The sequence below is a fragment of the Malus sylvestris genome, chromosome 3 (genome assembly GCF_916048215.2).
Source record: "Malus sylvestris chromosome 3, drMalSylv7.2, whole genome shotgun sequence".
In the NCBI taxonomy this organism is placed as follows: Eukaryota; Viridiplantae; Streptophyta; class Magnoliopsida; order Rosales; family Rosaceae; genus Malus; species Malus sylvestris.
Window position 1 is genome coordinate 20857028 of NC_062262.1, and position 72089 is coordinate 20929116.

The 72089-nt window shown below is 37.2% G+C and overlaps 1 protein-coding gene and 1 pseudogene across 2 annotated transcripts; both read left to right on the top strand.

The window, feature by feature from the left end:
- Positions 1-6799: 6799 nt before the first annotated feature.
- On the top strand, positions 6800-15733 carry LOC126617052 (uncharacterized; annotated as a pseudogene).
- Positions 15734-24697: 8964 nt separating this feature from the next.
- LOC126614769 (uncharacterized) lies at positions 24698-58157 on the top strand. 2 transcript variants are annotated; one of them, XM_050282427.1, is made up of 35 exons: positions 24698-25015; positions 25237-25404; positions 25501-25590; positions 25779-25915; positions 25995-26082; positions 26757-26839; positions 26942-27048; positions 28573-28725; positions 29222-29286; positions 38382-38469; positions 38584-38662; positions 38841-38949; positions 40461-40520; positions 40681-40799; positions 42236-42617; positions 42706-42890; positions 43020-43092; positions 45270-45420; positions 45509-45678; positions 46549-46896; positions 47667-47834; positions 47943-48236; positions 48497-48673; positions 49451-49714; positions 51499-51597; positions 51683-51867; positions 52799-53134; positions 53672-53825; positions 53935-54045; positions 54132-54299; positions 55023-55149; positions 56387-56542; positions 56629-56741; positions 56918-56977; positions 57749-58157. In XM_050282427.1, the coding sequence occupies exons 1-35, from the start codon at positions 24836-24838 to the stop codon at positions 57965-57967; spliced, it is 5466 nt and encodes a 1821-aa protein (XP_050138384.1). In that variant the 5' UTR covers positions 24698-24835; the 3' UTR covers positions 57968-58157. The 2 variants fall into 2 exon arrangements, with proteins under 2 accessions (XP_050138384.1, XP_050138383.1); XM_050282426.1 differs by having other exon boundaries at positions 24699-25015; positions 56384-56542.
- Positions 58158-72089: the final 13932 nt, after the last annotated feature.

Consider the following 72089-nt stretch of genomic DNA (forward strand, 5'->3'; position numbering starts at 1 on the left):
AAACAAACCTCTCCTTGGTCCGTGCATGCCTAGAGAGTTCAAATCTCGAGTAAGGGAGAGAGTGAGGGAACAACATAGACATGGCAATCAGCGATGGTTCACGTGAAGTTCACCGGAAGAAAGTGGTAAGTGGTGTGCACCTTGGGTGGCTTCTCTGCACTTGCAGAGAAAGAAAAAGACGAGAGGGAGCTAAGAGATGAGAGATAGTGAAATAAGGGAATAAGGGATGAGATGACAACAAATGAGTTGAGAGATTTGAAAAAAAATGAGACTTCTGGGGGATTGGGAGACACGGGAGAAAGGGAAAGAGTGGGATATGGACCCCACGTGGCTCACAAAATAGCCACAAAAGATCTCCCAACATAAAATTACCAAATCGCCCTTCACATTCGTAAGCTCGTAAAATATTCGTCGTAACTCCGAATTCGATTTTGCTTGCGCCTACGCGTCCATACCATCGAGTACTTTTAGAATACGGTAAAATAGTGGCTTGTTCATGTCACGAATTGACGGTCAACGAAAGTCAACAATCTCCCCTCAAGGGGCATTTTCGTCCATTCACTCCTTTAAAATAAATAAAATCGTAAAATTAGGGACGTGTTGTTACACCACAAGTATGTATATAACAAGCAATGCTCTTAGTGCGTATGCAAGTCTATTGACATATGTACTGAAGGAAATTTTTTGATACACTAAGTTTTTTGTGCAACATATTACGTGCATTTAACTATTAAATGGCGGAAGTATGTTGGTATACACTCTAAAACAAAACTTTAATCATCAAATTCAAAGCCTATCATATTAGTGAACCAAGATTCAACTCAAAACAACAAAGGGAGTTGAAATTTCATTATACCTTTGAAGCTCCTTTTTGCTTAGCAAAGGATAATCACCAATGAGAAGGCCTTCATTCCTTTACCTCTTGCTCCTTGGATCCATGGATATATATGGAGGAACTTTGCTTCTTAGCTCCTTGTCTTCTTGGATTTGGATAGAGGAATGAGTTCTCCAAAAGTCACCAATGGAGGAGGCCTCTAAGTTTCGACATGAATGAAGGAATGAGGAAGAAGATGAGTGTTGTAGGAAGAGGAAAATGCTAGTATCCCTTCCTACATGGCCGGCCTCCTAGAGAGAAGAGAGAGCTTTATGTTTTCTCTCTTTAACTCTTTGAAAACCCTAATGAGGTTAAGCCTATAACTTCACTTTTATATTGTTAGAAATTTTGAGTAGAAATTTCATTGTCCTACATTGGTCACTACTAAAAGGTTCCCTCACTTTATAAGGCTGTGTCCCTTATAGAAAGTGATTGAAGTGATGGACCATGAAGAATAAAATTAGGCTCAACCTTGGGGTTAGGCTTTGGGATGTACCAATTAATTGATAATTAATATATAATTAATTATCAAAAGATGGGCCTTGGGGCTCGGGCTCTAATGATTAAATTCTTCAATTAATTACTTTTAATTAATTAATTATTTTTTATACCTGATGCGAAATAGATAAGCACACAAATTAAACCCTCTTTTGTCAAATTGTAGTAGAGATGTAAGTAGGGATCGTTCTAGACCGGGGATTAGGAGGGATTGCTAAACACTTGGAAACTGACTTAAAAACTCTAAAACAAGGTTTAAAACACTAAACTAGACTCAAAGAATGCAAAACTAAACTTTAAGACACTTAAACAAACCTAAAACTCAAAACAGCAACCTAATGACTCAAAACTGCCTAAAAACCACTTTCTGGGCAGTTTTGAGAACCTAACAAGAACTTGGACGAATTTGAGTGAAAACTTGAATCAAAACACTTAGAAACACAAATCAAAACACTTTCTAACTAATCTAAGACTTCAAAATAAATGGGGATTTGTTTTGGACGAAAATTGAAAACAAAACAGAAACTTTAAACTAAACAGATTGTAGAACGTTTTTGGATAAAAAGGATGGATAAAAGGCTAGTTAGGAGGTTCTTCTCCACACATGTCACACTTGCAAACAAAACGATTTTCAGTTGTTCTTCCAACAAATTATAAATACTCAACGCCCCAAATTAACCGTGAATTGCACTAATTAACCCTCAGTTTTTCCACAAGTTATTAAGTTGGATGATTGCATGCGACAACCCGAAACATTCCCTACAAGTTCCCTACATGAATTGCATAATAGAGATACAAGCAAGAATCATTAATTTCTATGAAAAACATAAGCATTGACGAAGCATTCGCTACTATGAATTGCATGAAACTTATGCTAAGAATTCATTCAACGCGATCGTTTTCAAGCGACCTTCACTACTTGTGATTATAAGATTGTAACTATTAGGTGAAACTCCCTCATAATCTAGCATCATATTCATGCATGAAAACTAAGCGTGCACTCTCAATCAACATACACAAATAAGTTATCAATCAAATAGATGAACGAATTGAATCCACAACTTATGAAATAACAACTGAATGTAATCAAATCATATTGCAAGCATGTACATGGTTTCGAATTACCCCCCCCCCAACTAAGGGGGTTTAGTTCCTCATACTCACAACACAAAGTTTATTGAATTGAAACATTGAAAACATAAGAAAGATTACACCTAAAAGTTCCAGCAATCTGCAATAGACTAGCAAGCACATTCAAAAGCACTTCTTCTTCCTTCTTGCTGCGGCACAAGGTATGGAGATGGTTTGGATGGGTTTTGGATGATGGAGAATGATGGGAAGGTGTCTAGGATGGGTGTATGGCACGGCTAGGAAGGTTTGGGTTCAGAAAATATGGATTTGGGTGAAGGATGGGCACGGCAAAAGGTGAGAGATGAAATCTGGCGTGAATGGAGTTGTATGGATGTGTGTGGAATGTTTTGTGGGTGCAACAAGGATGTTTATTTAAAGGGATTAGGAAATTAAAAACCCTAGGCTAATTAGGTAATCAGGAATTAAGTTTAAAGCTTCTAGAATTAAGGAAACAAATCAGAAAATTAAAGGAAAGGGCAAGGGAAATTCGACTAGGGTTTAAAACACAAAAGGAAGGTGTTTTAAAGCATAAAAACACAAAATAGGGAAGAGGAAATGCAAAGGGGGGTGCGGCAAGGGTTCAAAAGGGTTCTAGGCGTTTGTTTTGTGTCCTAGAATGGTTAGAAAGTCTTCATAATTGCTGAAACTTTTAGGGACAATTAGGAAAAATCAAACCAAAGTAGGAAACCTTGGCTTAACTTTCCTACTTCAAGTAGGAATCCTTGTTGGAGTAGGAATCCTTGTTCTTCTAAGAATCCTCATGTGATTAGGAATCCATCTTCAATTAGGAATCCTTCGTTGATTAGGAATCCTTCGTCGATTAGGAATCCTTCGTCGATTAGGAATCCTCCTTCATGTAAGCACTTTCCTACTTCAACTAGGAAACCTTGTTCAAGTAGGAATCATCATCTTCAAGTCTTCAAATTCGTCCAAACCTTGGCTCCAATTATGTGATAATCATTCCAAGCCCAATTTTGCTCCAAAAAGCTCCAAAATGCATCTTCTTGCATCCTTTGGCCTTAAAACCTGAAAACACATAAAACTAGCTTAAAAGACTACTTTAACTAAGAAAACACCATGGAAATGCATAAGAACTAGCTAACTAAGGCGCATAAATATGCTCCTATCAATATCAACAGACTCATCTTTTCAGATGAAGTCTGAAGTGATGAAGGAACACCAGAGAGCAAAACACCATTCTAAGAAGATGTCTCCCAATAAATGCATCTCATTTTCATACCTGTTGCGAAGAGGTATAAACGTATTATATATACATCCATCTGTATGACATTTAGAGCACAGAAAAATAAAAATCTTCTTTTACAATCCTAAACATTCTTTGTCACAGCCCGTCCTGAAATATTCAGTTTCGACGGTGTGAAATGACTATTTTGCCCTCAGACGTTTTGTGTGATTGTGTGATTGTGTGATTTAAGTTTGGAAGTGAACTAATACCTTATGTCCCTGATATTTGGAACCAATTAGGACTTAAAGTTGTTGTGGTTGTTTGGAAGTCAAACAATTTTGGACCACACACACACTCCAACTCCATCTCTCTCTCATTCCTGTGCACTCTCTCTCTCTCCTTCCTCTCGATTTTCTTCTGTTTCCGTCAACTTTGTACAGACAAACTCTAAGCCTTCCATTTTAGGCACAGATCGAGGTTTTAAAGGTAACATTCAAACTCTTTGCATGCCTAGGAGTTGAGTTGTACCTTTATTTGGACTTAAAACCTTTGAAAACCCTAGTTCTCACGAACTCTGAGTTAGGTACTGCTCATGCACTAATTATTGTGAGGTTTTTAGGAGTTTTTAAGGGCATAGGAAGCTTTAGATTGTCTTCACAAAGCTCGGAGAAGAAAAATGAAGTGATTTGGACGTCGGAAAGTTGAGTTGCAGTTTTAGCCGGATTATCGAGGGATTTTCCGACGAGTTTCATGGGTTTTAGGGCTTCTAAAAGGTATGGTTGTGTTCTATTCATATTAAGCTTTAAATTGGTTTAAGTTTCATGCAAATTGGTTGAGAAATGAACAAGAAATGAAGGTTTTAAAGTTTTCTAGTTTCCGGCGACGGCGATGGTCGTCGGAGTTCGAATGTAAGGGATGACAGAATATTCCTAACGGCGTTGGTTAGTTTTAACGGTTTCCGTTACTTTTAATGGAATATTCCTAATGGGTTAGGGGATTCCGTTAGGGTCCTTGAGCGTGGCCGCGTGTAGGGCCGTGCCCTTGCCGGCGCATGACGGCGCGTGAAGGCTTCAAAAATTATTTTTAAAATATGAGGATGTTCGTGGAGTTGTGTAGGTCACGATGGTATATTTATATACCTCATTTGAGCAGTGTATGAGAAGTTATTAGCTAGTATTGATTATGTGCTTTAAATTAACGTTTTTATAGTTGTTTCGCATATAGGGGAGACTTATCCCGAGGATGAGCGCAGTCAAGGGCAACTCAGGGGCTACGACCCTTCGACATACCAGTGAGTGGGCATTTGGTTTTAAGTATATACGTATATGCTTGATATTTTCCCAGAAAATGCATTTAAATGAGTTATGCTTTGAAAATGCCATGCCTATTGATTTATGCTTAAACCATGAGTTAGAATTGTATGCATAAATGTGATTTGGTGTTATGGACGCTCAGGTAAGTTCCAGGTGAGTTTATGAATTGTGAATGTGTATTGAATAGTTGTGATTAATTGAGAAACATTGAGCTCATAAACCTGCACCTTGGTGTTAGTGATTAGACAGAGATATGGCACATACCTGTATATAATGTCACCTCCCGCACCATATGCTCACATTGGATCCAATTTAGGTGCACAGTCTTGTCGTATAAACCACTATAGGTGGTTCCGACTCGTAGGTGACTAGCGATTTATCGCATAGCTATCATGAATGCATAGCATTGAGCATAACTATATTACACCCAGTATAGGTCATTTGTAATGATTCCGGCTAGATTGACTACTGAGCTATGAATTCAATCGTACAGACTTCTGCAGGGGTTTCGACTAATATGTTATTTTCCATGAATCTATTTTTACCTGAGTTACTTATTCTATTTTATGTTTTGGCATGGTATACTTATGAATATGGTTATGTGAAGCATGAATTGTAAAATATATATATGTATATATTTATATTCTATTTATGGGAAAATTATACAAGTTTTACGGTGAGGGGTTAGAGCATTTTGATGATGAAATGGTTTTGAAAAGATTTGTTTTTGCCCACTCACATTTTCTGTTTTGCGCCCCTCCAGATTTTAGGTAGACTTAGTGTTGGTGGCATTGAGGATCTCGGCGGTTCTGACAGAATAAAAATTCGTAGGATATATTCTGGTTCTGTATAACTAGTACTTGTCCTACTGGACTGCACCTAGACTTTCTATGCTCTAATTAGGAGTATTTACTCTTGTATCTCACTCCTAGCACTTTCAGCTTATTAGTACACATTAGTAGCTTTAGGTTTTTATTTATTCGTATATTTCATATCTTTATCGCTTCCGCACTGTGTACATGGCTACGTTACCCTCACGTGATGGCTAACACTGATTTTAGGTCGGGGTGTGTTAGTTTGGTATCAGAGCCTAGGTTTAGCAGTCCTGTATATCTTGTGAATGATCTAATCATTGTGATGTCTTCTGTCAGAACTATGCCGCCTCGTAGAGAGCCACGTCACTCAACTAAGCCTAGTTTCCCTGATATTGCTTAGTTAAGGGAAGCTATAGCTAATGCCATTCAGTCTTAGCTCCGTCCTCCTCAAATGACACCTCTTGAGACTGTGTATAATCTGAAGCTGAATCATTTGATGAGAAATGAAGGACATGAGGGAGCGGAGAAGTGGCTTAATCATGTCGAAAAGATTTTCCTTGTGATGCAGAGTCAGGGGAATCTTCCTTCTGACAGGTGGGTTGAGACGACTACCTAGTTTTTGGGTCCGGAGCCTGCATCATGATGGAGACAGGAGTCATATCTGATGCCACCAGAGGTTGTAGCCGATTGGGAAGTGTTTAAACTGTTGTTTCGGAAAAGGTTTATTCCCTCTGAGTACATTGATCGTAAGAAATAAAAGTTTACTCATATAAAACAACGAAAAATGTCAGCAAATGAGTATTACAGGATGTTCACTGATTTGTCTCGAGATGATCCGGAGGTTGCTGCTAATCTGGTCGAGATGCTCCGTCGTTTCAGGTTGGGTACTAAGAAGAAATGGCATTCTATAGCGACATCGACTCCCTATGCCACTTACCAGGAGTTTTATGAGGTTTTACTACGGATTGAGGACTTAGAGAACATGCCCAGTGAAAGTGAAGATGAAGAAGAAAAGAACAGGAACCAGAGGCAAAATGATAAAGGTAAAGGTCAATCATCTCATGGACCTCATAAGACCCAGAGTTTTAAGAGAAGTGGTGTCAGTTCCAACTCTTCTAGTGGAAGTTTGAGCTCTAATGTGCAGAAGAGAAGTGGTAGATTTTGTGGAGGCCCAAGATTTCAGAGGCAAAAGGACTTTGGTGGTTCAGGTGGTTCAAGTGCTCCTTTATGCCTCAGGTGTAATAATAGGCATTTTGGGAAGTGTAGGAGAGGCAGCAGTGCATGCTTTACTTATAGACAGATGGGGCATAGGGCTGCTCATTGCCCTCATAATCAGCAGAGGCCCCAACAGCCTTCCTTACCATCACCTGTGACGACCCAGCAAGCTTCAGGACCGAGTGGTTATGCTCAAACTAATTGTGGATGTGCTTATCATTATCAGGGCAATGCCGTTCCTTATGCTACAAGGCAATATTAGTACTCATAGGATCCTCATTATCAGGGTGGTTACCCTTAGTATAAGAGATGTTCTATGCCATATCAGCCATATTCAACAGGTGGATCCTAGTGGTACTAGAGGGGACAACCCCAACAGGTAGAGATTGTTGCTAGCAGTGCAGGAGGTAGTTGGGTCAACCAAGATAAGGACGAGGTATTCATGCTTGCAGAGGTCGTGGTGAACGATAGTAGAATCAGGGATGTATCCATAACATGACTCTGCAAGATGCTCAGAACAATCCTGATTTAATCATGGGTACGTTAAATATTCTTGGTCATTTTGCTAAAGTATTGATTGATTATGGTGCTACGCATTTTGTTGTTTCTCATACATTTGCTCAAGTGACGCAACCTCATCCTACGTAAGTAAATTCTGGTTATAGATTTTGTGAGTGATTAAGAAATTTAAATAAAGAATTGTGATTAACGGTAGTTAATCAAACAAGAGTTTAATTTTGGCCTATCATCGAAATTAGTTTCCGAAATAAAATTTTTGGGTCGGGGCGTTACAGTGTTTAAAAGACAAATTAACACTCCCTGATCGCGATGTTCGAAGGACACCAAGATGGCCATGTGTTGGCCGATATCTAAAGGTGGCGCAAGCCATCCTATCATTTCAGTATGCTGTCGATGAGGTATATTCCCACCACAGCTGTTCATAATTTTGATAAAAGACAAAACAAGATTCCGAGAGACAAGATTGCATAATTATGCTTGATAGGAGCATATTTATGCGGCTTTGTTATCTTATTTCTTTGCATTTACTTAGTTAATTTCCCTTTATTGTAGTAATTTAAGCTATTTTCGTATTATTGAAGGTCCAGTTGGTAAGGATGATAATAAATGGCAAAATGGAGCAGTTTGGAGCAATTTTGGACTTGGATTGGATAGCATGCGTGGATAGCATATAGGCTGGACGTTTTTGGTGTTTAAATGGTGTTAGGCATGTGCTAAAATTTGGAGAAATTAAAGTTGATGCTTGGAAGGCGAGGAATTACACAAGAAAGAGGAATGCTAGTTGGAGAGGAACATTATCTTATTCGATCCTATATTATCTTATCTTATCTTATCTTATCCTGCATTACCTTATCTTATCTCCAGCTTCAAAGAGGAATCCTAATCACATTCAAACACTTTCTACCAGATTCTTAGAGTCCTAAAATAACTCAAAACACATAATCCCTTTTCTCCTTGGATTCAACCGTTCTCCCCCTATAAATATGAAATTCATGCAGCGATTTAGGGTGTGCCACACCTACCATTCATCCATTGAAGTTGTTGGAGTTTTCAGAGTTCTTTCTCTTTGTTTTAAGTTTCAATGTTTAGTTTAGATTGTTTTTCAGTTATGATGAACATGTGTAGCTAAGTTTCTTTTTAGCTAGAGGTGAATTCAAAGTCATGATCATATGTTTTATATAAATTGATTACATCCAGTTATTGTTTCATAAAACATGAATGTGATTTACTTATCTGCTTTATAGAAAACTTATTCTTGTATGTTTATTAAGGGTGCACACTTAGTTTGCATGCAGGGATTTGATGCTAGAAGATAAGAGAATTTCACCTAATCGTTATGAACCTATATTTGCAAGTAGTAAAAGTCACTAGTCATGATTGAGTTAATGATCTTTGAGATGTATTTCTATCATGCTTTTCATAGTTAGGGAACTTGAGAAGAATAATTTGGTTGCGTCGTTGAGTCCAATTCAATGAACTTAGGAAAATCTGAGAGTTAATTAGTGATGTTCACAATTACTTTGGGGCATTGTCATTCGTGGTTTATAGAAAGAATATCTGGAAATTGATTTGTATGCATATGATTCATGTGTGGAGAAGAATCCTTTAGCTATCATTACATTCATATTATTCACAACTTAATTTACTTGCTGCCATTTACTTTTGTTTTAGTTAAATTCGTCCAAAATCCCTCAGTCATTGTTTTGATGTTAGTTCAACTTAGTTTTCAGTTTTATAAGTTTAGTTTGTGTTGATTAGCATCCCTTCTAATCCCGGGAATAGAACGATCCCTACTTACTCGTACTATGATTGCATAATTTATAGGGTTTAATTGGTGCGTTAGTTTCTACCACATCAGTGCTGACGGACATGTCTACTTGAAAGCCCAGACATCCTAATGGTATTACAATTGGCACACTAATAGAGTAGAAGAAAATCCCAAGTATGCACAGATACCAATCTGACAAAAATAGTTCGAAGGGAGGCAAGTTGTCCATTGAATTTCCAACTAAAAGTATCAACCACAACATTTGCCTAACCAGGTTGAATCATTAAAGCCTTCAAACTCACTGCCATCATCAGGAAGAGAAAGGACGAGTGCATTTGTATTTCGATGTTCCAACTCCTTAAAACTTTGTTCATAATCTTCATCCCACATAAAATTCACTCATTTTCAGGTCAACTTTGTGAAAGGTAAGGCAATATCTAAGAGATCCTGCATAAAATATCGGTAATAACCAGCTGGACTGAGAAAACTCATTATTCTGAAATGTTCTTAGGTTGCTCCCAAGCTGCAACTGTTGAAATATCCCAAGAAAACTGATCTGGTCTAGCCAAAACTGACACTTACTGAACTTCGCATACAACTGGTGCTTCTTTAACTTCTCCAACACGAACCTCAAATGTTTCGAATGCTCGGCCTCACCCATACAAAGTTTGTCCAGATCAAACCTTATGGTTGCGAGCAATCTCCATGTAGGTCCGACTTTCCCTTGCTACACTAGTCTTGGCTAGTGAAGCTGTACAACACTAAGTGTCTGCCAATACGTGGTCATTCTGGTATCCAGGACACTAGGATCAGGACAACACTAGGTTGTGCTAGTGAAGAAACATAAAGCAAATTGTAGCAATGGTTCTTTAACTTTAACTCAATTGGAGCAATGGTCCCTCAACTAAAAATCCATTACCATTGGTCCCTCAACTCATCAAAACATGCATCTATAGTGCATCAACTAAAAGTCCATTACCATTGGTCCCTCAACTTTAATCCAACTAGAGAAATGGTCCATCAACCTTAATCCAAATTGAGCAATGGTCCATCAATTTTAACCAAATTGTAGCAATAGTCCTTTCAACATAACTCATTTTGACAAAATTCTAATGAAGTTGACGAAATGACTATAGCTACACATTTTGATGAGTTAAGGGATCAATGATAATGAATTTTTTTTAAGAATTATTGCTCCAATTTGATTAAAGTTGAGGGACCATTGCTACAATTTACTCAAAAACATATCACACAGACACCAACCTTGGCTAGTGGAGCTGTCCGACATTGGTTTTGCCACTGAAGCTAGGAATATCTGATATACAAATTAGATTTGCCTTTGAGAATGAGTCCGCCATGTTTTCTTCACTGGTACAATCCAGGCTTGCACAAGTTTGCCTTTGAGAATGAGTCTTCTTATACTATGATATCACTAATAAGTGCACTGATATATGCTATATGAATTGGATATAGCATTTGTGTCGTGTTTCCCGTATCGTGACATACTCGATATCTTAATGGGTTGTGTCATGTAACACCCGTTAAAACGAACGAATATGACCCGACCGAACTCGACTTGTTAATATTACCGGGTAGTGTGACCCAACTCGTTATTCGTTAAACAAAATATATTTTAAATCAATAAATAATCAGATGAAAAAATAATATTAAAAACGTAAGTGTGATCAAAGAATTTAACAGTAAGGAGTTAATCTCACTTATTGTTGTAGTAAGGTTATTTTAATAGTTCTTAATTAATGTAGAAGTATGAAAAATAAAAGAAATATATGCAAACTCTCGTAATGACAAGCTTTACAACTTTTGTAAAGAGGCCAACTCCAAAATACGCCACCATAATCCCATAAATATAGATTTCAATTTAATTGTTGATTGTTGTTTACGTTTACGCTCCATTCTTCCCATGAATTTTTTTTTTCTTCAGATTTTCTTTTTTGAAAACATGATCTTTTGGCGGATGCATAATGATGAAAGGGTCAGATCGTTGATATTACGTTCAAATTTTTATAGTTAGTGAAAATACTGTTAAGAGTGTATAAAGTCTCTAGAAACTATATAAGACGACTCATATTTCATTTAACATTAAACATCGGAATGTGATATCAACGATCTGAATCATTCATTTTTCTGCAACTACTAAAGGGTCAAGTTTTCAAAAAATAAAATCTGATGAAAAGAATAGAGCATAAACGACAATCGACAGTTGAATATAAATATAAGGTTATGGATTATGATATCAAATTTTGGAGTTGATCCTTTCACAAAAGTTGTAAAGCTTATCATTACGAGTGATTGTATATTTTCTTTTACATTAGTTATATGAATTTTTATTGATTTTGTACTCAAACAATTAACACTAATCATGAGGGTTTGGAGAATCTAACAAACGATGTAACCATCGTCTAAGCATAGAGGATTCAATCACGAGTGTTTATATATTTTCCTTCACATTTTTCACACTTTTACATTAATTATTATGAATTTTTATTATTTTGAACTCTAAACACTTTGCACGAGGGTTTGTAGGGTTTTACGAATCAAAACGACGATGTACCCACCATCAAAGTATAGAGGATGCAAGTACGAGCGTTTGCATGTATATATATATATATATATATATATATATATATATTGTTTTACACTTGTAAAAATGAATTGTTATGAATTTTTTAATGTGCTTTGATATTTTTTACTATGGCTATGTAGTAAGTTTCTTTAGTAGTTTAAAATTATCAAACTAACTTTTTCTTATCAAGTTGAAACGGGTTACCAGTGGGTGAACCTGTTAAGAACCTGTTATTAATGGGTTCTTAATTTGTAGTTCGGTAACGATCTGATTAGTTAACGTGTTGACACGAAACCCGTCATTTTCATGTCATTCTGAGTTGGGTTAACATGTCGTGTAAGAAATTGCCAGGTCTACAAATGTATATGAGTTTTCTAAACCAAGGGTTAGTACGTTAAAAAGAAAAGTGGTTTTACTTATTTATGTTATGAACTTTGGTCCACTCACCTTTGTTTCGCGCTGCATAGAAACGAGGTGTACAACTCCTGGCATCGAAGCATTCCTATATTGGTAGCTCTGAGTCCTCCTCTTTGATAGGAGCATATTTATGCGTCTTAGTTAGCTTGTTTTCTTACATTTTCGTAGTTAGTTTGTGGTTATTATAGTGTTTTAAGTTATTTTCGTGTGTTTGTAGGTCCAAATGACAAAGTTGGCAAGAAAGTGCATTTTGAAGCATTTTGGAGCAGTTTTGGGCACTAAATGGATAGCACATGTTTGGGCCAAGATGGATGAACGAATTTGGAGTTCAAAAGGCTAGGAATCTGATAAGAAGATGAAGAAATTAAATTCAAGACAAAGAAGATAAGGAATAGCTCAAAAGAGGAAACATTATCCACAACCTTATCCATCCTTATCTTATCCTTATCCAACCTTATCTTATATTATCTTATCCTAATCTTATCATGCCTTAATCCTAGCTCCAAGGGGATCTAAATATATATTTCTAGAACCTACTTCTAGAAGCATTCTCTTCTAGAAGTGCCAAATCAGCCACAAAACACATTGTTTCTAGAAACCCTACCAAAGTGGCGCCTATTTCCCTTCTAGAAGGCTTTTGCCTTGCCTTGCAAGCCATTCTATTTTCCCTCCAATCAGTGCCGCACCCCTCTATCCCTTTTCCTTTGTGGATTTTGTTTTATTAGGCCTTATTCCTTGTGGATCTGGGTTATACAAATCATTTTCAGAAAATAATTGGGCCAAACCTTTTCCTTAGTGGATTTAATTAATTGTGCTGAACCCTAGGGCCCTAATTCTCCTAGTGTGCTGATTTCTAACCCTAATCTGATTAACCCTAAGGTTTTGCCTTGCCTATATATATATATGTGTGTGTGTGTGTTTTAAGCCTAAATTTGTCACCACCCTTCATACCATTCAGAAACACCTTTGCCACAACACTAAACACCATTCTACATCACAAAACATCATTCTACATCAAGATACATCTTTGCTGCACCTTTTTGAGAAGAATGAGATCATTGCTGTGCATTCCATTGATGAAGGAGGACCTTGTGCACAAGCCATCTACATCCTTGGGAGTTCTAAGAGTTCTTTCTTCCCTCGTTTTAGTTTCGATGTTTATTTCAATTTGCTTTTCAATTGCTATGAACATGTGTAACTAAATTCTTATTAGTTAGTGGTGAATTCGAAGCCATGGACATATGTTTAATATGAATTGATTCCTTTCAGTTGTTGTTTCGTAAAACATGAATGCGATTTACTTATCTATTTGATTGATAACTTGTTCTTATGTGTTGATTAGGGAGGCCTACTTAGTTTGCATACATGAATCTGATGCTAAATTATAAGGGACTTTCACCTAATCGTTAAGAACTTATAATTACAAGTAGTGGAGATTGTTAGTCACAATCGTGTTAAGTAGATTCTTGGCAAGAGTATCATGCAGTTCATAGTTATAATTGCCTTGTCAATGCTTATGATTTCCATGGAACTTAATGATCTTTGAATGTATCTCTATCATGCTGTTCATATACGGAACTTGAGAAGAATGATTTGGGTTGTTGCATGCATTCATCCAATTCAATGAATTTAGGGAAATCTGAGAGTTAATTAATGCATTCACAATTAATTTGGGGCATTGTCATTCATGGTTTAAAGAAACAATACTGGAAATCGATTTATGTTGCATATGTTCATGTGTGGAGAAGGATCCTCTAACTAGCCTTTCACCCTTGAATTCATCTCAATTTCGTTTTAGTTTACTTTGTTTTGCAATTCGTTTAGTTTTAATTCAATTTCGTCAGAAACCAAACCCTCTTTCTATTTAGTGTTTTTAGGTCAGAATCTGTCCAATTTAGGTTATTTAGAGTGTTTTTAGTCAATATAGGTTAGAATTAGTCTAAAAATATTGTTTGAGTCTCAGTTTAGTCTTAAATTCGTTCAATTTATTCCCTAGAATCTGTTTTGAGTCTAATTGTTAGTATTGTGCTGTTTTGAGTCTTTTAAGTGTGTTTTGAGTTAGTTAAGTCACAATTTGTTTTCCTTTAGTCTTTTGAGTCAATTTAAGTTATAATTTCGTCCAAATCACTTGTTAGGTCTAGAATTAAGTCAGTTCCATTTAGTTTTGCAGATTTGAGTGTTTTAGGTCAGTTTAGAGTCTATAAAGTCTATTCTTGTGTTTTTAAGTCTAGTTTAGTGTTTTAGAGTTTAATTTGAGTAGATTAGCAGCCCTAGTTAATCCCCGGTTTAGAACGATCCCTATTTACATCTTTGCTACAATTGTCATCAATAGGGTTTAATTTGTGTGTCAAGTAATTTTCACATCACTCTTTATGTAGGAGCTCTTTCTTTGTAATCGCACTCTTAAATAATATACTTTATACTTGTAATCTTGATTAGTAGTATGCTTTGAACATGTTCATGCATATTCATATTTTAATATTTAAAGATACGTATTTTATTTATGTTTATTTTATTCATCGCATATTTGCATGCATGTTCTTAGCATAAGTATAATAGGATGACTTGCGTCACCCTTAGTTGTCGCCCAGCATGTGGCTACCCCAATGTCATATGGACATTGCACGACATGTCATAACTGCTTATAATTAAGCTTAAGCCATATTGTCTGTTTAGATGACATTCAAAACTGTGTGAAGTCTTGGAAATTTTTTTATGCAGTAGTGAGGGGTATGCTAAGTCAAATTGGATATAGTTGGGATGCAAACAAAAAGATGTTAAGTGAACACCATGTTTGGCAAGAGTGTGAAAATATCATAAATTCATTTTTTTTTTCTTTTGTGTGCGTGTGATATCCTGTTAATTCTTCTTATACTTATGATTTGGTTGTTAATTTTCATTTTTATTGGTAGTCCCATAGTGGTGCTAAAAGCTTTTGTTGGAAGGTCATTCTAAATTAGGACGATATAGTGGATTTGTGTGGTAAAAATAGAGCCACAGGTGAGGGTGCTGAATCATGTATAATAGTCATTGAGATTATGACTCATCGCTTAATAAACCTAATCATATTGATTTGGCTGGTGATACATAAGGTTTAAAAGATATTGATTATTAATGAGGTTTCACTTAATTAGCTAACGGTCAAGACTCAAAACAAGAAAAAATCAACAAGTTATGTTGATGTGCCTCATATAAAAAGAAAACCAGCAACCCCTTAAGATGTCATTGCAAATCACTTGCTAAGATGGCTTCATCCTTTCAGGACTATATTTGTGCAGACACAAAAAAGCTGGACTACAGAGGTATATGATGCAGTAAATGTGATACCAAATCTCATCGAAAAAGAACAACTAAAAGCATGTGCTTGGTTGATAAAAAATGACAAGTAATTTCTTAAGGGAAAAAACAAATAACCAAATCCATCAAACAGTCGACGGGAAATTATGCATTGTAACACATCAACACCTTAACAAATTTCAAATAAGTAATGTTGCCATCTGTACAAGAAAAAACATATTGCAAATGGAAGCAAATTTTTAGGATGTGTAAAGTAAGAGTGGGCACGGTCCAGACTGGCCCTAAATTTGGATAAACTGGACTAGACTTGTTTAAAAATGAAATTGGGCGGTACGGGACATATTCGAATATTTAAAAAACAGAGCCGACCTAACCCGACCCATTTAAAACGAGTTGGGGACAAAGTCGTATGATGCAGAAGTCTCACATATGGTTCCCTAAGAAGGGAGTGGCTACCTACATTCTTTGCTGTAGTGCTGTCATTTTTCTGAGAGCAAGGGTCCCCTCTTGCCTGAGCTTTCTTATTCCTTCATTCATAGCTCCCTAAGGGCCCGTTTGTTTGACAGGATTAGGGAGGACTGGACTGGACTATACTACAGTCCCTTGTTTGGTCTGCACCAAGATTAGGTCTGACTCGCTAGGATTAAACCCCTCACTAGGAGTTCTAAGTGAAACACCTCGATCACCCCCGGACTCGTAAGATTTCCTGTGCTCCTGCGCTCCTGCAAGAGAGAAACTCGCTCAACCTCGATCCTCGAAGTGCTCCCTTCTTGCCCTGCTCCCTCATTGTCGTCCTGCTCATCATCATCTCTGCGTCCTACTCGCCCTCAACTCCATCCTGCTTGTCCTCATCTGGTAAACTTGGAATCCGACATTATTTCTTCGATTTTTTTTTTTTTTTGCAGATCGTGATATTACTGGGCTTTATTTGATTTAGGTGTTTTTGGGTTTGAGAAATTTTGAATTATAGACCTCTGTACTTGAACAAATTAGGGTTTTGATTTTTAGGGTCAAATTGAGATTAAAATTTGGGGTTTTCACATTTTATGCCATTTTACCAAAATGATGATAATCATCACAAAATTGCTGCTGTAAGGGTGGAAAACCTTATAGTTAATGGTCTTTTGCTGTTGACGAAAGAGTCTGCTGAAATGTATGTTGAGTTCTTGGCAAAGCTTCTTGTTGCTCTGGGCTTCGATTGGTGGCTGATACATGCTTGTTAAGTTTGTATATCTTTTTATTCTGGTTTTCTAGGGTCTGTAGCTTTTAGATTTTTTTTCTTAACCAGTTAATTGTTGATTTGGATTATATGTTGCCAGAGCATATTCAAACAATTTGTTTTGTTTGGCTATCCAAGTCGTATTGGAGTGTGGGGAAGATAGCTTGCTAGGTGCCATGATTACTTGTCATGATTATTGCTACTGGTAGATCAATCCTCTTAGCCCTCTTTTAGGCTTTTCCACTGAGCCTTGTAGTTATCTTTCATGCTTGAAAGTAAATGATAGAAAGTAAATATGTAATATGTACCATTGATGGGAACTATTTGTGACACTAGACTTCATATGGAACTATCCAACCTTGAAAGTTATCAGTCAAGGCTTCAGAAATCAGTTAAGGCTTCTTATAACTTGCAACAAAACTACGACAAGGTCGAATATCGTAGAAAAGAAGTAACTTGTCCTTGGGATATTACTTGGAGATCAACAAGGTCGGGTTTGGATGAAGGTACTGATTCATCAAAAGATTCACTAATGCTATTAGCATTTATGTAAACTAGAGATTTCCCTGATCTAGGTTTAGAAACAAGAATTTTTCTTTATTTTTCTCTAGTTTTGACCAGCAATTTCAGTGGTGCCTGTATGTTGTGATTTTGCTTGATGTTTTTGTAGTAATAATGTTCATATGTTTAACAGTTCTAGGTTTGTCTGAGCAAACTGTTATTAGCATTCTAAAAAGGTCGTCTTGCACTGTTGGTTGACATGTATTTTATGTCTCATGTTTTTATTTTTCTAAAAAAAAAGTGCAGAATCATCGTTTTGGACTACCAATAACGGCAAGGCTTCTAAATCCTCATCAGCTATTGTGTTGTCCACTTTTGTGGCGTTAATTTTCTGTTTTATTCCCGCCACCCACTAATAAAAAAAAGGGTGACATTTGACAGTTTATTTCCAATTTGGATGTCTAATTATCCATCACAGAACTGTCAAGGGGCACTTAGCTGATAACTTTCACAGTCCAAAAATGGTCTGCGCTGAAATGTGAGCTGCCTAGCCTCTCTCTCCATCTGCTTCATTATGTTGTCCTTTTGGCCTGCATGTTTAACGTACAAGCACAGTACAAACAAATGACTTTTAGAAAAGTTAACCCTTTCTTTAGCACATTAATGCCTTGTTTAATTTGGTGGCATATTGGTTTGATATCCGTGTGTATGTGTGTGTGTATTCTGCACATTTGTTTGATGTCCGTGTGTGTGTGTGTGTGTGTGTGTGTGTGTGTGTGTGTGTGTGTGTGTGTGTGTCTGTGTGTATGTATTCTGCACATTTGTTTTATGTGCGTGTGTGTGTGTGTATTCTGCACATTTGGTTAAATAGAGGTTTACGGTTATCTACTTGGTTTATAACCATGATATTACAATGTGAATGTTTTGTACCGTGTGGGGTTGATGTTGAACTGCAATATTTTGTGGTTGTTGGTTGCAGAGAAGATGAGCATAAACGGAAGGCTAAGGCTAAGGCTACTGCATTATATGTGTCATTTAATTTCCCTCTTGACATACAATGCCTAGCAATGACAGCAATCCTCATGCTAGTCTGTTCTCTACATAGTTAGCACTGACTAGTCTTGTTAAACACACATTTATAGTCGTTTAATAAGCATTTTGTATTTAGAGTTTAGTTTTAATTTTTATGTTAATAGAGGAAGAATATATGGGATAAATAATAGATGTATAAGAGTAGAACATTTTGAATATGAATTTTTTTCTTGGACAAAAACTTTTTTTTTTCAATATCTGCCGTATATTTGTTGGCTCAGATTGAGAAAAACTTTTTTTTTTTCAACATCAACCGTATATTTGTTGGCTCGGGCTCGGATTCAGAAAAACGTTTTTTTTTCCAACATCAGCTGTATATTTGTTGGCTCAGGCTCGGATTCAGAAAAACTTTTTTTTTTCAACATCAGCCGTATATTTGTTTGCTTGGGCTCCGATTGAGAAAAACTTTTTTTTTTAACATCAGCTGTATATTTGTTTGCTCGGGCTCCGATTGAGAAAAACTTTTTTGTTTTCAACATCAGCCGTTTATTTGTTAGCTCGGCCTCAGATTGACAATTTTTTTTCCAACATCAGCCGTATATTTGTTGGCTCGGCCTCGAATTGACAAAAACTTTTTTTTTCCAACGTCAGTCGTATATTTGTTGGCTCGGGCTCGGATTCAGAATTTTTTTTTTTCAACATCAGCTGTATATTTGTTGGCTCAGGCTCAGATTCAGAAAAACTTTTTTTTTCAACATCAACCGTATATTTGTTGGCTCGGGCTCCGATTGAGAAAAACTTTTTTTTTTTTCAACATCAGCCGTTTATTTGTTAGCTCGGCTTTGGATTGACAATTTTTTTTTTCCAACATCAGCCGTATATTTGTTGGCTCGGCCTCGAATTGACAAAAACTTTTTTTTTTTCAACGTCAATCGTATATTTGTTGGCTTGGGCTCGGATTCAGAATTTTTTTTTTCAACATCAGCCGTATATTTGTTGGCTCGGGCTCAGATTCAGAAAAACTTTTTTTTTTCAACATCAGCCGTATATTTGTTGGCTCGGGCTCCGATTGAGAAAAACTTTTTTTTTTTCAACATCAGCCGTTTATTTGTTAGCTCGGCTTTGGATTGACAATTTGTTTTTTCCAACATCAGCCGTATATTTGTTGGCTCGGCCTCAGATTGACAAAAACTTTTTTTTTTCAACATCAGCCGTACATTTGTTGGCTCGGATTATGACTTGGCTGGTTATTTTTTTTGTTGATCCAACATTAATTGTGACTTGGCTGGTTATTTTTGGGTTGTTAATGCAGTTACTTGTTTCAGAATTCTTTGTATACCGTTTATTTTGATCTAGTTCATTTCGTATCATAATCACTTCATTTCCATCACCCTTAATAACAGTAAATATTACATATATAATGTCCTTATTTTTTTTTTCCTTTGTTTTTTTGTTTGGATGGATATGGATCGAAGGAAGCTTTTATTGATCTTATTGTTAGAGATGTCTCATTAGAGACAATTTGCATTTGTACGATTCTTGTGTTGTTGATGCTAAGGGCCAAATAGAGACATGTTGAACAACGCACTTTAACTAACCGTTCACTTGTTAGACGAGAGATTAGTTTGTGTTATCTGAATGGTATAATAAGGAATACTGATATTGAATATGTCAACGAATTGAGAATGGATAGAAGGACTTTTGGCATATTATGTGACTTACTTCATCAAGATGAGAAGGTAAAAACGGATGGTTTAGTGTCTACAGAGGAGCAGGTGTGTATGACTTTACAAATACTAGCACATCATACTAAGAATCGTAGTGTTGGCAGTAGATTTTATAGGTCGGGAGAAACTATAAGTAGGTATTTCAATAGCGTATTGCAAGGAATTTTGCGATTACAAGGTATCCTACTAAAAATCCTTCAACATGTGCCTATTAATTCTACAGATCCTAGGTGGCGATGTTTTAAGGTATAATGATAATTTTTTTTCATTTTCCCTAAGCTTTAACTCTTCATTCCCTTTGTATAAATTAACAAAAGTTTTTTTTTTTTTTTTTTTTTTTTTTTTTTTTTTTTTTTAGAATTGCTTGGGAGCATTAGATAGAACACACATTGATTTGCATGTACCTAAAATTGACAAACCAAGATACCGAACAAGAAAGGGTCGAGTCGCAACTAATATGTTAGGTGTGTGTTCAGGAGATATGCAGTTCATATATGTGTTTCCGGGGTGGGAGGGTTCGGCATCAGACTCTAGAGTACTACATGATGCAATTACAGGGCCTAATGGTTTTAAGGTACCAGCGGGTAAGACTATTAGTTAGTCTCAACTTTGTAAGTTAGGTCTAGTTTTGTTTGTCAACTACAAAACGCTAATAAGGTCTGCTTTTTTTTTTATTAGGTTATTATTACCTTGTAGATGGTGGTTATACAAATGGTGAAGGATTCCTTGCACCCTATAGAGGAATACCTTATCATTTATCTGAATGGGAGTGACGAGCACCTTCTAATAAGGAAGAATATTTTAACATGAAGCATTCTAAGGCAAGGAATGTAATTGAATGCTGTTTTAGCTTGCTAAAAGGAAGGTGGTCGATACTAAGGATTCCATCTTTCTATCCGATAAGGACACAAGGTCGAATAATTACCGCTTGTTGCCTACTACACAATCTTATTAGGCAAGAGATGTCTGTAGATCCAATGGAGAATTTGCCCATAATAGAAGATGGACAAAATACAAAAGAAGGTGAATATGTTAGTAGTGTTGAAACATCTGACCAGTGGACTGCAAAGAGGAATGCCATGGCTCAGGAAATGTATAATGAGTGGAGAGCAATTAGGAACCAGCAACCGAACTAGCTATATGTGTTAATGATAACATTTTATTTTAGTATTCCATTTTATCATGCATTTGTTGGATATTAGTAAAATGATTAGATTGCTCATCAGTGAATGTTAAAACTTTTGTATTGATTGGATGATATGCAAATTAATTGGATATTATGCAAATTGATTGAATATTTTGCAAATTGATTATTTGTATTGTATTTTAGTACATTCAAATATTTTTTGTTTAGGTATGGATAACGACAATATTTTGAATGCTACTCAAGAGCCAAAAGGAAGAAGGCGTAAATGGGAAGCATTTGAGGAAGAAGCATTACCATCTGTTGTTGAGGATTTTGTTGCTCGAAAGCAACGGTGTGACACTGGTGCTTTCAAACAAGGTACTTTGATTGAAATAGCGAAAGCTGTCAATGTTTTATGTCCTCATTCCAATATAAAGGCAACTCCACATATTGAGTCAAAGTTGAATAAATGGAAAAAAAACATATAGTTTGATCGTTAACATGATAAATACAAGTGGATTTGTATGGAATGATGTCAAAAAGTGCGTTGAAGTTGACAGTGATAACGCATGGCAAACTTATGTGCAGGTTCATATCTTATTTTATTTATACAGTAATTATATTCTTACTGCTATATTTGTTACGCATACTAAATTTTAGTTTTGCTATGTTAATATAATCTTAGAAAAATAAAGAAGACGATGGATGGAGAAGCAAACCTTTTCCACTATATGATAGATTTGCATATATATTTGGAAAAGATTGGGCTACAGGTAATGTAGCCGAAACCCCTGCTGAAATGGTGCAGGAACAAAGTCATGATCAAGTTGGTGCAAGTGATATTGGAAGTAAAAATTTTGTTTCGTCAATGAACCAACAAAGCTAACAAAGCACCTCATCTGCAAATAGCCAAAGAAAGAGGAAAAGAGTTGTGGGAAGTTCAAGTGATGGAACCGAGGTAATTATCAGTGGACTGAAAGATTTTTATGTTGAAAGTGGGAAGAGGATGCAAATGGTAACTGAAGCTTTAGTTCAAGGTACTGCAGATCATAGTGACATAGCTAACGAACTTGAAGCAATGGATCTTTCTCCTATGGATCCAATAGATGCATTGTCTCTTATTTTGGAAAAACCACAAAATATGGGAGTGTTCAGGGCAATCAAATCGGAACTCAAGAAAGTATTTTATTATGTGGTGCATTTTGACATGGATGTATTTTATTAATCGTACAATCTTATGTTATGGCTTATAACTTAGTTTTGCACTATAAAGTATTTTGGTTAATGTTAACTAGGATTTTGTAAATTATGGAGATCTACTTTGGAATGCTATACTATAGTTCACTGGTATTTTGTAAAATATCCTGGATGAAAGTTTAGTGAATGATGTTTTAAGAGTCAATCAATGGCAAAGATTGACTTGTCACAAGTATCTTCTTATGTACTTGTATTTGTTGAAGTTGCATGTATTGGACACTATTCTTTTTCTTCTTTTGGGTGATAGAGTTTAAACCAAGCTACATTTGCAAATTAAACTCAACTATTTATAAATAGTATGTCCCAACTATAGTATGTCTCAATTCTATTTGCAGGTAATAGACACAAAACAATTGTCCCATTTTTGTAAGATTCATAATATCCATGGCAAAAATATGTTCCAACTAACCTATAACATGAGATTTGTAGCATTACTCTATTACACAATGACAAAAATTTGTAGTCCTACTCTAAGTAAACACAAATCTGGTAAACAGTACTATTTTTATTATCATACTTCTTAATCTAACATTACACCAAACGCTTCACTAAGTTAGTCCAGCTTAGTCTAGTCTAAGCCAGTCCAGCATAGTCCCTGCAGCTAGTCTAGTCCGAAATAGTCAGGCGCAACAAACACACCCTAATAGTCTTACGGGTCCATTGGTCATTTTTTTTGTTAATTTTACGATGAGTCCTCCAGTCGCTCATTTTCTTTTTGCTCCACCGCTACTTTCTTATGATCTTTCTTACGCGCTTTCTTTCTTTTATTTGTCTTCATTAGGTTTAAATAAAAAATAAAAAAAATATATGCATATCAATAGTCAAATGGACAAATTGCAAAAGGAAATACAAACAAATTTAAGAAACCAAACAAAACCAAAATAAAATAAAATGAAAAATAGCAGCAAAATAAGTAAAAAATAAAATCAATTTCATGCATAAACAGGACAAAAAACAAACACCCAAAAGGAAAAACAACTTACCACGATGATGAGGTTTTTTGGAGGACGACGAACTTGGGCATCGAGGAACAACGGACAAGAGCGGATAATGAGAACAGAGCTTAAGCTTTCAAGTGAAACGAAAGGGAAAAGGAGGCCGTTGGGTTTAGGGTTGGAGACAAGGATTTCAAGAGGAAAAATGAGCTTGAATTTCAAGAGGAAAAATGAAAATGAAATAATGTAGGTTTCAGGTTTCAGCTATTATGAATGGACAAGGATTGTCTGCCTTCCACTTCCGGTGCCCTCCTCGTGCTCTCCTGTTCGTGTGGTCACGGTTAAGCCACGACAACATTTTATATTACTATTCATTTTTGTCTTATTATATCTATAAAAAAAACAATATAAAATGTTGACGTGGCTTAACCGTGACCACACAAAACATGAGGACACGGGGAGGGCACCGGAAGTGGAGGGCAGATAATCCTTGTCCATTAGGAATTTGGGTTTGCGGTCTGCTAATTTGCATTCTCAATATAACCCAAGCATAATAATTAGTTACCAACAATCACAACATTGGATCAACTTGAGACACAACAATCACAAAGACTAGATCAACTAGTTCCATAGGCTTCATGGTTGGTTTTTTCCAACTTGTCTTGGGCTCAACTTTTGTTTGGGCTTCTTCTGTCTTTTTGGCTGGTCTAATTTTGTTTGTATATATTTTGTCTTTAGCCCAGTGATTTGTAAGTTTGTATTGTTTGTTTAATAGAAGTTCACTATGTTTGGATGACGGAAATAAACTTGGAATTTTAGTAAAATTCAGAATTTATAAATTGACATGCTCCAATTCTCTTGTTTGGATTCGTAAACATAGAAATTTAGAATTTCCGCGTGGAAAAAAAACTTGGAATTTGGGATCTCCAATTCCCAAGTTCAAATTCCATGTAAATAGGTATCATTTCCCAATTTCTATGATTTAGAGTTTAAAAATAACAAATTCAGTATTCAATTTCATTGTTCTTTTAGATTAACCAAACAAGAAGATTTACAAATTCTAGAAAATAAAATCTTGTTATTTCAATTTCCGTCATTTTAACATTCATGAATAATTTTAAATTTCTTCGTCCAAACATAGTTAGTTGACAAAAAAAAAAAAAACGAAACTTGTAATTTCCGTCATTTCCTAATTTCTGTGAAATTCTCAGGGGAAGAAATATTGAATCATGCAGTTTCAAGAATTTCTGAATCCAAACAGTAATTTTATTTTCTTAAAATTGGCTTAAACTAGATTTACAAAAGGTGTATAAAAGTTGTAGGCCTAAACCGTAATATAAAAGGTAAATCACAACCGAAGGCGAAGGAGGAGGTCCAAGGTTTTTCCCAATTGCTTCTACACATTTCGTGCTGTGAAAGAAATGGCGGAAGCATCATCGGCGTCTGCGACAAAGTCGGATGAAGAGAAAGTAGAGATGCTGGACCGGTTGCTAACTCGGCTAGCTCTCTGCGATGACTCCAACCTCCAACCCTTACTCTCCAAGCTTCTCCCCTTCACCATTTCCTCACTTTCTTCTCAATCCTCCGCCGTCCGCAACAAGGTCAGAGTCAAACTCTCTGTCTCTCTCTCTCTCTCTGTCTGTCTCTGTCTCTCTCTCTCTCCATTCGCTTTGCTACTTTTTCCTGTCGATGGTGGTCTTCAATTTCTGAACAATAATTGCCACAAATATTGGTTTACTTGTATGTTTAGCTGAATTTGGTAATTGGGTTTTGAATCTATGGAAATTTTATTCTGGAATTGGATTTTGTTGTTTGGGGGCAGGTTCTTGAGATATTGAGTCACGTAAACAAGAGAGTGAAGCACCAACCTGAGATTGGTTTACCCTTGTCGGAGTTATGGAATATATATTCGGAAGCTAATACTGCTTCAATGGTCAGGAATTTCTGCATTCTGTATATCGAGATGGCAATGGACCGTGCAGATACAAAAGTATGTCCATGTTCCTTCTTCCTCTCATATCTTTGTATGTTCCGTTCGCTTCATATGACAGCATATGATCGTACAACATTGTATCTTCTTTTACAGCAAAAGGAAGATTTGGCAGCCATACTTCTGTCGGGTGTTTCCAGGCTTCCTCTTCAGCACCAAGAAATTATACTCAGACTCGCTACTAAGGTAAACGGCAGTCTTATTAGAGTGGGTATGGCCAGAAAGAAGGTGTACATTTTGTATAGTAAAAATGGATATGCTTTGAGCTTATTGAACTATGATTTTGTACTAAAATATGGTATCCAGTTCATTTGAGGATCATAAAAGAGTATATCACAGAATAAGAAGAACTTAGTATTCTGACTTGATTACAGGTCATTGGTGAATGTCACTCAAAAGGAATTAACAATGAAGTTGCTGCAAAGTATAGAATGATAAGTGATTCCCAGGACAGGAACGTGTTTCTTGAATTTTGCCTTCATACATTGTTGTATCAACAGTCATCTCAAAGGTCTGGAAGTGGGTTTTAGTATAAAATGTTAGAAAATTTCTTTAGTCATACATACTAAAGTACTCGTGCTTCACAACAGAGAATGCCCACCTGGACTTTCGGTTGCTCAAACCAACCGTGTGACAGGGAAACAACCATTGAAAAATGATATACTTCTAACAAGAAAGGTAAATTTGGTACAAGTTGGAAGTTCTTCTGTGTATAATATATTGTACATGTTTTTTCCTATAGGTAGTGATGTTGTACTTTTTATGATGGCCTTTTACTAATGGTATAATTCTGCTGGGGTTCGGGTTGTGGCGAGAGGAAATATAATAGATTTTGTTCTTATTTCCTATTGTTTGTTTGGAGGGGGAAGGGATGATTTAATAAAGTGTTTTCCCCTTACTTGAAGTAGGAGGACAAAAGTATTTGGGTAACATGTTTGATTTATTTCCTATATTCTTTTTCTTTCATTGCACATATTTTCCTCTATTTGCAATCCTTAAATGACTATGATGGAAAACTTAAGTGTCAAAGCCTTTTTGTTCCTACCATTTCTAAAAGGATTAATTTTTTTTTTTGGGATGACAGGGAAGGTTACCCCTCCTATTTTGTCTCGTATATCCTTCGTCATACTTCAAAAATATATGAATTATCCCTGTCCTGCCATCACCCTTCTTTGTTTTTCATCCTCCACCTCTCTTCCCTCCCAAACATAGGGTAATTTAAACTCAAACTGTTTATCACAATTAATGCATGTATGTTTATCCATGTGTCTGTGTGCATGGTTTTTTACTACTATCAGTAAATATATATTTATCAATAAACGCCAATATTCCCTTTGATTTTCTGCAAGCAGTTAGGGATCTTGAATGTTATTGACGCTATGGAGCTGGCCCCTGAGCTCGTTTATCCGCTATACGTGGCTTCCTCCGTAGATTGGTACATTCTGATTTCTCCACTATAACTAAAATTTCAGTCTCAACTTATTTGATTTTCTTATTTGATATGTGGATTCATATGTTAATAATTGTTTAATTCTAGTCAAGAGCCTGTTGTTAAGAGAGGGGAGGAGCTTCTAAAGAAGAAGGCTGCTGGAGCTAACTTAGATGATTCAGACCTGATAAACAAACTTTTTTTGTTATTTAATGGTACAAATTCTGAATTCTTTTGTTCATTTTAATGGTTGGCTGAGTTAATAATTTTAAATTCAGATGTAGATTTTAACTTGTTCGTATATTGTTCTATTGTATTTGTATTTGTGTAATAGCTTTCTGGGGAGATAACTGTGAACTCATCTTTGAAGAAGAAACAATTTTTTATTGCAAAGAAACAATCAAAATACAAGAGTGGACAAGAAGTCTGCAAGGGCACAAACAAAACAGGACAAATAGCACCATCATACTGACATTTAGAAACTATAAAACAACACAAAACTAACTAATAGCAGCATTCCAGGTACACCAAATTTCTGAAAAAGACAAATATCAAAATTCTGTAGTAATCGATGCCCACAGAGATGACCATAACCGAACGTTATCCCACAAGGATATACTGACTTCGTTGTCCTAAAAAATCAGCTTGTTTCTTACCATCCAAATGACCCAAAAGATAGCTGAAACTATACATCCCCATAAGACCTTCATTTTCTTCCCTTTTCCTGATAATTTATGTTCCTCTACCATAATAGAATAACAATCCCTGGGGAAAACCCAACTCATACCGAACTCCCTAAACAACTTCAACCAGAGATTTAAAGCCACTGGACAGTGAAGAAACAGATAATCAGCAGACTCTGAACTTTTCTTGTATAAAATGCACCGATCAGGTTGTAGACATGAACTAGGTCTCTGTTTTTGGAGCATGTCACAAGTGTTAATTTTCCCATGAGCCACTAACCAAAACCTTCACTTTATTAGGAACTTTAGGTTTCCATACCAGGCCACAAGCCTGAAAAACCCTCTGTACAGTTTTTGAGGAGGAAATCACAATAAGATTTAACAGAGAATCCTGAAGAATCAAATATCCAATTTCTTGCATCAACCCTTGAGGGGTGAATGCGAGCCTGATCCAAACTTGTCAGAAAAGATGACAACTCGTCTAATTCCACATCACGCAAATTCCTTTGAAACCCAAATTCCCAATTCAAAGAATGTTCGGCAGAACTAGCCACACTAGAAATACTCTTGTTATGAAACCTGGATAAGTTGAACAACCTAGGAAATGAGACTTTGTAAAGATCTTTCGCCAGCCAAATGTCTTCCCAAAATCTAATTCGATCTCCTTTACTAAGAACAAAACGGCAGCACTCCGGAAAAGAACTATACCCTTGGGAAATATCCTTCCAAGGACTTCTACTTGTTCCAAACCGAACTATCTTGGAATCCCAACCATTGTCACTGAGACCATACTTGCTTCTAATCACTTTGTGCCAGATGGAATCACTTTTCATCATAGTATATCATAAAAAGCCTATAAGCTGTGGTCTAAATATGAATTGACATATTTGTGGTCAGATTATAGCTGCATTGTGCTGCTTGCATATCCAGTTGCAGAACTTGAACTCTTTTGTTTGGTCCATTTCCAAGAGTTTTGGACTCTTTTGTTTTATTGACATGAATTAAGTTTGTTTTAGTTTCAATCCATCTTCTGTACATAAGATCCAGTTTATGCAGGTACTGCTGGATCTCAAAGTGTTGCTCCTGAATCTAGAATCACTCCGGCAAATCCTGCTTTGAAAGCAAAACTTATATCTATTTTCTGCCGATCTATTACAACAGCCAACAGTTTCCCTGCAACTTTACAGTGCATTTTTGGTTGCATATATGGTATGCAGATCATCTTCTTAAAGTTAGTTACAAATCAATTCCTACTACTTGACCAAAATTTTGATGCCTAAATGTCGGCTATAAACTTTTTTGGTGTTAATGAGTGTTTGAGCATGGTCTAAATGTTATAAATTAAATAGTTCTTTTGAGAGTCAAATCTATTCTATGCATATCTGGAGTGGATGCTATTGCTCAAATTTCAAGAAAATGTAGTCATATATTATGGTAGCGATGGTTCTTGGCAAAGGAATTTAGATGTAGCAAGATTGTATATTTAAAAAAGTCGCATGACCAGTGTACTCTTTCTACATCGGAACCACCACACTAATATGAATTATAATCCTCTAATGTTTATGTGTAACATCTCTCCAATTGGCTTTACCCCTTTCCAACAGAAACATTATTTCCATTTTATATTATGTTGGTGTTGAGTGTGTAATATAATGCTCTGATACAGATTATTTGTATTGATGTGTTGTGTTTGGGTAATTGATAGGAAGTGATACCACATCGAGGTTGAAGCAGTTGGGAATGGAATTCACTGTCTGGGTATTTAAACATGTAAGGACCTCGTGATGTTTTTTTGTTTTTGGATTTCTGTTTCACTTGCAAAACTTTTTCTGGACTTTTTGAAGAAGGCATTGATTAAAACTTGCAATATGATGTGCTTTTCAGGAGTTGGCCCACTTTAAGGGTTAGGCATGTTAACTTTATGGTTGCAGTACATAATTTTCTGTCAATTCTCGTTTCTCTTTATGTGCAGATCACAAGCCTAAGCCTTTCATTTTTATTTTCTCATTTCTTCTTTTTGAGAAGATCACACAATCTTGTATGCTTTTGTATTTTATTGGTTTATAGCAGTGTTTTAAAAAATTCACCCCAAGGCATGCCCGGGCTGCTTTGGAGGTGGGGTGGGAGGAAAAATAGTCTCTGTTTTGTGGAAGTCGGCGAAAAATTCGCCTAGGCTTTGTCAGGGCACGCCTGAGGTGTTCGACTGAGCGTCCTTTTTTCTTTTTTAAGTGGCCCAGATCTGAAAATTTTTTAGTTGCAGAGTGGTCTGCCCAGCGAAGAAAATGAAGTCGCTAGTTTTTTTTTTGGGCTGAGTTTTCCTTTTCTATATATTTTTTTCTCTTCAAAGTTTAAAATGACCACACTTTTGTTGCCCCCTCATCTTCTTTTCTGTTCATTTTTTGTTTTTTATATATTTTTTTCTCATATACAAGATCAATGTTTTAAAAGGCCGCCTCTGTTTTGAGGGAGTGGGCGGAAGGCGTCCAGGTGTCTCTGTTTGGCTGCTGCTTTGTTTTTTTTGTTAACTCCCAAACCCAAATTTTGGGTAGGGTTTTAATTGCTTGCACTATCATCTCTCTGCCTTCTTTTTCTGATTTTTATTTTTTTATATAATGGATGTGTGTGCGGTCTGCATGCATTGTTATATGTGTACTCATTCTGTTTTTCATCCTCTATTTTATATATATAATATAATATATGTATATAAATGTGTGTATATATATTTATAATATATGTGTGTGCTTAGGGTGATTATTGATTAATAATTTTTTCTTTTTAATATAATGTGTAGGCTCAATGTATATATTAAAAAATTTAGGTCCTGTGTGGTTTCGCCTCACGCCTCACGCCTAGGCTAGGCTATCCCTCGGACGCTTCGCCCATACCTCATGCTTTTAATACATTGTACCCTTTGGAGAGAAGTGTTGGAATCTAAAGGTCTTCGCCTAAGCCGATCAAAGACAGAATATATGGAGTGCAAGTTCAGTGCAAATGGAGGCCAAAACGAGTTAGGGGTGAGGATCGGAGATCAAGAAATACCAAAGAGCGACCGTTTTCGTTACCTAGGATCTATCTTGCAAAAGAACGGAGAATTAGATGGAGATCTCAACCATAGAATACAAGCTGGATGGATGAAGTGGAAGAGTGCATCCGGCGTGTTGTGTGACCGCCGTATGCCACTGAAGCTCAAGGGAAAATTTTATAGGACGGCAATAAGGCCGGCGATGCTGTATGGCACAGAATGTTGGGCGGTGAAACATCAACACGTACACAAAATGGGTGTAGCGGAGATGAGGATGCTTTGTTGGCTGTGTGGGCTCACGAGAAAGGATAAGATTAGGAATGAGGATATCCGGGGTAAAGTAGGAGTAGCCGAAATTGAAGGAAAGATGAGAGAAAATCGGTTACGGTGGTTTGGACATGTGCAAAGAAGGCCTACTGACGCTCCGATTAGAAGATGCGACTATGGGACAGAGGTTCAGGGCCGAAGGGGTAGAGGAAGACCTAGGAAAACTTTGGAAGAGACTCTAAGAAAAGACTTAGAGTACTTGGATCTAACGAAGGACATGACACAGGATCGAGCACAATGGCGTTCTAAGATTCATATAGCCGATCCCACTCAGTGACTTGGATTTTCCAAGTCTCCAACCAAGAAGTTTTCCTCACTCGGGAAATTAAGGGAACACTACCCCAACCTACATGCTCCACTCAGAAAGCTTCAACATACAAGCTTCAACAAAAGAAAATTCAAAGAACTTAGCGAAGAATGCTTTGGTGTATTTAACACAATACGTTGAAATGAAGGAAAACTTATTTATTGATATCCCCGATAAGCTACAAATATGTACATATACATGAGTCAAAATAAACACACAAGAGGGAGCCTTCACAAAGGTTGCTTAGGAGAAGTCTCAGCAGTCGGTAGAGCCCCAGAAAGAGAAGGCACCGGAGGGGGATCATTTGGAGCCTCAGTACTGGACAGAACCCTAGAAGGAGGAGGCATCAGAGGTTGATCATTTGGAGCTTCATTACGCGGTACAGCCCCAGAAGACGAAGGCAATAAATGCCTTTGGAACAAACCCACAAATCTCTGATGATCAAGTAAAACCTGACCATCAGTTTCCTTCATCTGGTCAAGCTTCCTCTTCATGTTTGTAGCATAGTCATGTGCGAGCCGGTGCAACTGTTTATTCTCATGCTTGAGCCCTCTAATCTCCTGTTTGAGACTCATCACTTCAGCCGCCAATGATTCAACTTGGCGGGTTCGAGCAAATAGGCGTTGGGCCATATTAGACACAGAACCTGCACACTGAACACTGAGAGCCAGCGAATCCTTAACAGCTAACTCATCAGACCGTTTGGAAAGTAGTCTGTTATCTTTGGGAGTGAGAAGGTTCCTGGCCACCACCGCAGCGGTCATATCATTCTTCATCACGGAATCCCCAACGGTAAGAGGACCAGTTGGGGAGACAAAGGATGGGCGCCATATGTTGTCTGGAGAAGGCGGGGCTGCCTCTTCAACAAGGTTCAAGTCAAAACGACGGTCGGAGGGGCCAGACATTTTCAAAGGTGTTGAAGAGAAGAGGTCGGACAAATCAAGATCTTAGAAGTGCAAGAATGAAGCTTCTACTGGTGGAGATTCAAGTGTGCTTTGGAACTTAATGCCAGCCCCTATAAAAATCTGCACTCGACGGAGCTTCAGAAATCAAAGAGGCGCCTGCTCAGAAATCGAAGAGGCGTTTGCTTTCTCAAAAGTTGGGCTGCTTAGAGATCACGAGGGTTGATCTCAGAAATCGAAGAGCCATTTGCTTTCTCAAAAGTTGGGCTGCTCAAAGACCACGAAGGCCGATCTCAGAAATCGAAGAGGCGCTCGCTTTCTCAAAAGCTGGGCTCCCTAGAGACCACGAGGGCCGATCTCAGAAATCGAAGAGGCACCTACTTTTCCAGCCTTGTCAGCACCTGTCACACGCACACTCAGCTTTGCGGAAATTATGGGCATTCTGTCAAAGACTTCTGGGGAAGTAGAAAACACATGAATCTTACTGTTCAATCACCCACTTCCCACACGCAACAATAGCTCATGGGTACCACAGATAACTTTGCCAAAGTTCTCTGCCAAAGTTGAGCACGTGAAGCTTGCAGCTCCCACTACATCGCTCTGACCAAGAAGGGTAAAAGAATAGCAAACAAACAGCACTAACAAAGTTTAGACCCATAAATTTTGAAGGTCTAGCTACCATATTATTACCCACAAGGGTAAAGGAACAGTACCACTGCTGGATAATTGGAAAGTCCATGTATGTCAACCTCTGTGCTTCGTGGCAAGGTAGACTAGCAAACATGCCCAACCTTTACTCACACTCGAGAAAACACTCCCAATAAGATTGCTTGCTCCAAAATCGAAGAGGCACCGTCCTCCGAATCTAAAGAGCCAGACTCCCAACATGACTACTTTCTTAAAAATCGAAGAGAGGGTAAAGGAACAGTACCATTGCTGGATAATTGGAAAGTTCCTGTGTGTCAACCTCTGTGCTTCGTGGCAAGGTAGACTAGCAAACATGCCCAACCTTTACTCACATTCGAGAAAACACTCCCAACAAGATTGCTTGCTCCAAAATCGAAGAGGCACCGCCCTCCGAATCTCGAGAGCCACTCTCCCAACATGATTACTTTCTCAAAAATCGAAGAGACACTGCTCCCCGAATCTCGAGAGCCAGACCCCCAGCATGATTGCTTTCTCAAAAATCGGTGAGGCACCGTTCTCCGAATCAATCGAAGAGGCGCTCGCTTTCTCAAAAGCTGGGCTGCTCAGAGACCACGAGGGCCGATCTCAGAAATCGAAGAGGCACCTACTTTTCTAGCCTTGTCAGCACCTGTCACACGCACACTCAGCTTTGCAGAAATTATGGGCATTCTGTCGAAGACTTCTGGTGAAGTAGAAAGCACATGAATCTTACTGTTCAATCACCCACTTCCCACACGCAACAATAACTCATGGGTACCACAGATCACTTTGCCAAAGTTCTCTGCCAAAGTTGAGCACGTGAAGCTTGCAGCTCCCACTACATCGCTCTGACCAAGAAAGGTAAAAGAATAGCAAAGAAACAGCACTAACAAAGTTTAGACACATAAATTTTGAAGGTCTAGCTACCATATTATTACCCACAAGGGTAAAGGAACAGTACCACTGCTGGATAATTGGAAAGTCCCTGTGTGTCAACCTCTGTGCTTCGTGGCAAGGTAGACTAGCAAACATGCCCAACCTTTACTCACATTCGAGAAAACAGTCCCAACAAGATTGCTTGCTCCAAAATCGAAGAGGCACCGTCCTCCGAATCTCGAGAGCCAGACTCCCAACATGACTACTTTCTCAAAATCGAAGAGAGGGTAAAGGAACAGTACCATTGCTGGATAATTGGAAAGTCCTTGTGTGTCAACCTTTGTGCTTCGTGGCAAGGTAGACTAGCAAACATGTCCAACCTTTACTCACATTCGAGACAACACTCCCAACAAGATTGCTTGCTCCAAAATCGAAGAGGCACCGCCCTCCGAATCTCGAGAGCCAGACTCCCAACATGATTACTTCCTAAAAAATCGAAGAGACACTGCTCTCCGAATCTCGAGAGTCAGACCCCCAGCATGATTGCTTTCTCAAAAATCGAAGAGGCATCGTTCTCCGAATCTCGAGAGCCAGATACCACAGACCACTTTTTCAAAGTGCTCTGACAGAGTTAAAACATGTGAAACTGGCAGCTCCCACTACCGTGCTATGACCAAGCAGGGTAAAGGAATAGCATTACTACTTGTTGTTAGGGAGACCCCTATATATGTCGACCTCCATCCCCAACGGACAGGCAGACCTGCAAAAATGCTCAACCCTTCATCATATCTGAGAGGGCACTCCCAACAAAGCCTTTCGAAATATTCAGCTTTCTTTCCCCCCGATAATACCTCTGCAAACAAGCTATACTAGAGCAAGAATATCTCATATCATCAGGGTTAAAAGCAAGAGTATCCCATATCATGCTTTTTCCCTGTTTTTTCTTTTGGCCTTGTTTTTACCTGCAAGACAAGGAGAAAGAGAGCAATCAGTCAGCACTTGGAATCAAGCTTCCAGCCAGGAACTGACTGCCTGGAACCCCTTACCTGATTACTTACCTGACATTGCTCTCGAGTACTCATCTTCAACATCTTATGTTTCCAGGGAAGATTCCACATCTGCTTGAGGAACAGATAGGGCAAGTGCGAAGGATACAAGGAAGCATGTGGAGACAAGCGTAACAGCACACGTGCCGATACATCCATTACTCTGTCAAAAGCAAAAGTATCCCATATCAGCAGGGTGGAACGTACTCTAGATTTGATGGACTTGTTTTGACCCTCAAATTCTTCAGTCGGCCTTATACTCTGGAGGAAACCAGAAAACCCTCCAGCTCAGTTCAAGAATAAGCCTGTGGAAAGTTACTTCTTCAAAAGCAAAAGTATCTCATATCATCTCTTCTCATTTTTCTTCTCTTTATCCTTCATGCTGCTGCAAGATGGGGAGAAGGTGAACAATCAGTCGGAGCTCTGATTGCTTACCTTGTCTGTCACCTCTTTCAGCAGACCCCCTAGCTCGGCGACTTGGGGGACTCCTACTACATGGTTTGTATCGCGCTTGACCAAGCCTGAAACTACAAGTAAGCTTCAAGTGAAATTGATACATTACCTTGTGCATCTCCACCAGTTAAAGATACCACCCCTGGATGGAGGAAGAGTACTTCCAGAGAAGATGCCACATCTACCTATGAGACAGATAAGGCAAGTCAAGACGACACCACACTCCGATACTTAGAAGTTTCGTGATTACGAGATCATTCTCCCACAATATTTCCTAATGTCATTTGTACTAAATCATTCACTCGTACTCACTAAATGAGAGCTTGAACCTATGTACTTGTGTAAACCCTTCACAATTAATGAGAACTCTTCTATTCCGTGGACGTAGCCAATCTGGGTGAACCACGTACATCTTGTGTTTGCTTTCCTATCTCTATCCATTTATATACTTATCCACACTAATGACCGGAGCAATCTAGCGAAGATCACAAAAAGCGACCGTTGGTGATTTGGACATGTGCAAAGAAGGCCGACTGACGCTCCGGTTCGAAGATGTGACTACGGGACAGAGGTTCAGGGCCGAAGGGGTAGAGGAAGACCTAGGAAAACTTTGGAAGAGACTCTAAGAAAAGACTTAGAGTACTTGGATCTAACGGAGGACATGACACAAAACCGAGCGCAATGGCGTTCTAGGATTCATATAGCCGACCCCACTTAGTGGGAAAAGGCTTTGTTGTTGTTGTTGTTGTAAGATAAAGAAGTATCTTTTCATGGATATTCTCATGACAGGTCAGCAAGAAAAAAAGATAAAACGTCTTTTTTTTTTTTTTTTTTTAACGTTATACTATTTTCTTAAAAGAAACATTATATTAACCTTATTTCTTTTTTTAAGACTACACATCCCATCCAAATACAACAACAAAAAAGCCTATTCCCACTAAGTGGGGTCAGCTATATGAATCCTACAACGCCATTGAGCTCGGTTCTGTTTTACTTCTTCTGTTAGATCCAAGTACTAGTCTTTTCTTGGAGTCTCTTTCAAAGTCTTCCTAGGTCTTCCTCTACCCTTTCGGCCCTGAACCTTTGTCCCGTAATCGCATCTTCTAACTAGAGCTTCAGTAGGCCTTCGTTTCACATGTCCAAACCATTGTAACCGATTTTCTCTCATCTTTCTTTCAATTTTGGCTACTCCTACTTTACCTTGGATATCCTCATTCCTAATCTTATCCTTTCTCATGTGCCCACATCCAACGAAGCATTCTCATCTCTGCCACACCCATTTTATGTACGTGTTGATGCTTCACCGCCCAACATTCCGTGCCATAAAGCATTGCCGGCCTTATTGCCGTCCTATAAAATTTTCCATTGAGCTTCAGTGGCATACGACGGTCACATAACACGCCGGATGCACTCTTCCACTTCATCCATCCAGCTTGTATTCTATGGTTGAGGTCTTCATCCAACTCTCCATTCTTTTGCAAGATAGATCCCAGGTAGCGAAATCGGTCACTCTTTGGCACTTCTTGATCTCCAATCCTCACCCCTAACTCATTTGAGCCTTCGTTTGCACTGAACTTGCATTCCATAAATCATATGTACATATAAAGATGCACTTGCATAAGGCTAGATGTCTGGATTCCCCTCTATTTGTTTGATTGTTGATTAATTTGATTGCTTGGTTAAACTTATTTGTGACTTGAATGACAATAAATATCTGTTTTACAAAGTATTATATCATTTATAAATTATATTTTATATTAAAAATTTTAACGGCCTTATGCCTCAAGGCTTTTCCCTAAGCGGCACTATATATGAAACGCCTCATCCACGCCTTCACCTTTTAAAACATTGGTTTATAATTTAGGGTGATCATTTTGTTGATCATGTTCATGATTTTCTATGTGGATATCTTGTCCACTTTTGTATTTTTATTGGTGTAAGCTATAAAACTTCATTTCTTGCTTTTAAAACATTGGTTTATAGTTTAGGGTGATAATTTTGTTGATCATGTTCATGCTTTTCTATTTGGATATCTTGTCTGCTTTTGTAACTTTATTGGTTTAAGCTATAAAACCTCCCCCCCCCAAAAAAAAAAAACAAAAAAAGAAGAAAGGAAATTAGATTCGTGGACTAGCAGTCATCAAAGATAAGCTATAGCGAGAGACAACTGAAAGTAGGATAATGGTTATTGAGGGAACCTTGGACATTATGGAGAGTGACCTGGAAGGATGAGGATAATGGTTATTATTTCATGGACTTTGTTCTGGCTAGAACAGGTTTTGGGAGATGTGGGAAGAGTTATTTAGCAGGTGTTGAGTCAACTAACTTTTTTTGTTGTCACTCACGGTATACCTGGGGGTAGATTTAAAATGTCTACATGGCTTAGATTGGTAGAACTCCACTTTCCTTTCCTTTAACCTTGGAGGTTGATGTCTTAACTCTGAAGTAGGCTGGTGACCTCAATTTCCCAGATGACACCATTTATTCAGTTTGGGGGATAAGGCTAGTTTTATTGTTCTTTGGATCAATGTTACCCATTACGCTCAAACCTGTCAGTTTTCGATCTGGGGTCGAGTGATCCTATTCGTAGGCCATCTGCTACCCTATTCCCTCAACTTAGCCTTTGTGTGGAACTCACCATTTTCCAAAATAAATGAACCAAGTTACATTCTCAGACGAATTTTGACCGAAATATCGTATGGACTATGCCTGTCACCTCCATACCCGTACCACAGTGACTACTTAATTCCCTACCTGATTTTGTACCGCATACCGGAATGAACCACAACCCTTGTAACAGTTCTTTGGATAATCATCTGCAATTGTGTTTCGATGGCTATCAATCATTGTAGGATTATGATTCCTTTCCTATGGGTGTTTGATCCGAAATATGTGAGTGGTGTTCCTTTTATTTGGGGTTTGCTTTGGAAGGTAAGCTGTGCTGTTTGAGTTTTTGGGATCCCTGTAGTGGGAAATGTTAGGAAACGGCTGGGTGTAGGAAAGCCTATCTTGCTATAGAGGGTTGGGTCGTCTTGATTCAGTCTTAAGCCGTATTCCTACTAAACTTATTTCATGGCTTGTAATGTTTTTGAGACTGATCAGCATTTTTTTATATTTTGATTACAAATCAGTGAATAGAAATTGGCCTCAATTTATTTTTACATTGTTTCTTTAGGGAAATAGTATTCATACTTAACTTATTTCATGGCTTGTACTGTTATTTTATATTTTTCTAACTTCTAGTTTTAAAACCTCTATGCGTGCAGTCAAAGATTGATCAACTCAAACTCATGGGCCCTGTTATTCTGAGTGGAATTCTGAAGTCACTTGACACTGTTTCAAGTTCAGAATCAGGTTTGCTCTCTATGCAATGGATGCCTTTTAACTTATGTTCATTTGTACATTTTACAATTAGATGGAAAGGGCAGAGTTTCAGTCTGATTGATATAGTACACTGAATTTACCCAGATGCTACTGTTAGGGACTCCAAAACTTTTGCTTATCAAGCAATTGGGTTGCTTGCACAGCGCATGCCTCAACTTTTCAGGTTGAGTACCTTCCTATTTGTTCTTATCAAGAAAATAAAAAACCATCCTATTTGTTTCTTCTGTTTCCATTTTCTTTATTCCTTAACTTTGTGCATATGGTTCTTCCGACATCTCTTGCATGCTTCATATCAAAACTTATAGGGGAAAAATGTTTGGTTGTATTTTCCCTCCTTGCAGAGATAAGATTGACATGGCTGTGCGTCTTTTTGATGCATTGAAGGTGGAGGCCCAGCATTTTCGCCTCAGTATACAAGAAGCAACCAATTCCCTTGCCACTGCTTACAAGGTAATGCCACAGGCTGTGGGTCTGCTGTCCCCCAAAACGGTCTCCCCTCCATGTCTCCTTCATTTTTTGATATGTCACCACTTAGTCCCAACTTAACTCTGTTAACTTTTAATGATTTACAAATTAAAATACTAAAAACCAAAAAAAAAAAAAAAAAAAAAACAAAAACCATGAAACCAGTTGCCACTTAAGTCCCACCCACCAAGCCTGACAGTCATCGGCTGCAAGCCCTGATTCTAGTTGCCACCGCTAAATTCTTCCCTCGACTCTCTGAATAATCTCATCCATGGAGACTATTCAATCAACTTTCCCAAATTTTCAAATCAACCGAGAACTCGTCAAGATAACCCCATCCCCCACTGCTCCTAAATAGTCAAATTGAAAGCCATATGTATCATCCATTGTCAATTACAGTACAACATCGTGAAGCAATGATTTTTATCATTGAACAAGTAGGGTTGGGGCCATTGGGCCACTTTGATTAAAAAATGCAATGATCTTTCATAGATCTGCATCTTAAGCCAAGTGAGAGAGGAGGCTTTGGCTGTCGGCCAGTGACGGGTAAGGAAGGGGTGGCTGGCTTTTAGGGCTGAGTGGGTGGGGGGTGGGTGGGGACTGGGGAGTTTTGTTTCTGCTAGTTTTTTTTTCTCACTTTTTATTATTTATTTTTTCAATTTATTAAAAGTTAACAGAGTTAAGTTGGAGTTAAGTGGTATGACACATGTAAAAAAAATGGAGGAGGAGACGCCATTTTGTGGACAGCAGACCCGGAGCCAATGCCAATGTTCTGTATTTGGTTGTATCTTTGATTATAAACATTTACCTACTTTTTATTTGTAAAGATTTTATTTGGCCTCAAGGATTTTGAACAATCAATTTATGCAAGTCGTCATGTTAGAGCACAATAAATAACTTCATTAATTTATATATCTGGAAGTTGTTATTTCACTCCAAAAAATCATCTTGTACTCCTTCTTAGTAATAAAGGAGATAGGAGTGCATGATTCTACTTTTGAGTGCACTCTGGTAATGTTTGCATTTCCAGCCCTCTTCCTAGTTAATTTAAAGATGTTCTCATTTTGTCATGGTTCATGGTTAGTGTTGGTTCAAACAGAAATGTTAAGGCCTGGTGTTGGTTCAAAGTTCAAACACATTTTTGCTTCAGTGTTCAAGTCAACAACCAATTTAGCTGCCAACCTTAATAGAAATGCCGATGTTGGTCCAAAACAATAGAAAAGGGCCGTAGAAACTGAGATTTTGGAAATATTCTAGATTAATTTTGGTTGCATTTGCATCAATGTCGCTCAAATATTGCAAAGATTTGAGTGATAATTCTCTTCTATTTGTGTTTTTCTTCTGAATTGTTTTGCCTCTAATATAGATATAATACGTTAAGCTTTTCTAGATCTATTCATTTCCCAGTTTTATGTCAGTATCTCTCACGGTTCCAATTTTCTAATTACCAGTTTTGTGTATTCAAAATATTTATACCGATTATTATCTTCTTTCAGGGTGCCCCATCAACAGTGCTAAAGGATCTGGAGATGCTTTTGCTAAAAAATGCTCAAGAGGTGTCATAACTTTTGAATTTTTAGTATATTGGTGTAAATAACTTTCTTATATTTCTTTCCCTTCTGTTCACCTGGTATTTGAATATAGTGCTTCATTTTATGTTTCATAAATTACTTTTCATAATGGAGGCCTGATTAAGTGGTGGTCACTGCTTACCAGGAACAAAGTGAAGTACGATTCTGTGTGATAAGATGGGCGACTTCTTTATTTGATTTGCAACATTGCCCTAGCCGATTTATTTGTATGCTTGGGGCAGCTGATACTAAATTGGATATAAGGTAATATAAGTTCCTTTCTTTATTTGTATGCTTGATGCTTATACGTCAGTCAACCTCTCCCTCTTTCTTTTCGTCAACAATTCCTAGCCTGGGTGCATTAGGAGTAAAGGTTCCAGTTGAACAATTTGATTTCATATTTGATGGTCAGATGCTAACTGATTTGCTTTGAACCTGCTGTCGATATTTATAAGGGTTCAATTTGGTACTTTCATGGTTAGGGTTTCATTTTGTTTTGGTTGAGAAAGAAACTGAATTTTGTAGAATATAACAATAAAATTACAGGATGGGAAAAGATGGCCACAAGATGGAAAACAAAAGTTCCCCTAAACTTCAAAAACTAAAATTAAAATTTAACACAACGAAACCTAACAAATAGCGGATTTCCAAAGGAGCCAAATATTTGAACAGAGAAATTTGTAGTGTATTGAAACTGAGGCCCATAATAAAGACCATAGACAGACTTTCTCTTCTGTTGCATGCAAGTCTTAAAAATCAATCAATTTCTTTCCAGTCTCAACACTTCCACCAAAGTTGAAATGGTTCCCTAAAAACAAATTGAGGAATTTTCGATCATATCCTACTGAAGACAAGTCAGATCTTGTCTCGTTTGTTTGATATGTTTGGGTTGGTCTGGGTGTGCCCTAGAAGCTACTTATTGTTTTTTTTGTTTATTTTTAATATTTGGCGCTAGCATTGAAGTTTAACTGTTTCAAGACGTTCTGTTGGCTCCCTTGTGGTGCCTACTTGGAGTGGAACAAGGAAATTATTATTGGCCTTCTTTGTTTAAGCATTTTAAGGACTGCTTTTAGTTTAAGGACCTGCTGGGGATTGCTTCTGGACGAGCTAACAGTACTTTCTGACAACCAAAAGTGCTTCTAACTACGCTTGGCAGAAAGACTTCAAACCCTAAACACTTCAAATTTTTTTATCTAATCCATAGTAAAAGTACTTCTAGAAGTGCTTCCTAGAAAAGCAATTTCGAACGAGCTTCTGTACTTCCCAAGTGTTTCTTGGGTTTTGTATTTCTTTTGTGGTTATGGTTGTTTGGACATCTTACCGTCTTATCTGCATCTTTTTTTCCCTAATAAAGTGTTGTTTACAAATGAACAAGGACCCAATTGAAGGTGTTACCTTTATGAACTCTTGAAAATTCTTGACACCCTGTTTGCTTACCTATTATATTTATTTAACTGCATTTGCATTTTTTATAGTGTACTAATTTATATGTTTGTAAATTTTGTTAGTCAATTCAGAGTTTTAAATGATTGAGTTTAGAAGTCAGGGTAAACATTTTTGAGGGATCTGAATATATGGTTATTGTGGTTTCAATTAAACCTTACATTGGTTAATTGTACTAGTACCCTATTTTCTCTTTGTTTATGTTTCTAAAAATTACCACAATTTCATGTTGCACCTTGTTTGTTCCTTCTCTGTAGGGAGATAGCTCTTGAGGGCCTTTTACTTGTGAAAGATGATGGGCAAATCATGAGTCAGAAGCAGGAGCTACATTACCCAAAACTTGGAGTCATGTTAGATTATATTCTTAGGCAGCAACCGAACTTATTAGATTCATCTGAGATGAGGGAGCAGAAGCTTCATTTTCCCTCAAAAACATATCTAGTTATGATTCAATTTCTGTTGAAGTGCTTCGACTCGGAATTGGAGCAAGACAGTTCTATTAAAGGGTCAACTGATTTTCAGTCTTCTGTAGAAGCACTCTGCTTACTTCTTGAACATGCTATGGCCTTTGAAGGGTCTGTCGAGTTGCATGCCCAGGCTTCCAAGGCTTTAATTGTAATTGGATCTTGTATGCCAGAGGTCGTGACTGAAAAACTTTTCTTGTTATTTACTACTATCCTCTTTCCCTTAATGTAAAACACATCTGACAAATCTTAGTTCCTTATAGCTGATAGCCTCGCGCTATGCCCAAAAAGTTTCATGGCTAAGGCAACTACTCAGTCATGTTGACTTGGATACCCGTGAAGCTGCAGCACGTTTACTTGGGTTTGCTTCCTCTGCTCTTGCTCCAGCTGAATCTTCTGCTCTTATCTCTGAACTAATTGCCTCAGTTAGTGGAAGACGTAAGATAAGGTTGGTAGCTTATATATTGCACTATGCAGTTTATCATTGAGAGTTTATAAAATCTGCCTTTCAGTTCTGCTGTTTTCTTTGTTATGATAATGTAACTCTCATTCTTGGGTTGCTTAAAATATTTTTCAGGTTTGAAGAACAACATGGAGCATTATGTGCAGTAGGATATGTAACTGCAGACTGTATGTCGCGAACACCAGCCGTAAGTACTTATATTTTTTAATTGTTCCGGTAATGTGTTGCCTTCTATATGAAACGTCTGTTACCCCCTATTCTCTAATAAAAATCACACTCAGAACATAAATATTCTGGGTTCCATTCATCCATACTGATTTTTTGCACAATAGTTCCTAGTTTGAATGCACAAGAAAATTTGCAAAGTACACATATCAGACTATAATTTTGAAACAAAACTATGTTTGACAACAGATTCCACTCATTTGAGTTGAGTTCATAATTATATAAACGATTTACTTTTGGGATTTATCATGAATCTTCTGCTATCCTCATGGATTGTTTGTGCACAACCTCATGGGTTTGAGTTTTCTGGTCAGGATTGGTCAGTTCATGCTATTTTCTGATTGATGTGCTGTAGTATATTGTTTGTTGTTTATTGGTTTTTCTTTGTTTTTTCTGTTTCGTTTTTGTAGAGGGCAGTTGTTTAGAGAACAACCTGTCCCGTGTTGTAAACAATGTTAGCCTCTCCTAAGCAATAGCCTCGAGGCGTGAGGCAATGGCCTCATGGTACCTAAATTAATTATAATACTTAATATATGATATATATATCATACTTTGTTAAACAATCATGCAAGCATGGCAAACAATCAAATACTTGACTATTATTATTATTTCTCTAATCACTAAGTCATAATAAACTAATAAAAACAAAGTTAGAAACATAAAATTAGCATGAATTTTATGAAAACCCTGCCCAAAAAATGACTTTGTTTGGGGTTTGGTTTTTTTTTTTTTGTAAACAGTTCAAACGCCTGAGGTCGCACTTGGTGCGATGGCAAGTGCCTTCGCCCATGAGCGGTAGGTCTCAGGTTCGAGACTTGGGAGCAGCCTCTCCATAAAATGGGGGTAAGGCTAGCCGACATTCACCTCTCCCAGACCCTGCGTAAAGCGGGAGCCTTGTGTACTGGGTACGACCTTTAAACAGTTCAAACGCCTAGGCACCTGAGGCGATAGCTTAGGCACTTGAGGTGATAGCCTAGGCATTTAGTCTAGTCTATAGCCCACTCCTGCTGGGCAGAGGCGTTTTCTTCTTAGCCCCACGGCCCGCCCCCAAAACTGCCTAGGTTAGTCTTAAAACTAGTTTTTTAAGACACTGGTTGTAATCCTTTTTGTTTCAATGAAAATCTTCCTTCAGAGAATCAAAGGAGACCCGATTCTTGCCTTTATCCTCAGTGATGCATTCTATGCAAGAGATTTGGAATCTTTTGAGGTTTTTAGGAGTTTTCCCAGCTATTTGTGCTGGGTGTTTTCTTTGTTTTAGCTTTCTAAGTTTTGTTTGTTTTATGTGTTCTGGTTGCTCTCTTGACCAACCTCTTTTCTATTTTCTTTAATATTAATACGACCGTTCTTTTATTGAATAAAAAATAAAAATTGGAATCTTGTAATCCATGTTTTTTTTGCCTTATCCTATGGTTTTGAGTCTTTGATTGGAGCTGTTTAGGGTGTTTTAAGTTGGGTTATTCCCAGGGACCATTTCTCTCTTTTGTCTGAGAAGCATTAATTCCCAAGGATGGGGAAGATGGCCAAAGTTTTGTGGGGATGCATAGTATCGTTCGTATTTTGGGTAGTCTAGCAGGAGAGAAATAAAATGATTTTTGAAGATTTTTCTATTAGCTAAAAAGAGAAGTTTTGGGATAGAATTTGGTTATGGACATCCCTATGGCGCTCGATATCTAAAGAGCTTCAGGGGTATATCTTTTTAGCATAGGAGAACTTTTGTTTCTATGTTTCATTGATGTTTGTGCATTCTATGTTGTGGCTATCTTGTCCACTCCATTTGTAATTTTATTGTTTTATGCAATTAAATTTATTCCTTTCCAAATACAAAGTGAAATTCTTTGTTTCCTATAACATAAACAAACAAAAAAATTGTCTCAGATGTTGCCGACCACTTGCCAAGTTAGCTTTGGGTATTCTTTATCTTATTGACCTTGCTGGCAATTGAAAGTTATTGGTCACTGGAGTTTGTCTTTCCATTTGAATATTGTCTATAAGTTTGATTTCAGTTTGATATTGTCTTTCCATTTGAATATTGTATATAAATTTCCAATTTACTGATGTCTTATTTTGATTATGGTGTAATATTCATTTTCTTTTTTGCAATTGATTCATGGCATTGTGTTCAACATTCATACTGTGCAGATTCCAGATGCACTGTTTCAAACTACATTAAAGTGCCTTGTTGATGTTACTAATTCTGAGACTGCACCACTGGCCTCAATAGCAACCCAAGCCTTAGGTCACATTGGGCTGATTATCCCATTGCCTTCGCTTGTTATTGATTCTAGTTCAGGTAATTTGATGGGTTTTGCTCTTTCATTTACTATCTTTTCTCTTCTCCTTGTGTTGAGATGCTTACTAACCGAATGATTAAACTGCAGTTGATATTCTGGTTGTTTTAAATGAGAAGTTGAGAAAACTACTCGGTGGCGATGACAATAAAGCAATTCAAAAAGTTGTTATATCCATTGGCCATATGTGTGTAAAGGAAACTTCATCTTCACGTCTAAATATTGCCCTCGATTTAATTTTCAGTCTTTCCCGATCCAAGGTTTGTACGAAACTATTCTCTCATAAAATAATTTCCTTTCATTATTTACAGCAGTGCTTTTAAAGACTAGAAAAACCATATTCATCAGCAATTTTCTTTCCTGTTTTAATGTTGCAGACTAAAGCAATAGTCTGGTTTATGTCAAGGCATTTTGGTCTCAATCCATAATTGGAGTGAAGGGATAATTCCTATATTCCTAACCCTAAATTAGCCAAATTAAGGCCAAGTTCAACCCACCCAATGACACGTTATGGTTAAAGAATATCTCTTAATTTTTATAATATGGGTAACGGTGTGGGGATGGGTCACTCATAAGTCAAAGCTAGAGAGAGTAAGCAAGCAGCCTCCAAAATTATACCTCTGTAAGCTGTACGTTTACATAGTTATAAGTATTTTCTTTGAAGTGACCAGAATTGGGCATGTTACACAGATTCTTTGCACAAATGTATGCCTGTCAAACTCTGAAGAAAGTCTTGTAATGGACTAAAATGCCACTCCCAAAAATGTTTTGTTTTTTAGAAGAATCACCCGATTTCATTAAAAAGATAAAAACTTTACAACATACCTGCTTAACTTATAAAAAGAAAAAAATTAAAATAAAAAAAAGGAAGAAAATACAGAATATCCTAGCTGAAATTAACACATAGCTCCCCTCCAACATACTCTCTGAATTCTGTACTTGAACCTCATAGCAATCTTCCAATAGTCTTTGGTTTCTTTCCAACCACAACCTACATATAACTGCTAGCACCAAACTCCCCAAATTCTACGCTCCAATCCCATAGTAGACTTTCAAATATTCTTTGGATGAAAATTAACGAAGGGTATGAGAAAAATCTCTAATTCGTGCACTCTGGATTTATTATACAGGTCGAGGACATCCTCTTTGCTGCTGGCGAGGCTCTATCATTTTTATGGGGTGGTGTTCCAGTGACTGCAGATTTAATTCTCAAAGCTAATTATTCGCTTTCGATGGCTTCGAACTTTCTTATGGGAGATGTAACCTCATCTCTGTCAAAATATATCTCAATTGAAAAGAATGGAGCTGAAGAAGAACGTAATGCCAAAGTTAGAGATGCAATAACTAAAAAGCTCTTTGACGATCTTCTATACAGTACAAGAAAGGAAGATCGGTGTTCTGGAACTGTTTGGTTATTATCAATTACAATGTATTGTGGCCATGACCCAGCTATCCAGAAAATGCTTCCAGACATTCAGGTTTGGCTTTGGTTTCCACAATTTCTTTTTTCCAGTCATTGAGTTGATTTGTAATTATCAGTCTTTTGTGTTGGGTTTTTTCCTGCCCATGACGAGTTGTTGGAAGTCTGTTAGGAATTATAGTCTTAGAGGATTGAATTGTTTACCCAATTGGAGTTGTTTTCCTAGTTGGAGTGGTTTTCCCAATTGGAGTTGATTTATCAATTGGAGAAGGATTCATAACTAGATTCCAATTAGGAGTAGTAATCCTTATTGAAGAAGACCTTTATTATGTCTATATAAAGAGGCTATTGCACTAGTTTTGAATTGGAGCAAAACAATAAGTTGTGTCTCAAGGAGTTAGAGTGAGAGTGTATTGTGAGGGCAAAGTGTGTGGGAGAGAAAAGAAAAGAGATAAGAGTGCATTCTTGTTCTTGTTCTCCCACGTTTTTTGTCAAGTCTTAATCCTAGAGGTTTGACAAGATTATTCGTTGTACTCATTATTGATATAGTGAAAGATTGTTGTTGATGCCCCATGTAGGTAGGCACATATAGCCGAACCACGTTAATTCTTGGAGTTGATTATCTTGATTAGTTGTTTTCGATTTCCTGAGGTTTGTCTTGTTTTCCCATTCTTAAACACAATATTCACAACATTTTGAAAATGGATGCACAGTAAATTAATGAGTCTCCATGCAGTATACTCATACCAGAATTCTGGAACCTTGGAAGCTCTGGGTATCAGTTGAAAATTTATAGGGAATAGATTTTACATTTTCATTTGCATGCAGGAGGCTTTTTCACATCTTCTGGGCGAACAGAATGAACTTACACAGGAGCTGGCCTCACAAGGGATGAGCATTGTGTATGAACTTGGTGATGCAGCAATGAAGGAGAATTTGGTCCATGCACTTGTTAACTCTCTGACTGGTTCAGGGAAGAGGAAAAGAGCTATCAAGGTGAGTCTCTCTCTCTCTCTCTCTCTCCCTCTCTCTCTCCCTTTCCCTCTCTCTCTCTCCCTCTCCGCATTTCTGCAAATTCTTAGGTTCATAGATTTTTGTTGTTAGCTCGATGAAGACTCTGAAGTGTTTCAAGAGGGAGTTATTGGTGAAGGCCTGAGTGGAGGGAAACTGAGCACATACAAGGAGCTTTGCAATGTTGCAAATGAGATGGGGCAACCAGATCTAATTTATAAGTTTATGGATCTGGCTAATTATCAAGCCTCTCTAAATTCCAAGAGGGGTGCTGCCTTTGGATTTTCAAAGATAGCTAAGCAAGCAGGAGATGCTCTAAAGCCACACTTGCGTTCATTGATTCCAAGACTAGTTCGGTACCAATACGATCCTGACAAAAATGTGCAGGTATGCATTCATGTACTTCTCTAGCTTAGGTATGAAAGCAACAGATTCTTTAACATTTCCATCTATGTAACTTTTATGTCATCTCTGCTATTTCTTATGTGCCAAATGTTTTTTCATGTTAGTATTTCCCATCTTTCCTCAAAGCAGTTTTTCCTTTTTTTTTTCTTTCCCCTTTTTCTTTTACAAGTGATAATATCATAATTTGTAAAATACATATTTAAGTATTGACTTTGTCATTATGCTTTTCTTTGATGTGTTAGGATGCTATGTCACACATATGGAAATCACTAGTAGCAGATTCAAAGAAAACCATTGATGAGAACATGGACCTCATTGTTGATGATTTGTTAATACAATGTGGATCCCGGCTTTGGCGCTCCCGTGAGTCGTCATGTCTTGCTCTTGCGGATATCATTCAGGGTCGAAAGTTTGATCAGGTGATAATCTTTTAATGGATCTCATGTATTTAATTGGAATGGAAGCTCTCCAGTCTTAGTTGTAAGATCAATCATATTTCCCAACTAGCTGTATTTGACTTTTGTAGGTAATAAGATTAATCTGAGTTTGTCTCCTGCATAAAGTTTTGCAATAGCGACTTTTCTTCCAATTTCCCAGTGCCTCCTTTATTTTTCCATTATGCAATTGGTTCTGGTTGTTTTGGTGTGGTCTTCTTGACCACCAGGCTCCTTTCTGTTTTTCCCTTTTGATGTGTATTACTATTATCCGAAAACCAAAAACCTCCTACCCCCTGGTATGGTGATTCCCTCAATGTCCACCTGCACTTATTGCAAGGGGGTCATTCCTCACTAGATAAATAGATGGAATGAGAAATACCTGCCGGTTTGGCATTATACTAACACTGCATGAATGCGGATACAAATTATCTTGTTTTTTACTTTTGAGCATCTATGACTAGTTTCTGTCCTATTATATATGTACATATATATATATATATATTTACTTTAGGCATATTTTCATTTTTCCCATTCAATTGACCACCACCAGGTCGTAGCTATTCTGTAGATTGCTTTAAGATTTGGTACACCTTTATATTTCTCTCCATCTCTGCTGTGTCATTGTTTATGTTTAGATCCATAAGCTTGCTTAGAGTTTCAACATAATCCAGCATTCCCATGCTATTATTATTTTGCTTTTTCAGAGTGTAATATTTTTGCTTTTTGTCTGCACGTTTTTCTCCATATTCTGGTACTAAGGTGGGGAAGCATTTAAGAAAATTATGGTCAGCAGCGTTCCGTGCCATGGATGACATAAAAGAGACTGTTCGAAACTCTGGTGACAAGTTATGCCGTGCTTTAACTTCATTGACAGTGAGGCTTTCTGATGTCTCCCTAACTGATGTATCAGAGGCACGCCATACAATGGATATTGTTCTGCCTTATCTGCTTACAGATGGAATACTAAGTAAAGTTGATAGTATTCGCAAAGCATCTATCGGAGTTGTTATGAAGCTTGCAAAGGTTAGCATTGTTCTTATGATTTTATAGGTCAAGAATAACTATGTACCTCTTATCCTTGTGTTATGGTTCATCTGGTTATATATTCAATTGATATTACCAGAAAGATGAACTTGCTATGGAATGTAATAATTTAATATCCCGCCCTTTGTTGATTCCAAACTGGAAATGTAGAGTGTCCTTCTAATATACAACCAATGTTTTAAAAGGTGAAGGTGAAGCCAATGTGTTTCATGGATAGTCCCTCCTAGGCGAAAGCCTTGAGGCGTGAGGCCATAACGTCACGAGACCTAAAATTATTAATTATAGTCTAGTTGGAGGGTACGTCATATAGTCTGTCATATGGTCTAGTTGAACTTGAACTTGGAGGGAATGTCATATAGTCTAGTTGAACTTGAACTTGGAGGGAATGTCATATAGTCTAGTTGAACTTGGAGGGTATGTCAATAGTGTAGTTGAACTTGAACTTGGAGGGTATGTCATATTGTCCAGTTGAACTTGAACTTGGGCAGATATTTTTTATTTTTTTTCAAAAAAAAAGGCCCAGTCAAACGCCTTAGGTGCACCTCAGCCACCTTGGTGAGTTTAAGCCCACTCCCGCTGGACAGAGGCGTTTTTATCACCACCCCGCCCTCCAAAGCCGCCTAGTCGCTCCTCAGGGCTCTCTTTTTAAAACACTGTATGCAACATAGTGGACAAGACATTCCCCAAACTACATCTAACTAGCAGGACACTACAAACAAGGGAAGTAAAGCTAAAGTGTTGTGGGGATATTGCAGGATAGCTCTTTTGTGGGTGATTTGGATGGATAAGAATATAAGAATTTTTGGCAATAATAAGGGGGTGGGGGTAGAAGAGTTGTGGGAAAGGGTCAGGTTTTGGTCTTCACTTTGTGTTTCTTTTTTGTCAGAGTTCAGGGTAACTCATTGTCATGTATTTTGCTAAATTGCAAGGCAGCTCTATAAAATATAATAAGTTACTGTTTTAATTTCTTTTTGTGGTCGTTATAGATTTTTGTTAATTTCCTTGCTATTGGTTTCTGGTTGACCTTGTGTTCTATGTCTTGTTTGTTTCTTATCAATTTGTTTAATTTTTGTGTTTCTGGTTGACATTGTGTTCTCTGTCTTGTTTGTTTCTTATCAATTTGTTTCATTTCAAAAATTTACACAGCAGTTCTGTAATCAGAAAAAATTGCATGCAAGGACCAATCCTGAAAATCTGATGAAACTGAAACCTATAAGGATGTTGATAGATATAGTCCGTCCCACAAATTCAATCTGGGGTTGCCCAACTCAATCTGGTCTCACTATACAGCCTTATCCACAGAATACACAACTGGTGATGGGGCATTTAATGATGCAGACCTTCAGGCCTCGTTTGGTTGCCAGGATCGGGTGGAACTTGGTATATCAGATAGGATAGGCTAGGATTGGAGTGAATAGGATAGGAGTACTATACAGATGTTTTGGTGTAGAAACTACCTTGGACCGTACAAAACTAATTTGCCCATAAAATAGAACAAAAAAAGAAAACCTCAAAACAGAAACCCAGTAGAGCATCCTCACCCTCAAGGGACGATCCCTATTGCCCACAACCCTCACAAATCAGAGAGACGAGAAGTTATCAGGTTTCTATTAAAATGGAAATGAAACTTTCAGTTGTTAGTTCTACTCTCCATAAAAAATGGAACCTTAGTTCATCTTTCCTAAATCTAATTATAACCTTTACTGAAATTGATGTGTTCTCACGTGTGTTTAGTAACTACTTTTTCTGCTGATTATATATAGGGTGCAGGGATTGCAATTCGCCCACATTTATCTGATTTGGTTTGTTGCATGCTGGAAAGTTTATCTAGCCTTGAGGACCAAGGGCTTAACTATGTGGAGGTTTGGCAAGATTTTAATGCAGCTCTTGTTTATGTGGCACACACTTTATTGCAATTCTTTTGTTAATTTTACTTTCCTCTTCCAGTTGCATGCAGCAAATGCTGGAATACAGACAGAGAAGCTTGAGAACTTAAGAATTTCAATTGCAAAAGGTTCTCCTATGTGGGAAACTCTTGATCTCTGCATTAAAGTTGTGGATGTGGAATCATTAGATCAATTGGTTCCTCGTCTTGCTCAGTTGGTTCGGTCCGGAGTGGGCCTCAATACAAGGTTTGTAGTTGTGCCATTGTAGCACCTGAAATTAAGGGGTTATTATTGGGAATGTTAGGATGTGAGCCAACAATTAGTCTTTATTTGACATTCCCTTTCATGTTTGGGCCTTCCTCTAATGTTGTGGAGTCCGCCATGTGGAATTCAGTTACAATGGGAGGTTACAAATTGCAATTACAAGGATTTAACGTAGGATCTTTAGCTTCAATTATCATATCAAATGTTATGGTTAACTCTAAGAAAACTTAGGGCCTGTTGATAACCATTTCGGCTTTTTTTGTTTATACTTTTTACTTTTTGTGCTTTAGATATGAGGAAGGTGTATTAAGGGAAGGGAGTGATGGGAGAGAGGAAAAAATAAGGAAGAAGGAACAAAAACAATTATCTTGAAAGTGAAAACAACTTAACTAGTTTTTGGTTTTTAGTTTTCATTTGCGTGTTTTTCTCCTTGTACATTTCTTTTACATCCCTGCCACATCCTACATCCAAGCTTCTTTATTCATCCTTTCCCTTACATATTTCCCCTTTATTACTAACACTAAACACAACTAAAAGCCAAAACGAAAAAAACGATATGGTTATCAAATGGGCCCATAAGTTGTGTGCCAAGAGTTACTTGAGGTGTAACACTGAAAAATAAAATAAAATGAATTGTATATCTAGCTCCCCCTTTTGCTTTTTTTTTAATCACCTTGCTCTACTCTGAAGAATATGTGAAATTTTTAACGTGTGATTCAAAACAAAAAGTAGTATTGCAAATCTAGATTATCTTTGATCATAAGAATGATGAAATAAGAATTGCTCGGTGTCCATGAGATGGACGTAAGAAATTTGAGCAGATTGAATGTTGATGCTTTAGTAGTATTACAAATCTATATTATCTCTCTGTTACTGATGCTACTGTGTGGCCTCTTTATATATCCTGTCACAGGGTTGGGGTTGCCAGCTTTATTACATTACTAGTTCAAAAAGTTGGTGTTGAAATCAAACCATATACGAGCAGGCTACTGAGGCTGTTGTTTCCAGTTGTTAAGGATGAAAAAAGTGCTGCATCAAAACGTGCCTTTGCTGGTGCTTGTGCAGCAGTTTTAAAGCATGCAGCACCTACTCAGGCAGAAAAATTGATTGACGATACTGTAGCTTTGCATACCGGTGATAAAAATTATCAAGTTTCATGTGCAATTTTATTGAAAAGCTATTCATCTGTGGCCTCAGATGCCTTGAGTGGATATCTTGCAGCAATTATTCCAGCTATTTTTATCTCAAGGTCTGAATCATGCCCTCAGCTCCTTTTCTTTGTTTCCTTTTTATGAATATATGGAATTATTTGTAGTTTTATAAAACTGTGCAGTTCGTATATTAAGTGCTGAGTTTACCATGCAGAGATGAATGCTAAGCTGCTATTTCATTAAAAGTTCAAGATAACAAAACCTGTTCAATTACAATATAAGTGTTGATGTATTGAGTTTTGTCTATTTAAACTATGAGTGAAAATTGAATTCGAACCATAACAAGTATTTGATATGATGAATTAAAATTAAGGAAACTCTCCACTTTGTATAATCTCTACATTACTCGTCTTCCTTAAAACCATTATTCTGGGAAGTTCAAACCAAGCGGTGGGGCTTAAGATGCCAACTTTGTCATCTTTTACTCACTTTACTTTAGATGAGGTCAGGTAAGTTTTTAATTCAGAATAACTCACTAGTGAAAGCCTCATGACAATCATCATTAAACAACAAAAAAGATAATTATGTAAATGAGCTGCGATAGCCGACCTTGGAATCTGATGGTTCATATGCAGATTTGAGGATGACAAAGTTATTTCTAGCCTGTTTGAAGAGTTGTGGGAAGAGCATACAAGTGGTGAAAGGGTAGCCCTTCAGTTGTACTTAGTAGAAATTGTTTCTTTGATTTGTGAGGGCATTGGATCATCATCATGGGCAAGTAAAAAGAAGGTATGCACCATCTCTTTTCTTCTCCCCATCAGTAAGTTTCACATTGCACTTTAGTTGTTGTAGGTTTTGTACCTGAGATATTTTTAATGTGTCATCTCTCAACTTGCAGTCAGCACAGGCAATCTCCAAGCTCAGTGATGTTTTGGGTGAATCGTTGTCTTCTTACTATCCTGTCTTGCTCCAATCTCTTATGAAAGAGATTCCTGGTCGGTTATGGGAGGTGGGGATTTGTATTCATGGTCTTTGGTGATGAGTGTTAGTCCATCTAAGTAGTTTTTTTAATGTATAGTTATTTCTATGTGACAGGGAAAGGATGCTCTATTAGATGCAATAGCTGCTCTTTCTGTGTCTTGCCACAAAGCAATTTCAAGTGATGATCCCTCCACCCTGAATGAAATTTTGAGCATAGTATCTTCTGCATGCACCAAAAAAGCAAAGAAATACCGTGAAGCAGCTCTCACCTGTCTTGAAAAGGTAAGGTTCCATCATGATTGTATGACAGATAAACTTTCATCAGTTACTTCTGTTTTATTTTGTTTTTTTTTTCCTGAAGTATTTCAATCTTAGGGCAATAAAATATTCACTTTTACTTCCTTTGTATTCTTAAAACATAGAGCGGTTCTGGTTGTATCACCTATTGGTTGGTGGATGTTTATTACATGGGCATTGTGATTAATAAGGTGGTTGGCCTGTTTCTGGTGTTGCATGCAACAGATCCAAACTTTTTGTTTTTTGTAACAAGGTGTGGGAGTACTTGAAGTTTTGAAGGGGAAGGAAAAATGTTTTTATCCTTGTACGCTTCATTGTCAAAACATTATAAACAATGTTTTCTCTTGGTTAATTTGAGAAGAAAATGATGCCTGAGTTTCTGGTGCATTAAATTCTTGTGAATGTGTTCTATTGATCAAACAAATCAAATATGATCATCCTTTGAGTTCAGAGTTTAGAAGCTACCTGATTGGAGTCTAGATGACAAGAGCTCAAATGTCAATCTACTCTGTACTTCCTGCTGAGAAGTGCTTATCATTGCCTTGCAATCTATGCTCCAATTCATGCTACTCCTTTTAGTGTTTTATTGGGTTCTTGAATTAATCTACTTTTATTTGTACTTCTGTTTAGTCTTCATCATAATGCTCAACTGAAATTTGACTTATATTGACGCTAGTCTTGTAACAAAGTTTCCTGCTCTGTTTTCAGGTTGTTAGAGCCTTTGGTAACCAAGAGGTCTTTAATGTGGTTTTTCCATTATTACTTGAGATTTTCAGTTCTGCCAGTCTCGATCAGTCTGGGAAAGAATCTTTGGCTGGTGATGCTGCCAAAGCAGGTTGGTAGTTAACAGTAATTCTTTTTGCATCTAAGAATTTAAGTTCTAATTTCGAGAGTAAGTCACATAATTTATTGGGTATCGGTTCACTGCCACTGGTGTACTATTGATAAACATAGGATGCTTAGAAGTGTGAGGATAACAATGAAACTCACTTTATCAACATATCAGTAAACTCTTGTTGCTGTTTTACAAATTTGTTTCCTATGAAATATTGACCAGAGCCCAAGGTGATTATATTTTACTTGAGAATTCTCTGGATTACATATTTTGTTTATCGGTTTCTACGTTGTTGGTTCTGGTAATCCCAAGGGACTTTTTTTTTCTTAGCAAAACCAATACTTTAGTTCGGAAGGGTAAGAAAGCTTGGTTATGTGTGGTTGCATGATTCATTATGTGCTTTGGATGATTTCGATAGAGAGGAACAGAATGATTTTTGAAAATTATGTCGGAGTTGGTCTTGCAGGACAGAATTTGGATGTTCTTAGCCTATGGGCATCAGTATCCCCTTAGTTCAGTGGAGTCTTGTTCACTTCTCCCTTAATTTGGTTTGATTGGAAAGCGGCTACCTTTAAGCCAGTTTTAGGCTTATTCAAGCTCTTCCGAGCTGGTTGTTTTCTTTTTCGAAGACTCTGTTTCAGTTTATTTGATGTGGTCTGCTTGATTCTCCCTCCCTTGCATGACTCATATTCGAAAAGACGGGTCGTTAATGTGTGAGGTTGTGTTTCGGGACATAGTTGTTCGCTTATGTTGAACTCTACCAGAAGCAAGCGATCTTGTGGGCCTAACATGCATATAGGCCGTTCTTGTTAATGGGATTGGTTTCCTATCATCTTTTGAATTCTACTAATAATGGTTGGCCTATACTAAAGCCATCTTCATCATTATATAATTATGCTAAGTCAATTGACTCAATAACTAAAGTTTCGGTCCTGAACAAAATTTTCACACTTCTAATCAACTAAAACCTTTGTGGGGGTGTTGGACTATTATTTCTACTATGGATGTTAAGGCATGAAGTTGTGCTGCACTCTACCAGTATGATCATATCTTTAATTTCAGATTGTTAGTGCCATTTTATATATTGCATTTTTAGAATTATAAATTACTAGGGCTGCTAGTGTACAGTTGTTTGCTTGCCTTTTCTGTTTATCCTTGTAGAACCATTTGAATCCCTCTTATTAACGAAGTAGAATATACTAAAATAATCTGAGATGCAACGCTTCGTACCCAGAAGAAGATCAAGTTGAAAAGGTTTCTGTTCCACACAACAAAATTTTGGACTGCATGACAGCCTGCATCCATGTGGCACATATAAATGATATTCTTGGACAACAGAAGAAGTTCTTGCATGTGTTGATTACCACGCTGTCATCTGGACTTCCATGGACAGGTACCCTCCAATGGCCCCTTTTAACCCCTTCTTTTGCATCATTCTTGTAAGATTTAGTCCCTTGTTGATTGAACCTTTCTTGGCAGTCAAAGTATCTGCACTTTCATCAACGAAGGAACTTTGTTCAATGCTTCAGAAGGCTCTGGATGACTCTCAAGAACCTTCTATACATGCCAGCATAATATCTTCAGTTCAGGAGGTAATCAGAGTTTATTTATCATTATACTTTTCTATAGAACGACACAGAACCGAGCGCAATGGCGTTCTAGGATTCATATAGCTGACCCCACTTAGTGGGAAAAGGCTTTGTTGTTTTTGTTGTATACTTTTCCATGGAACTTTGTTAAACCCTTTTATTTTTCTGCCTGTTTTCAGTTGTTTCTCTCAATGCCACCTCAAATAGTTGAATGCATACGAACAATTAACGTTGCCCAGGTATATTCCCTTTTTCCTCGTTTGGTATCATTTGCACATCACAATTTGTTTGGTCGAATTACACTTTTTTGTTCTAGTGATTGTTCATTGAGTGACCTTATCTTACTCTTGTGCGTGTCTTTGAAGAATAGTATGATGTATATTGTGCATGGCTTTGAAGTAAAGTATTAGGAAAACTAAAGTAAATGTTTCCTGATGATCCTGTATGCAAAAATTTCCGGATTAAAGATGAGATGTAAACAAGCTACCAACAATAACTTTAACTAACCAACTAATCAACTATCTTCTCTTTATAACTTCTACCTTTCGCATTTTATGATTCAAACAGTAATATTTGGTGATTATGAGCCTACTTCATACGTGCCATGTCCAAATTCAATGAAAAAGGGTTATGCCTTTTGACCGAGACAGTACTTACATTTTAGTTCCTTGTTTTGTTTCTTTAATTTCATGTAGACCCTTGTCATACAAGCTCATATCATATATAAACTATTATCGGAATCAACAGCTGTTTTGGTCTCCAAATTTAAGTCTTAAACTTCTATTTCTCTTCTCGTAATTGTTCTTGTTCTTCTGTACCGTCTCTATATCTGACTAATCCCACTTTCAACTATTTTCTTCTGTTGACTCTTTAGCAACTAGTAATTCCCTTGAGTTTTATCTAATTGGAACACATGTTTAACAATAATGTAAGAGAACCTTTTTTGGGTTAGAAGTTTTTGTCCTTGAGGTACATTTTTATTTATCATGAGATTGTGTGCACAAATTCAGGTTCACGTCGCTGCTTCAGAGACCCTTCTTGTGATCGTCAAGCTGTATGAGAAGCTCCAAACGATACATTGTAGGGACGAAAAATTTATGGGCGAGCTTGTTCATCTGTATGAGGTGGAGAAAAATGGTGAAGCAAAGTCCTTGTTGAAAAAATGTGTCGACGCTCTTGAAAACCTGAAACAAGAGGATGTCGAAGATGACTCGATGTGTTCGGCATAAAACTTTTAGGCCAATAATTGCCAATCCATGGTTGTGAGCATCTTTTTTTATAGTGAAAGTGGATTTGGAGAAATGCGAGGACGTCCAATGTGTATATTTTATTAAAAAAAATATATTACGTTAAATTCTGGAGAATGACCCAATATTTCCTTCTATGTGCCCAAATTATGTAGTACTGTTTCTAAGTAAATTGGGCAGCGTTGAGCACGTGTGACGTGACTTTCGGCTTTACAAGTGAGTTGTCAACCTAGCCGTGTGTGGTTGGCACTGACACCATGATGAAAATTGGGTTTGCTTACACTTCAAAACTACACAATATGAGGAGTAGCCTAAGTCTCTATAAGACATTGAGTTACTGTTGACTAGGAGCATCATGAGACCACGACGGCAAATTGGAGGGAAAAAAAAAGGTGGTGCTCATTGAAACAGGTTTAACGCACAGTAAAACTGAAAAGAAAACAAAATTATTTTGCTGTTGTTGGCGGCCGAAGGCAAGCATAGAGAAAAGAGAGAATTTGGTGAACTTGTGATGATGATTTCTCACCCTATTGTGCCTTTATTATAGTGTTTCCCATACTCCCCAAGGAATACAATTACAATTAGGAAACTATATAGAAAATATTATAGAATCCAACCGTAATCTACTAGGATTTACACAATCACATTCCTAATTTAGGACTGCAACACTCCCCCTTAAGTGTAAATACTCAAACAAATGTAGCATCGGGTCTTCAGTGATGAAGCAAGAAGAGTTAATGAGGTTGTCGACACAATGAGCGAATGTGAGTCTCAAAACAAACAGAAGAATGCAAAGGTAGTAAAACCCACAAAACCTCGCAATAGTAAAACCTAAGGCACGATAAAAACTCATAGTCTAAGGAGAAAAGAGAGAACTTGCATTAAATCAAAACTAAATGTCTTCTTAAGGAGCAAGTAGAACGCACACAAGGGTATGACCAGCCCAGGATGGGTGCCTCGTTAAAACTTCGTTAGGTAACAAATCTCAAAGGGAAAATGCTCCTAACCATAGGAAAAAAGAGTACATCAAGATCAAGTGAGTATACTTCTTGATGCTTCCCATGAATTTGACAAAACTTCCAAATGAGAACTACAAACAATTCAAATCAGATATTTACAATTACCAATTCTTTGGACAAGCTTCTGGAAAATAGACTTCGAGAGTGACTTCGTAAATCTTAAAAGAGGTTGGTAAGGTTGTCTTGGGAACATATTTGCTTGACTTCAATCTTCTAATGCTCTTGTTATTAATGTGAAAATAAAAACTTAGGCAATATGTTTGGTGTTGTCTCCTTTGATGTGTCATTTCTTGATCTGGTCGATATAGGTGGCGTTGTCTTCATAAATCATTGAGTCAACGACGAAAGCAAATCCACAAGAATTCAACATGGTTCGAAGAAGTAGCAACTTAGGTCTACTTGGTTGATCTCCAAGATATTAAGGTGTCTCCAACGCTAAAAACATAACCTGTTTAAGAACATGCCTCAAATAAACAACCTGTGTCAACATAATAACCAACAAGGAAAAAATTAACACGAGGACTGATAGGAGCATATTTATACGACTTAGTTAGCTTGTTTTCTTGCACTTTCATAGTTAGTTTATGTTTACTATAGTGATTTAAGCTATTTTCGTGTGTTTGTAGGTCCAAATGACAAAGTTGGCAAGAAAGTGCAATTTGGAGCATTTTGGAACAGTTTTGGGCCAAGAATGGATAACACATGCATGGAGCAAGGTGGATGGACGTTTTTTGAAGTTCAAGAGGCTAGGAATGTGCTGAAAAGAAGAAGAAAATGAATTCAAGGCAAAGAAGATAAGGATTTAGCTAAAAAGAATGAACATTATCCAAAACCTTATCCAACCTTATCTTATCCAAACTAACCTTATCTTATCTTATCCTATCCTAATCTTATCCTACCTTATCTCCAGCTGCAAAAGGAGTCCTTATCCTATTATAAATCCTTCCCATATGAATTTAGGAGTCCTAATCCATCTAAACACATTAATTCTTTTCCTCCCTGGAATTTGATTAGAAGTATCCTTATTCCTTGATGATTTGGAGTCCTAATTCTCTTCCTACTCACCCTAGTCGTGCCTTACATTCTCCCTATAAATATAAAGTGCCGCAACACTCAGAAATTATCCACCTTCCATCACAAATTCATCCCATACATCCCTCATACACATTCATCCCATTGTGCTGCAGCTTTGCAAGGAGATAGGAGAGGAGACCCCTGGAGCCGTGCTTGCCATTCAAGACGTTGGATTGTTGGAGCGTTTCTAGGTGTATTCTATCCGTTGTTTCAATGTTTAAATTTAATTGTCTTTGTTTAATTGCAAACATGAGAAGCTAAACTCGTTTTAGCTAGGGGAAATTCAAAGCCATGAACATATTTGCAATATGAATTGATTACTTCCAGTTGTGATTTCATGAATCGTGAATGCAATTTACTTAACTGTTTGATTTAGAACTTATTCTTGTTTGTTGATTAAAGGTGCACACTTAGCTTACATGCAGGGATTTGATACTAAAATATAAGGGAGTTTCACCTAATAGTTATGAACTTATATTTATAAGTAGTGGAGGTTGCTAGTCACAATCGTGTTAAGTGAATTCCTGGCAGGAGTATCATGCTGTTATAGTTACGAATGCCTTGTCAATGCTTATGATTTTCACAAAGCTTAATGATCTTTGATTGTATCTCTATTATGCTGTTCGTGTAGGGAACTATTGAAGAATAATTTGGTTGTCGATGCATTGTCCATCCAATTCAATGACTTAAGGAAAATCTGAGGGTTAATTAGTGCTGTTCACTGTTAATCTGGGGCGTTGAGGTTCATGGTTTATTGGAAAAGCAACTGGAAATCGATTTGTATGCAAGTGTGTCATGTGTGGAGAAGAACCCTCTAGCTAGCCATTCACCCATTAAATCACCAATTTCGTTCAAAGTTATTTAGTGTCTTAAATCTGTTTAGTTTTACTTTAAATACGTCAAAAACCCAATCCCCTTTACTTTGTTGTGTCAAGTTAGTTAGAATTTGTCCAATTTGTGTTTTCAAGTGTTTTAAGTCAATTTAAAATCAATTTTCGTCCAAAGTCATCCTTAGTGTTAGTTTGGATTGAGTTTGCTTGTTTTGTGCTGTTTTAAGTAGTTTGAGTCAGTTTTGAGTTATAAGAGTCTACTTTTGTGTTTTTGAGTCTAGTTAAGTATTTTTGAGTTAAATTTCAGTAGATTAGCATCCCTCCTAATCCTCGGCCTAGAACGATCCCTACTTACATCTTTACTACAATTGTCAATAAGAGGGTTTAATTTGAGTGCTAGTTAAATTTCACATCAAGGATCCAGGGGGGCAGGTCCACTCAAGGATGCATAGAGATAGAAAAAGCCCAAATCTATAGTACATATGAGGTAACGATAGATGTCTTTAACACCAGTTTAGTTTCTAGGTGTAAGCGAGTTGCTATAGCGTGCCAAAAGATTTGACAAAGAAAGACATGTCCGGTCCATTGCATTGAGTTAAGTACAATAAAGCACCAATTGCACTCAAGTATGGAGCTTCAGGCTTTAAAACCTTTTCCTCATAGTCTTTAGAACCAAAAGAATCTCGTTTTGCATCTAGCGTCCGAATGACCATAAGAGTACTCAAAGGTATCGCTTTATCCTCATTAAAGCATCTCAACACATTCTAGGTGTAGTTCAATTGATGAACCATAATACCATTCGAACAATGCTCAAGCTCCAGGCCTAGGTAATATCGAATTTTCCCAAGATCTTTCATCTTAAATTCTAACTTCATGTGTTCGGCAGTTTTCTCAAGCTCTTCCTGATATGAGCATATTTAAGCGACTTGGTTAGCTTGTTTTCGTGCATTTATATTGTTAGTTCTTAGTTATTTTAGTATTTTAAGCTATTTTCGTATGTTTGTAGGTCCAAAGAGCTAAAATAGCAAGAAAGTGCATTTTGGAGCAGTTTTGGGGTTGGAATGAATATCACATGCATTGAGCAAGGTGGATGGATGAATTTGAAGATCAAAAGAGGCTAGGATTATGCTGAAGTTATGAAGAAATTAATTCAAGAAAAGGAAGTAAAGGATGCAGCAATAAAGAAGGAATGTTAGCCAAGTTACCTTATTTGGTCATAACTTTTCCTAATCCTTCACCACCTAATTTCCAGCTGCAAGGAGGATCTTTAATTATTTTAGGACACTTAAATAAATGTTTTAGAAGACCTACTCCCAGTCAAAGAAGGAGCCGCACCTTTCTTACCCTTTTCCTTGCCTTGGAAGACTTTCCCCTTTTCTCCATTCCCTTGCCGCAACTCCCTTTCCCTTTCTCTCCAAAATCTGCCACATATCTTCCTTCCTCTTTTCTTAAAGTTGTGCCGCACCCCACATTCCCTTTCTTGATGGATTCTGACATTTATTTTCCTTTTGCCTTGTGAATTTGGTGTACAAATCCCTCTCCAAATTAAATTAGGTCGTGCCTTTCCCATCCCTATAAATAAAACCCTTTGCTGCATCACTTAGGGGGTTCTAATCACCACAATATCAATCCATCCTTCACCATAACTCACCTACATCCATCCACCACCACAAATCACCACTCAAACCTTCACCCAACCCTTGTGCCGCAACAAAGAGAAGAAGGAGGACCCTTGGAGTGCTTGCTATTCAAGTTTGGATTGCTGGAGCGTTTTTAGGTGTTTTCATTCTTTTGTTTTCAATGTTTAAGTTTATTTGTCTTTGTTTTGCGAACATTAGGAGCTAAACTCGTTTTAGCTAGGAGGAATTTCAAAACCATGAACATATTTTGCAATATAAATTGATTACTTCCAGTTGTGATTCAATCGTGAATGCAATTTACTTAACTGTTTGATTGATAACTTATTCTTGTTTGTGGATTAAGGATGCATACTTAGTTTGCATGCGTGAATTTGATGCTAGAATACAAGAGAGTTTCGCCTAATCGTTATGAACTTGTATTCATAAGTAGTGGAGGTTGCTAGTCACAATCGTGTTAAGTGGATTCCTAGCAGGAGTATCATGCTCATCATAGTTACGAATGTTTTGTCAATGCTTATGATTTTCACAAAGCTTAATGATCTTTGATTGTATCTTTATTATGTTGTTCATGTAGGGAACTTTCGAAGAATAATTTGAGTTGCCGATGCGTTATCCGTCCAATTCAATAACTTAAGGAAAATCTGAGGGTTAATTAGTGCTATTCATGGTTAATCTAGGGTGTTGAGATTCATGGTTTATTGAAAAGCAACTCGAAATCGTTTTGTATGCAAGTGTGTCATGTGTGGAGAAGAACCCTCTAGCTAGCTTATCACCCATCCATTTATCCCAAATTTTTCCAAAATCTGTCTTAAGTCTTTAGTTACTTGTTTTTACTTAAAATTCGTCCAAAACCCAATCCCCTTTACTTAGTGTGTCAAATTAGTTAGAATTTGTCTTAGTTTGTGTTTTTAAGTGTTTTGAGTCAAGATAGAATCAATTTTCGTCCAAAGTCATTCATAGTGTTTAGTTTGAGTCTATTTAGTTGTTTTAAACTGTTTTGAGTCATTCTAGTTAGTTTTGAGTCTTTTCAGTTTGTTTTGAGTTCTTTATGTGTAGTTAAGTGTTTTTAAGTTTATTTTTATGTTTTTAAGTCAATTTAGAATAGATTAGCAATCCCTCCTAATCCCCGGTCCAGAACGATCCTTACTTACATCTTTACTACAATTGTCAAAAAAAGGGTTTAATTTGTGTGTTAAGTTAATTTTCGCATCACTTCCAGAGTCCCAATGATATTCATGTCATCAATGTAAACTGCAACTATTACATATTCAAAATGTGACTTCTTAATAAACATGCACGAGCATAATTCATTATTCACATATCCCTGACTAATCAAATACTCACTCAGACGGTTATACCATAACCACCTGAATTATTTGAATTCATAGAGTGAACACCTTAATTTAATTAAGAGGGTGTTCTGTGGTCTAGAGCTTTTAATCCACTTATTGTAAGTTCTTTGAGAACTTTCATATGGATTTCTGTATCAAGATCCCGATAAAGATGCACAGTTACCACATCCATAAGCTACACATTTTGTTTTTTAGAAACTACCAAACTGATAAGGTAGCAGAATGTTATAATGTCCATTATGGGGGCATACGTCTCCTCGTAATCAATCCTCATGGCGTTTAGAGAAATCTTGCACCACGAGGTGTGCCTTATATCACACTATCTCATTCTTGTCATTACACTTCTTTACGAAAATCCATTTGTAGCTAACTGACTTCACATGCAAAATAACCTTTGTGTTTTGCGAGGGAATCAAGTTAGACCTGGATTGCTCACTTCCAAACCTCATCCAAACTAGTATAATGGACCAAAATCTCAAGATTCTCGAGAGGCGAATTCGACTCTTCAATGACGCTTCCATAATCTAGAATAACCTCATGTGTTGGAACGATTGAGTAGGTGATGGTCAAATTCAAACTAGTTTCTTTAGGTTGCGCCATAGGTTCTGGGATTGTGCCATAGACGCTTGGTCGACCACGCAGTGGGCCTCAACAACTTGTATGGTTGTAATATACAATTCATTTAAGAAGCAATCAATCTTCTCATGTATACGCTTCTAGTCATATTTGTATGAAGTGATACAAAGATATTCCGAACCATTCTCTTCAATGGTTTCAGCGTGATAGTTATTCTCTCGAATATCCTTAAAGCTCAACAACGTTCTTTCGGAACGGGATAAGAAATGGTTTCTTTAATGGTTAATTCAGTATCATTGGACAACATGATATGAGCAATGTCATACCTCTAAATTAGGTTGAATGGGCTAAAAAGGTTGTCAGATGTAAATTTTATGGTACATAGTTAGTAAAATAGGAGCACCACACAAGATGGTGTGTGTGGTTGCACTATCTGCTAGACAACAACTTCCCCACAAGACATTACCTAGAAATAAATTAATTGAATCAATCACTTGTATAAGGAAAAATTTGAACTCTATTCATACAAACAAGTATTAGAGAATAATATCCATAAATTAATTATTCAAAAGTTTAAAACAAAAGACTAAACAAATAATCCAAATACATAAGAAATTGTTCGAAAAATTAAACGATGGAAAATAGGGGGTTCGGCCAATCGGGGGAACTAATCAAAAGTCTTCATTGTTAGTACGGTCCCTAATTTCTTGTGATTTTGTCCTCACTAATGTAAAATACCAAAATCCCTAGAAGGGTGCTTATTGACTTTTGTTAACTTTATTTTTCGTGACATGTGTGATGTATTAATTACTATATTTGAATAGTACTCATTGCTACAGACGCTTGGGTGCAAGCAAAACATAATTTGGACTTAAAACAAAGCTTTTATTGGTCATTAAATGTAAGGGCATTTTCGTAACTTTCTCTCAATTATGGAGAATTCTATTGGTTTGTTTGGGTGCAATGGGACCCACGAAGGATTAAACAAATTCCATGTTTCAATATCCAACTTACGGATTATGATTATGATTTATTTCTACGTCGATGTAATGAATGCTTATTCCTTTATTATTACTTTATCTTATGGTACCACCCACACAAACTTAGAGTATGGTACCAGTCCACGACCGTAGAACACAGCTTGAACGTGCATAGTATTTTCAGCTTGTCCATATTATGGACATCTCCTTCCAACTTACACTAGCTACAACTAGTGTCATATTTCCATCTTACAATCCTTCCAACTTACACTAGCTATAACTAGTGTTATATTTCCAGCTTACATTAGCTTCGGCTAGTGTATGATTATATATTTGCTTACATGTGTATTAAGGTACTACATTTATACTCTTAGCTTGTAGTTACTTCGAGATTACTCAATAATTACATGGTTATATATTATACTCTCTAGTTCTCATTACTTCGAGATTACTCAGTAATGACATGGTTATACATTTATACTCTTAACTTGTCTTTACTTTAAGACTACTCAGTAATGATATGATTATAGTATCTAGCTTCCATTGACTATGGCTAATGGATGATATTTTATGCTATGTCGCTGATAAGTATCAGCTCAATATATATGCATACTTAGGTTTTCAAAAAGTATATGTAGTATTACATGTGTTTTCAAAATAGGGATTAGTATGTTCATGTTTTACAAAAAATTTATTGTTCATCCACTCACGCTTTTATGTTTTGCTCCCCCTAAGAAATCAATAGCAATGGTTGTGAGCATATTTAACATCGAGGTATCTTCCTAAGCTTTGACAAATTCTTACCGAGTATGATATCTACTCAGTTTTATCGGTGTGACTTGCATTTTGACAACCATGCTTTGAACCTACTATCATGCATGTAATAGAGGGTCAGAGACCCATTGGTTGTGGCCCTTTGGGTTGTGTTGGAATAATTGTTGTCACATGCAGGTGTTCTCAATTGGTTTTATCTCTATTTTGGGGAAGTTCTGCTGAATTTTTAGTAGATTTTAATAATTGTACACTTTAGTTATGTCTTCATGCATATCTTGGCTTCGTCACCTATCCGAGTGATGGTCAACAAGCCATGGTTTCAATACCCGCTCAACATTAGGGTCTGGGTGTGTCATCCAAGATGGTATCTTTTGGATTATCCACTTGTGCAAAGTTTGTCTCAATCTTTTGACAGCGTGAGTGATACTTATTAATAGCTTAAAGGGAAGCTCAGCAAACGTGAGACAATTGTTTTTTGAAACCATATTGGTAACACATATCAAGATCAGTAGAAACTTGATTAGTTTGAGCTTTGCCCTTTCTTGAAGTTGGAAGCCTTGAGACCTAGAGATCGAGCTTCAGGGTTGAATTTTTGCCCTTGGATGAGCCTTTGCTCTATTGTCCTTGAGCCCGTGGCTGAAGGTTATACCCTTTTTCATTGTTGTGGCCCTTCTTGTGTCCCTTGTGGCCTTGAAAAATAGTGGCATGCACTTCAGGTGCAATGTTTGACTCGATAGGTCTAACTTAATGATTCCTTATTTAAAAGTTGGTTTTTAACGACCGAATCCATTTTTCCAATTGACGAACTTTCCTCCCTTACTTCCCTTGGTATTGAGCCTTTCAGAAGCCTATCCAGACTTAGCCACAGTTGGATACTTCAATTTACCTCCAAACTTAGACGCTGGAAATAGCTCGACGTTAAGCTTTCCAAAAGCAGCAGAATGACTTCTTCTCGACTGAATGTCTAATAGGCAAGATAACCTATTAACACGACCCTTGGCTATTCTCCTCACTGATAGTAATTTATAACGCACCACAAAGTAGCACACAATAATCCTATTAATTTTCCTTATTAACACTAAGATTTGTCAATTGTAGCATATGAAAATAAGGGTCTTTCCCGCAAAAGATTGTTTTATCCAAATACTTAAAAATGTCACAAAAACAGGGTGGCTGTCTCCACTGACCAGCCACCGAACAATAATTATTAAACTAACTTACACTTATCCAAATGCAACGAAATTTTATACTCATAAACTAGACACACAGTACGACAGTCTCACAAATTTTTGGGATTTTTGGAGTTGATTTGCTATTTAAATTAAATCGTACAAAAACAGTACAGAAACAGATTTTAAATAATACCAATAGATTTTAATTCACAAGTTAAGAAAACGAGTTAGGGGACATGCTATCCACCACCAAATAATCATGTAAGTATGTTATGTTTCATTCAAATCCCTTTTATTTCCGGATGAAGATGCTCAAGTTGGCTCAATGTTAGAACTCAACCTATTACTCTTTCTTACGTAGTATGTTAAGAGAATGGCGTTTTCAACTTAACTTAGTCCCTAGCATGCAATCTAGAATGGCGTGTTCATAGATTTAACAAGTAGAAATCATTAAGAATAAAAAGAGTCTGAGTCATCACAAGGCATCGTAAGTACTGGTGTTGTCTTACTTATCCTAGAAATCGTTTCACATGTTAACCACAATTAACAAGTGCTACTCTAGAACATATGTAGGTCCTCATTCAACAAGGGCAGGCAGACATATATTCATAGCATTAAAATCCTAGATATGCTCACTATGTATGCATCCATAGAAACACATAAAGAATTTATCAATGACATAAGTAGTGAAACAATTTTCATCCTTTCATAAAAGTCATTCAAACAAAATATCACAACAAATTTACAATCATATTAGGGGTTTCAAAACAGCCCCTAACTACTTAAAATTAGTTACACATAATTTTCAAATTAAACCAAAAGTAAAATATCAGTTTGGGAAAATAGAACCGAAATAAGAGAGTGCAGAGGTTTCCTCTTTCCCTTGCCAAGCAGTGGCGTGAGCTCTCTATTTTTCTTCTTCTTGTTTTTCTGCTCTCTGTTTGCTCTCTACGCTTCCTCTGCTTTTGTTTCTTCCTCTCTGTCTTCGAGTCTTGCTTTCTGTTTCTTTTCCCCGAGGCTCAAGCTGCGCAAGGCAGCTTGCTACTTCCCCCAAAATCACGTCCTCCTTACTGCTCTCTGCCCTCTCTTCTATATATTTTTTTATGCGCCTTCTGCTTTCCAATTCATTTATATTTCCTTTTTTTATTCTTCTCCGCGCTGTCCGTCCACTTCTCTCTGCGCATACCACGTTACTCTTTTCCGCTCCTCGTTTCTGCTTGCTGTCAATCTCCCTTTCCGTCCCAATTGCACTCCACTTCCTTCCTTTCTTTCTTTTTTTTTTCTTTTCTTTTCCTTTCTTTTCTTTTCCTTTCTTTTCTTCTTCTCCATCCGTTCCTTTCTTTCCTTCTACAAAACAAAACCATCATGATGATGTTTCAAACATCATCATGACTTATCATTATTATATATATTTTTTAATTTAATTTAAAAGCTGATCTACACAGACAGTTTTGACGAATTTATTACATAAAATTTCACTTGTTCTATTTTTATTTTCTTTGCTAGGCAAATCCTATAATACGCAAAAACAAAGTAAATAGCTCAAAAATATAAGGAACTAACTAATAAAAGACAAGTGAAATTGATGTAAAATATATATAAATATGAACTTATCACTCACCCCAAGCCGAGCCAGCTCTTAGCCCCAGTCAACCAGCCCAGCCACGCCAACTATCAACAGCTTCCCTGAGCTTGTTGGAAGTATGCCCACAAAGCCACTCATTTGATGTAATAGCTTTTGGAATACTTATTGTATTAAACTATTATATGTTTAATAAAGGGCAAAGCTTATTGTTAATCACTATTTATTGTATCATGTGTTTAAGCAATAAGGGAATCCAAGGAATGTATTTGATCTAAGAGATAAGTGATTTAAGTAAGTTAGATTAACGAGACCTTTCTCTTATGTTCATTCCTGAAACGTTCCTAGCCATAGGATTGCCAATTGGGCATTGACAATCCGCTAAGGTTACTATGTGTTATGTCAACTCAAGCGTGAGTATGACTAGTCTCAAGTCATTTAGTGTTGGACACTAAGACAAACACATAGGTGCTCAAAAGAGTAATCGAGTACACTGAACAACGATCAAAAGAGAGTTCGAACATACATGTCATGTAAGAACTCGTTAGTTGCAATATGCAAAGTAGTCATTTGACCTGAGACATTATAGATGTCTAATGGTTAGGTCCTTGATCTTTGATCATGTCAAAGGCATTCCATCGAGAGTGTCCACGACATTGTTGGGGTCAAGCTATCTAGTCATGTAGGCATATGAATGCACAACAAGGGATCTCTAACCTTCCATGGTGGAAGGAGAATACTCTAAGATATGATTCGGGAGTCTTTGGCCAAAGCATACGAATATGACTTAGGAAGTATGTTCCAAATCATATTCAATTGAATCATATAAAGAAGTATCACATTGGATAGTAGACATGAAACAAACTATCACTCAAACAATGTGATTAAGAGTATTGTATTAGAGAAGGACCGTATTGCATTGTAATTGTAACTGGATAGGTTCTCTAACCACTTCTACTTAGCTTGGGTAGCCATGACATACTGCTAGGTGTCACTCATGGTTTGTGGAAGCCCTGAAGATTAGCAAACACTAATCTTCAACAGAGGGAGAATTGAAATGTTGTTTCAATTCACAATCGATCGTTAAGAGTAACAATCGCCCACTGCCTCGCTAATTGGAACCTAATGGATCGTACACCGAGTAAGGATGAAAGTGAAGAAATATAAATGAGATGGATAAGCAATTAAATGGTTTAATTGAGAATGGTCAAGATTAATTCATTAGTTAATTAATTTTACGAAAGGTTCGTATTGGGCTTTTAAGTTAGTTTTGGGCTTCGGGGTCCAAAAGGGTTTGGTCCACTAGGCCCATTATGTTTAAGTTGTATGACAACTAAAACAAATATGGGCAAATAGCCCAATCACTTAAGATGGCCAGCCATAGCAAGGGTAGTGGGAAGTTTTGCTTAATTGCAAGTTTGCCACTCACCTAAGAAAAGAGATATAAAAGCATCTTTATAGCTTTTACCTCATTAGGGTTTTCTTGAGACAAAGATGAGAAATACTTTCTCTCTTTTTCTCTAAAGGAGGCCGGCCACTTAGAGAAGATATAGCTAGCAATCTTTTCTTCTCTAAGTCATCCATTTCATCTTCACACCTCATCCCTGGTGTGGAGACTTAGAGACACCAAATCTTTGGTGTTTTTGGAGATCCTTTCCTCACATCCTCAAGGAGCAAAGAAGCATCAAAAGGAAGAAAATCACAAGGAAGATCCAAAGAGCTAGGAGGTGACTTGAAGGCCCTCCACTTGGGTGAATCCCTTGTGTAAACAAGGATGAGCTTCAAGGGAAATGAATCTCTAAATCCTTCATTCTCTTTAATGTTGTTGAAGAGTCTCATGGTTCACCATTCACTAGGCTTTGAAAATCATGGGTTTTAGAATTGTTTTTGAATGCATGCCTACTTTAATATGTTAATAGTTTGCCTATGTGTTCAAATATTCTCGCATGTTCTTAGCTAGGACAAAATTTTTCCTTCAGAGCTGCCCTATCTACACCATAGCCTTATGGCAGTCCAATCTTTTCCTTGTCCCCTGTTGAGTCATTCCATCAAGCCGCGATGCTCCAAAAAAAATTAATTTTCTTCCTTGTTGCAACGTGGAGAAGAAAAACAGCGACGACGATCAACTTTTCGCAAAGGCAAGCAAAACGAAAAAAAAATAGTGTAGGGGTTTACAATATCCTCTAGCATTTTCTCTCTTCTTGTAGGGATAAAATGGTTATCTGAGTTTATTTAGCCCTCTACTTAAGATAGGCTTAATAAGTGTTGGTGGCAATTGCCTTTTTTTTCCCCCGTGAAGACTCTGTTTCCGAAACAAGGCGGAAAATCTACATCAAATTAGGAAATAACTCTCTGCACACCTAAGTAGCTTGGACTCTACACCCACTACCATTTTTTGCTTGCAACCTAGCAGGTGTGGAGGCATTTATGGAACCATAAATAATCCCAGAAATCCAGAGGATGACATGTGGACTTTTTCTCAAGAAAAACAAGATTGCCCTCATTAAATGGGCAGGACCCTCAACTGCTCCCATGCGTAACTCAGAATCCTTAAAAGTCCAAGTAGCTAATTACAACTACTTAAAGCTCCCCTACTCGTGGCATGGAAAAGTCAAAGGTATTAGGGATACTTCCACTATTATCCCAAGATATTTTCTCCTAATTAATATCTTGGGAATATTCTTTCCTCACTCATCCAATGGATAACACATCTTGACCAATAGGATGTTGCCATGTGTAGGGCAAAACTCTAACCCTATGGTCGGCCATCTCCTCCTCTAAATACCTTCATCTCCACCAAATTTTGGTAAACTTTTTGCTACACATACAAGCCCTAAACACTCACTATTTTCAGAGATAATGACATAGGTATCGGAGTAACATTGGCCAAATCCCCACTCTTCCACTTCGTGGGCACGAGGCTTTGGTTTTTGATCAAAAGTGTTAACTGTTTTGTAGGTACAAATTTGTCAAGACTAAAGATGACGGATTTTTGCCACAACAAATACCTCTCTTTCATTCAATGTAATAATTTCAATGTACACTTTGGTGTATATATAAAGACATCTCTAATGATAATTTTATCCTTAGCTAAAACAACTAATT

What these genes read in the sequence shown, in the direction of transcription:
- LOC126614769 (XM_050282426.1), top strand. Translation starts at nt 24,836, where the DNA reads ATGGCGGAAGCATCATCGGCGTCTGCGACAAAGTCGGATGAAGAGAAA. An exon ending in CCTCCGCCGTCCGCAACAAG is followed by an intron (nt 25,016 to 25,236) that starts GTCAGAGTCAAA and finishes GTTTGGGGGCAG; the next exon opens with GTTCTTGAGATATTGAGTCA. An exon ending in GAACAATTAACGTTGCCCAG is followed by an intron (nt 56,978 to 57,748) that starts GTATATTCCCTT and finishes GCACAAATTCAG; the next exon opens with GTTCACGTCGCTGCTTCAGA.